General features: G+C 33.4%; 5 protein-coding genes across 13 annotated transcripts; 2 read left to right on the top strand and 3 right to left on the bottom strand.

Annotated features, from left to right (window-relative positions):
- Positions 1-18,637: 18,637 nt before the first annotated feature.
- Positions 18,638-24,484, top strand: LOC129309085 (cytochrome c oxidase-assembly factor COX23, mitochondrial). Of its 2 annotated transcripts, XM_054950453.1 has the most exons (4): positions 18,638-18,790; positions 20,965-21,041; positions 23,798-23,875; positions 24,161-24,484. In XM_054950453.1, the coding sequence occupies exons 1-3, from the start codon at positions 18,697-18,699 to the stop codon at positions 23,843-23,845; spliced, it is 219 nt and encodes a 72-aa protein (XP_054806428.1). In that variant the 5' UTR covers positions 18,638-18,696; the 3' UTR covers positions 23,846-23,875; positions 24,161-24,484. The 2 variants fall into 2 exon arrangements, with proteins under 2 accessions (XP_054806428.1, XP_054806427.1); XM_054950452.1 differs by lacking the exon at positions 24,161-24,484 and having other exon boundaries at positions 23,798-23,998.
- Positions 24,485-24,720: 236 nt separating this feature from the next.
- Positions 24,721-37,158, bottom strand: LOC129309083 (translocase of chloroplast 90, chloroplastic-like). Of its 8 annotated transcripts, none has more exons than XM_054950445.1 (4): positions 37,019-37,106; positions 35,794-35,921; positions 27,155-29,472; positions 24,721-24,881 (listed from the first exon to the last, which is right to left on the bottom strand). In XM_054950445.1, exons 1-3 carry the CDS (start codon positions 37,051-37,053, stop codon positions 27,203-27,205), a joined length of 2,433 nt encoding a protein of 810 aa, XP_054806420.1. In that variant the 5' UTR covers positions 37,054-37,106; the 3' UTR covers positions 24,721-24,881; positions 27,155-27,202. The 8 variants fall into 8 exon arrangements, with proteins under 8 accessions (XP_054806420.1, XP_054806419.1, XP_054806421.1 ...); XM_054950444.1 differs by lacking the exon at positions 24,721-24,881 and adding an exon at positions 24,889-25,097; XM_054950446.1 differs by lacking the exon at positions 24,721-24,881 and adding an exon at positions 36,727-36,804 and having other exon boundaries at positions 26,694-29,472; positions 37,023-37,090.
- A 2,101-nt stretch (positions 37,159-39,259) lies between these two features.
- LOC129308895 (uncharacterized) lies at positions 39,260-40,138 on the bottom strand. Its single transcript, XM_054950268.1, has 3 exons — positions 39,975-40,138; positions 39,721-39,754; positions 39,260-39,634 (listed from the first exon to the last, which is right to left on the bottom strand). The coding sequence occupies exons 1-3, from the start codon at positions 40,136-40,138 to the stop codon at positions 39,260-39,262; spliced, it is 573 nt and encodes a 190-aa protein (XP_054806243.1).
- Positions 40,139-43,429: 3,291 nt separating this feature from the next.
- LOC129308894 (L10-interacting MYB domain-containing protein-like) lies at positions 43,430-44,004 on the top strand. The gene is made up of 2 exons (XM_054950267.1): positions 43,430-43,708; positions 43,828-44,004. The coding sequence occupies exons 1-2, from the start codon at positions 43,430-43,432 to the stop codon at positions 44,002-44,004; spliced, it is 456 nt and encodes a 151-aa protein (XP_054806242.1).
- A 3,398-nt stretch (positions 44,005-47,402) lies between these two features.
- LOC129308893 (uncharacterized) lies at positions 47,403-48,333 on the bottom strand. Its single transcript, XM_054950266.1, has 3 exons — positions 48,197-48,333; positions 47,929-47,963; positions 47,403-47,833 (listed from the first exon to the last, which is right to left on the bottom strand). The coding sequence occupies exons 1-3, from the start codon at positions 48,331-48,333 to the stop codon at positions 47,403-47,405; spliced, it is 603 nt and encodes a 200-aa protein (XP_054806241.1).
- Between the last annotated feature and the right edge of the window lie 16,372 nt (positions 48,334-64,705).

Below are 64,705 nucleotides of genomic sequence, written 5' to 3'. Positions count from 1 at the left end.
GAGAATTAATCATAGATAAAGATCAATGAGGAATGAATTGTTGTTAAAATATAAACATGACTTGTTTGTTTTCTCGAATGGAATTTCTTGTTGGTCCTTATTTGTGATAAATTTTTTTGGGAGGTGGTTAGATATGATTCTTTTATAAATTTTTAAGGGTAAAGGTTCAAATTTACCCTTCTCCAGGGGTGCTTGATATCCTAAACTTTTGTTTAAAGCAATGTTATGCTGGAACTCTAAAAAATGGTGCAATGTTACTCTACCATTAGAGTTGACTGTTTGTTGATCGTTTTGCATGATTGGACTTGCTATATGACTACCACATGGCATTTTTTTAAAAAATTTAAAATGGTAAAAGTGCAAATTTACTTTGAAATTTTTCCTACAGGGACACTTAATATCCTCAATTTTTTATTTTGGAGCAATGTTGCCCTTAAACTTTTCAAAACAGTGCAATGTTGCCTTGCTATCGGAGTTGATCATTTTATTTGACTTGACTTGTCAAGTGGTAGCTATGTGGCATTTAAAAAAAAAATTAAAAAAATGATGTGTCTTCCTTCTTATGTCTCAATTGCATATTTCTCTCCCTCCTTCATGGTCGACCATTCTTCTTGCTTTCATTCTTCCCTCCTCCACTATCAGCATTTGTAAGACAAGAGCTAAATGAGAAGCCCCATAGCCATAACCCCCGAGTTGTTACTTCTCCCTTCTTAATGTTGGACAATCTGAGTTGTTAATTTTTTTTGTTCTTGTTTTTTTGGATATTTTGAGTTGTTCTTGTATTGTTGGGTTTTTGAATTGTGTTTTTTATTTTCTTCCTCTCTACTCCTTATCTTTGATTGTTTTTTTATGTTTAAAATTTGGGTTTAGTTGTTTTTATTGAATGCTTGTTGATGATGAAAATCTAAGTTTTATTTTTCATCTTAGTATTCTGAGTTATTTTGCATTTTTAGTGTTGTAGATGAAGAAGAAGCTGATGAGGATGAAGCATTATTTTTTTTTTAGTTTTTAAAAAGTAACACATAGCAAATGAAGTCAAACAAAATGATTAACTATAATAATAGAGCAACATTGCTCTAAAAAAGAAAGTTCACAATGCTAAGCGCCCTTGAAGGAAAAGTTTTATGGTAAATTTGCACTTTTATCATTTTTTAATTTTTAAAAAATGCCACGTGGTAGCCACATGGCAAGTCCAATTAGACAAAATAATCAATAAACGGTCAACTCTAATGGTAAGGCAATATTGCACCATTTTTTAGAGTTATAGGGCAACATTACTGTTAGAAAAGTAATGATATATTATTGTTAAACCCTCAAGTTTAAAATTCTTTGTTTCAAGAATAAAACACATAGATGAACAAAGTAGATTCAATAATAAACTACTTCTATCAAATACTTTATCTAAGAGTTTTATATATAATCAATGAAGCTCATTGTAATGAATACAAACTTAAAAAGTTAGTAAACAATAAATGAAAATAACTCAAGTAGTTCATTCATGTCATTCTTGTTCATCGTCTTCATAAATACTTCAATTTATAGTTGGCTTCATAAATGATCTGTTATGCTCATGAATATAGTCATTAGAGTCATTATCTTCTCTTATAAAATTTCTCTAAAATAAGACAATGCAACAGTGCTTTATGGCAAAGCATTCTCTCTTACAGCAAGTAAGGAAAGTAATATCTCTTTGTATTAAATGTTCTGACAAAGTAGATAAGAAACTATTTCAAAAGAATGAAGTTATTTAAGAATAAAGATTTTAGGTATAAGATAAATAAATGTTTTGTCCAACCCAAAGTTGTGTTTAAAATAATTCTAGGAAGATTAAAAAATTAACACAACCCTCAAAAGATGAAAGAAAAGAGAGAGAGAGAGAGAGAGAGAGAGAGAGAGTTTTGAGATTACCTTGTCATTCATACGAGAACCATAGCATGTTTCTTCGCGCTTGTTTCAAAACATAGTGGTTTATTTTAAAATAACGAAGAACAAATCAACGAGCAAGTAGAGAGAGCTCTTTTCAAGTAAGGAAAATATATTGGAAGATGTTTACACATGTTGATATGGAATTCTTTATATGGGAATTAAAGGAACCATTCCTAAATAAGTTACTCATGAATAGGTTATTTCTGAATAAGATATTACAAAAGATGTATTAAGAACAACTTTAAAGAAAAGAAATACTATTCTTGAATAAGGATAGCTATTCCTAAATAAGCTATTTTTGAAAGTAAAAGAGTGGATATTTGAGAATAAGGAACATGCACAAGAATAAGCTATTCCAGAATAAAGAATGCTTATTCTAAAATAAGGATCATTTATAGAAAATTGACATAGGCTCTTAGATCTTGAATTTTTCATTCTAAGATCAATTGAGATACTTTTTAAGCAATACCAAGAGTCTTTAAGGAGTTAAAATTAAGTCAAATACTTAGTCTTTATAGAGAAATGCAATATGAAAGGATACGAGAAGTATTTAGGTGTTTCTTAGCTATTTGAAAATAAAGCACGATCGAGAGTCAAAATTTTAAAGCAAAGATAGGCAATTCCTTTACAACTCATTGACTTTTAATTATTAAACCTGTAAAACATAAATTTCTCTCATTTTATAATCATCAAAATTAGGGTTCAACATTTCTTCTCTTTTTTGATAATGAGAAAACTTGATGCACTTTATTAGTCCCAGAGAAAGTTTGTCTGCCCTTCAAACAAGTAATAAATAGAGAGAGTAAAATGAACGATATATGAACTGAATACTACACTTGTATTAACACATAGTTAAGAGTAATACACATTATGATCCAAAAGATAAACATAAAAAGCTATAAAGTATAAGCTCAGTTTAAAACAAAACACAAGAAGGCTAATGATTGGTATTTTTGGATATAAAAAAGACAGGGCCCTTCTTGGTCTTCACAGCATCAACTTTGGCCATAAAATTCTTCAACCAATTATCTGTGAGAATGTTAGTGTGAGGCATAATGGGAAGGAAGAGATGAAAGCAAGGAAGAGACATATTGCTTCTAATCTTGCAGTAGGTGCAAAAGTTTTTTCATAGTCAATGCCTTCTTTTTGGTTGTACCTTTTAGCCACCAATCTTGTTTTGTTTCTAACCATGATTCCACCTTCATCAAATTTATTATTGAAAACTCATTTAGTTCCAATAACAGGATGATCCTTGGGTCTTGGTAATAAGTCTCAAACTTAACTCTGTTTGAATTGAATGAGCTTCTCTTGCATAACATTTATCGAATGGGAGTCAGATAGAGCTTTTTTAATGGTTTTGGGCTTAATCTCTAATATAAAAGCTGAGTGACTGGTTATGTTTTGAAGGTGACTTTTAGTATGTACTGGTTCACTTATTTCCCTAATAACTTGATCAAGCAGATGATTTTTGTTATGTCTCCAAGTAGTTGGTTATAGTGAGTCTTCTTCTTCCACGGGTGGATTTTCTTCTTTTGCAATCGTTTCTTGAGGTTTTTAAGATTTTTGAATTTAGAGATTATTTGTCATCTCATTTAACTCGTCCACATTACGAGTATCTTTTGTCATTAGATTCTCATTGAAGACAACATGAATAAACTCCTCCATAGTCTATGTTTTGAGATTGAAGACATGAAGCACCTTGCTTCTACTAAAGTAGCCCAAAAATATTCCTAAATTTGATTTTTTGCATCAAACTTTTCAAGGCTCTTCTTATTGTTATGAATGCATACCTTGCTTCCAAATACATGAAGATGAGAAATGTTCAACTTCCTTCCTTTGTAAAGTTCATATGGAATCTTGTTCAGCTTTGGCCTAACATATGCTTTGTTGATAATGTAGTATGCCGTGCTTATAGCATCAACTTAGAATACTTTAGAGACTCCATTATCATTCAACATAACTCTTGCCATCTCAGTAAGGACTCCGTTCTTTCTTTCTACAATGCCATTTTGTTGAGGAGTTTTTGGTGCTAAGAAGTTGTAACTAATTCCATACTCTTCACAGAAGTTCATAAAGTCACTATTCTCAAATTTTCTTCCATGACCAAATCTAATAAACATAATAGATATAGCTTTCTCATTTTGGACATTTTTGGCAAAAGTACTAAATGCATAGAATGTTTCGTCCTAAGAACTAAGGAAGAAGGTTTATGTAAATCTAGAATAATCATCCACAATAACAAACGTATAAAAATTACTATTAAAACTTTTGACTCTTGAAGGACCCACTAGATCTAATATGCAGGAATCGAGGAGATCTTTTAAAAGATATAAAATCCTTAGGTTTAAAAGATGATTTAGTTTATTTCCCAAATTGACATGCTTGACATACCTTTTCTTGATCAAAACTTAAGGATAGAAGGGCAATAATCAAATTATTTTTTACTGATTTTTCTAACTACCTTTTATTTACATGTGCCAAGCGACGAGGTCACAAAAAGCTTTTCTCACATTTATTCAAAAAACATTTTTGTGAGGAAGGTTCATAATCTAAATCAAAGGCAAAGTAGCTACCATCCTTGTCACCATAAAAGACAATCTTTCCATCTAACTTCCTTTGGAGAATGCAGGATTTAGAGTCAAATATGACTCTATTTCCTTTGTCACAGCTTTAGCTGATGCTAATGATGTTGTGGATGAGTCCCTTGACATATAAAACAACTTCAATGCTTGTTTCCTTTTCTCTATCAACTTTTTGATGCCAGCTATGTGACCTTTTTTATTTTCATCGAAGGTGACATTTTCTCCTTCTTTCTTTATAAGTTCCATAAGTAATGTCTCCAGTCATGTGTCTCAAACACCCACTGTCCATATACCACTTTTTCTTTTTCTTTTTCTTTGAGACAGTGAGGCACACCTGTAATATGAGATCATTTCACTTTAAGTACCTATTTCTTTTTGAGTCCTTTCTTGTTAGTCATATTTCTAGGTATATAAGTACTTTGGGAACCTATCTCATAAAGCCACTAATGTCATTCTTCCTATAAAGGCAAGACTTGACATGATGATCCTTTTTATTACAATATGCACAAGTGATAAAAGGACTAGATGAACACATAAGAGACTTAAAATAACTATGGTAATACTTTATGGCACCTTCTTTAGTTTTTGTTGGGAAGTGTCAGTCGTGGGATTATATCAAATTCCTAACATATCAGAGATGCAACATTGAGAACCAATCAAAATGTTTAGCATTTCAGTACCCCAAGTGAACTTCGTTAAATTCCTTTTCAAGGTATCATTCTGTTTTTGCAACATAATGCAACTAGCACATGATTCAATTTTCTTTTCCTCAATATTCTCATTTTCAGAAGAAGTTTTTAATTTATCTTCTAATTTGGAAGTAGCCTTCTTAGCATGCAGAAGTTGCTTATATTGCTCTTAAAATATATAAAACAACTTATTATATCCATCTTGGAGTATGTCAGAGTTTACCTCATTTGATTGTAACTCAATCGGATTATCCTTTTTATCTTTTTGTGCCACAGGACACATATTAGCTATCTCTGCTTTATCGTTTTCATTTTTTGAGAAACTATCTCCCTAAATAGCAAAAGCTTTCTTTTTCTAGGGCTTCTCTTTTTTCTCCTTTTCTTGATTCTTTTGCCATTGAGAATAGTTACTCGTAGCATGTGAAGAGTTCCTTCTAATCCTTTTTGTTGATAGATGATCCCCTCCAAAAGTTCCTTTTTCCCTTGTAAAATTTTTTGAACTTTCTTACCATCATCACGAACTCCTCATCTTAATTAGATTTTGCATCTGATTCCTCTTCTTCAATAGCTTTCAAGATAATTTCCTTTTTCTTCTTATTTATATCTTTTTTGTATTGTTAAAATGTAGACCTATGTTCTTTTAAGCTTCTAAAAAGAACTGCAACAAACCTCATTAACACTCCTTGTGCTTCTGTATATGGCAGTAATCTTCGATTACCATTTCATAGGAAGACTTTTGAGTATTTTCCTCACTTGCTCTACTTGTATGTACATCTTTTCTAGGTTCATAAGATAGTTTATAATGTGTGTAAACCTGATCTGTATCTCCTTGATCATCTCTCCATCCTTCATCTTGAAAGTCTTATATTTGTGTATTAGACTGCTCTTCTTGTTCTCCTTTACTCTATCAGTTCCTTCATGAGCTTGTTTCAAGGTATCTCATATATCTTTAGCAGTCATACAGTGAGTAACTCAATAATATTCAACATGATTGAGAGCACAAGCTATCACAAGCTTTGTAATATCTTCCTTCTCTAACCATGATTAACTTGAAATCTCAATTAATAAAGAGATTAGATTAAGGTAAAAATAAGTTTACCAAGTTTGTAAATAGATAGTAAAGTTAGGATCTCAAATTTTCAAAACTTATTCCATTTTAAAAGATCTCAAAATCACAAATTAGAGTTTAAAATTGTGCGGAAGCATAGGATCACTATAAACCTTAGTGCATTTACAAAAGAATCAGAATCACAAATTGATTCTATAAAAGTTGGGGCGTGTACTGTGGCTTATTGAGCATGCGCCACGGTGTGTTCACCTCTGTGCCATGTGCCGCGACTCGTGATACCATGCACCGTAGCGCATTGCACGTTCTCTGATAGTAGATTTCCACTGTAAAATGACAGCTTCTGCGGCAACTTTCGACGTGCCCCATGTAACATTCGAAAACTTCAAATCTAGAAAAAATTAACTAATTAAGGGATAAATTAGTTAAAATATATGATTAATTTATTTAATTATGTTTTGGATTGCTAATTTGCTTTTTGGGTCATATTTGGCTCTAAATTGAGTTAGGATGGTAATTGGATCAAGTCGAGAGGCATCGGGGGAGCAAAATCAACATTTTGCTCACTGCGTCATGAACCACGGCTTGTGTGGCGTGCATTGTGGCACACGGCACAGCAGGCAACTTATATTTCAAAAATCATCAGAAAATGACAGTTTTTATGGTAGGAAACCTAGAACACGAAGGGGACAGCTTTAGGCACTGCTAGGGCATCATTTTGGGAGGATTTTGAAGATAAATTGAGCCTTCAAACTCTTGAGTAAGTTTTCTACCCTTCTCCTCTACTTTTTTATCTCATTTTTCATAGGATTTAAAAGTAGGAGAATTTGCTCTAAATAGATTAAGCTATGAGTCTATGTTTTGAAGGTTTCTATTGACTCTAAAGGTTTGACTTAGGTTTATTAATCTTGGATATATGGTAATATGAAACTACTTTGTTGTTTGGTAGAAGTTGGATCAAGCCCTAACTTGATCATGGAGTATTGAAGTGTAATAAGTTGAGATATTAAGTATTATGTTGTGATAAAGTTAGAGCGAGGTTTGAAGGGATTGTGTGAACAAATTATAATCTTAACAAGCCTATGTGTTGAGAATATGAGTGAGAAGTGGGAGAATTGGAATGTTATTGGTAGCTAATAGTGCTTGTGTTAATTGCAAATTAATATATAGTACTTGTTGATGTAGATTGTGGTGTGGAAAGATTTGGCTTGACATAAGAAGAGATTTAGTACCACAGGTAACCCTTTAGTAACGAAAGGGTTGGGGTAACTAGATAATTTGCATTATTTATTACCTTGTATAAGTTATTTTCAAGTTGTTCTTGCATGATTTGTTATGAATATATGTATGAATTTTGTAAAAATTAACTATTTTAGAAAATGAGTGGAGTATTGATTTATGAAACTTTATATTTTTGAAGTAAGTGGTAAAATTTGTTATATTTGTTTAGAAAGTGGTTTATGTATGGTCAAGTGGAGATATATAGTAAAATGTGGCATATTAGAGGGTGGGAGGTCACCTTAGTGGAATAGTGAAGATTAAGTCCATATGACATTACTAGCACATCGGGATGCCAGGTATAGCTCATATTTCTCCTTAATGCCTAAAAAGGGGTACGGTGTTGGAGACTTACTCTCCTTAGTACCCAAAAGGGTGCGGAGTTGAAAACTATGCTCCTTAGCATTCGTAGGATGCGGCGTTAGAGTAACGACACCCCAATTACTTTTAATAAGGGGAACCAGTAGTCCAGAAGTGATTTAGGACACCTTGGCTGGGTAGTCCTACCATAGATGGTGGGCTTGGGGACCATACATGTGGTTTGGTTCTGTGAAATAGCCTACTAGTTCGGTTGGGAGTATTAAAGGACCGGATGGTTAGTGATCATGCATGTAACTTATGGTGATTTTATATAGTGTGGTTATGTTACTTATTTTAATGCTTGTTTATAACTTAGCATGTTAATCAATAATGTATATTATCTTAATTACTGAAATTTTTATCTCACCCCGTGGTTATTATTTTACATGTTTTACCACTGAGACTAAGCAAGAGAAGGAATTAGCGAAGGGCTAGCATACTTGTTATATTATCATTGTAAAACCTGATTTTATTGAGTTGTGTACATTATATGTTGCCAACTTATATGAATAATATTATATGTTGTCAATTAGGAATGCATATCATTTTGATTGGTTATACTTGTTTCATACTATGTTATTTTATATTTTAGCCCAATATTGTATGTGATGTGAATATGTGGCAATTTTTGTGGTGATGGGCTAAAATACTAATACAAGTGCAAGGAATGTTTGATCTATGTAGTGATAATTTATATGTAATGTATTATGTATCTATCGAGGCCAAATAGTGTATATCGTATTGATTTTGTATTTTGACCATATTGAGTAAAATTGGCATTAAGTGGCCAAATTTTGTGTTTGGTATGTTTTTGTGTGTATGAATGCCTTATCAAGTATATTTTGGTCCATTGGACTTGGTTCAAGCCTCAAAATGGGTTAATGGTATAAGTTTTGAGTTTTTGGTACTTGGATGCTTGAAAATTATTTTAAAAATTAACTTTTGCATCTAAGTGTCTAAAATTCTCATATGGTGTCAGATCATAACAAAACTTGTACCATTAGTTAGCTCATTGAATAAGCTTCATGTGGGGCTTGAATCACTCTAATCAGACGTGAAAATGGCATGCATTTGAGGTTCGTCTAGAAAAGTTGTCATGACAACATTGCTGTCATAGACACGTGCGCAACAGTGCATTTCGAGCAGTCACGACGAATGGTACAGCGAGCGAACTTGCCTTTTTGTGTCAGATGACGCAGCGCATGGACCGTGAGCTACGGCGCATAGACCAAAATATTCAAAAATGACATTTTTGGCTCTGTTTTAAAGTGTTTTGCTTCTCAAAACTTTTTCATGCTTCCAATACCTTTATAAATCACTAAGTTTGAGCTCAAACTATAAATTTGAAGGGTTTTTATAGGATCTCAAATATTTGACAATTATTTTTAAAAGATTATTAGTTTTAACCTTATATCTATAATGTGAACTTAGGAGCAATCCTTGTTCTTAATTATAATTGTTTATTGTGATTGTGTGGTGAATTTTGGTAATTTCAAGGTGGACATTACACCCCATTTCTCCATCTGATGTCCGATTGACATGAACTAAGTGCCTACGGAAAGCTTTTTTAAAGCTTTAACTAATGGATATGGTTTCATAATCAAATTATTATACATTCAAAACTTAGACACTCTTTTCAAAACTTGCACTTTTTCAACAATTTCCACAAAACTAAGTGTCTAAATCATTCACCAAAAGCCAAAAGCTATTGACACCACTTAGACCGCATGCAATACACTAAAACTAACTTGTACAATGCATCATATCATATCAAACACTTATAATTCACAATTTTAATACTAAACTCCTTAATTCAAAAACATAAAAAGGGGAGTTCAAGCACTTTTTTATCAAATAATTCATGAACATCACACAATATGTATAGCACTTACTTGCATTAGTATTTTGACCCTATCACAAATATCACATTTCATAAATTCACTCCCTAAGACCCAAAATACACTTACAATTCATAAAACACATAATGCAAGTAAGAACCAAAATGGAGTATTTCTAGTTGGCAATTTCAATTGTCAGATATACATAGATGCTCAAAAAGAAAGAGGCTTACTAAATAGGATCGCAGTCCTTAGCCTTTGGTTGTTTTTCTTTGTCTAGTCCTCTTGAGTTATTTTTTGTAGTATTAAAGATAATGGAGTGAGTACAATCACTTAGTAACCAAGGTTCAATTGTCTCATACTAATGCATGTCAATTAATTTAAATGTAAGTGGCTAATTACAATAAGATTTTAAATCAAATCATTCTCTAGAATATAAAATCCCTATTTTCAAGCATAATTGCATATGCTTAAAAGATCATGATTAGTGAGCACCATTTCATACAAGAGAATAACTAATCACATAGTTTATCAACATAATTTCTTATGGAACTAATTTATTCTCGCATTTATCAACATTAGGGTCACAATACATAAAACCATGTGACCTTTTTCACTATATGCATGATCACACCTCCTTTATATCCTCTTTATTCCTCTGATATGAAACTGTGGGCTATATACTAGAAATTGTGCCCTAGGGCCAATCATTGTACTATGTACATTGTTATTTAATGAATTTCTCTTTTGTTATCATAATAATTGTATGTTCAATATGATAACTGTATCCTTGAACAAACTATAGTGATTATCCTAGATGTCTCTGGTCGGTCATCTATGAGGGATCATAGATGAAACAAGACTGGTATGACTTTGATTAATTATAGAGATATGAATCAAAGTCATAGGCACTTGAAAGAGTACAAGGTACTGGACCGAACCCCTATGAGAAAGCTACATAGTACAACTCATAAGTTTATCTCATACGTAACTATATCACTAAGCTTATTGACCTGAGATTATCATGGATTCCTACATGATGACCACTGAACTTTGACCTAGTCAAAAGTCACCTTTGATTGGATGATCATAAAGGCTATGATTGAGTTTAATAATATTCATGCAGAGGAATATGACTGGTCAAGATGAAATTTGTCCTTCAGATTAAGTAAGAGATATTACCGAGCCTCTTGATGAGTAAGATAGAGAAAATGTATAGCCATACTACAATGAAAATGGTTTTTCTAGTGCTACTGTCAGTCCACTCAGAGATTGAGAAAGTAATAATCAGGTAAAGGAGAATAACAATTTCATATCTCATACTTGACTGAAATATCGTGTGACAAAAGGGATGTGATACGATTGCATGATAGGTTACATCGGATTATCGATCCTCATGTGAATTGGATAGTTGCAATGTCTTGCTAGAGGCCACTTATGACTTGTGGGCCAATAGCGTAATTAGCCTACTGCCAATTTCATATGAGCCTACAGGGTCGCATACAAAAATGGCCTAACTCAAGCTATAATGTCCAAGTTCATTAAATTTGAAATATGTCTAGATTTAATGAATGTAACATATGGTAAATGAATATATATATATATATATACATATATATTTCGAATATATATATACTTGGGACCATTCTTCTTCTACTTTACTATGAGAATTTATTCCTAAATATTTCATAATTCTATAAATATTATGACTCATCATACTTTATTCAGTTCATCTAATTTTTCATCAATCTTTCTTTATTTCACATACTTTTTGTTCTAAAGGTTTAGCATATTCTTTTAATCTTTTCATTATATTATATTATATTATATTATATTATGTTAGTTTTAAATTTAATTTTATATGATAAATTAAATTTAATAACTAACATGATATGAGAGAATATCATGTCAGTTTTATAATTTAAATTTATAAGATAAATTCAAATTAGATATGATATCATAGTGTAAATTTATAAGATAAATTTAATTATATTTTCGTGGGCTTTTTAAGTGAAAGACAAAAACCCTTATCTACATACTATATTTAGATAGAGACGTCCTTTATGAAGGAATAGAAAGTTAGAAAAGTTTTGACAGCAAAAAAAAATTGGGAGTCATGAAACACCCTATAAAAAAATAACGTTCAAAGAAGAACGAACGCTGGGAATACTAGCACGCTGTTTGAGTTAAAGAGCTGTTTGTGTGGATACCGGTAGAGGGAGCATATCTACATTGTTAGCTCCTAAGATATAAACTCTTGAAGAGAATGTGCGTGAAGTTCAAAGAATTAAAAAGTAACTCTTCTATCCACCTTGACTTAAACGAGTTCATTCGGTCTATATCAAGATAGGGACTTTAAAATTTTACTCTTCTGCTATGTTTTCCTATCTAACACTATAGCACACTTAGATAGTCTATAATCCAGAACTTCTCTAACCTAAACACTTGTGAGGGGATTACCCAGCCAAGGTTTACCCAACTCACTTGTGAAACACAGTTTTCCTCATTTTCTCACATTATAGGGCGTCATATTCCCTGGACTAGCTTCTTCATTGAACGAGTGGATAGCTAGTTAAGTTCAAGTATTTGGTTGAACTAGTGGGACAATTCCTTGTTGAATAAGTGGAACAATATGTATATAAACAATTCAAGCAAGCTATCAATTCAAATGGAAGCCCTACCACGTGAATTTAATTCTTTACTCCTCTTTCTAAGCAAACCTCTACCTTTCATGATCATGCGATGCATAGATATGCACAGTTCAAGCATGCATCATCATATCATTATACCTAATTATGTACATGTTAATCACACATTACAGACAATCAATTCATTAAACTTCACTTATCTATTTTATTGAATTTCTCATTCACAATTTCATTGAACTTCTCAACCTCATGTTTCATTGAACTTTACAATTTTGATTCCATTATACCATTCACATATCAAATCAATTTACTCCACTTAACCTATAGTCATTGAACTCCCAAGAAATTATAACACAAAAATCCACTAGCAAGTTTTTGAAAGGATTGCATTTAACATGTCATTGCATTTTTTTGCAAGAATTATCATAGTGGATTTTCAAGCAATTCATGTCAAATTTGTATTTCAATCATCCCATACAATTCAATTATCAAACATCAATCAATAAACTAATTAACATACAAAAGTATAAGATAGAATTCCTCCATTTACCTTAAACTTTTGAGAGGTCAAAGGTTTTACTTCTCAATTACTTACTCCTAAAGCTTCCAAAAAGATTGAATGGTGCCAATGATGGTCACTCTACAAACATTCATGAAGAAGTTCATCAATATCCATAGTTGAGCTAATTTTCGTTATTAATTCAATACTTCTTCACGCTCAAGATTCATTTTCTACTTGTACAAAAATGCTTATAAGGTTTCTTAGTTTTCTTTAACCCTTATTAACAATATTGAGCTCTTTAATGGCTATTAATAGAACCACATTATCCCAACTAACACATTTATAGGAATTTTTGAATATTTATTTCTTCCCAACCACCAATTATCATAACTCCATAAATACCAGGTTTCATTAGCTCAATCTATTCTTATTAACTTTATTTAAGTCAATGGGTTTAAACCTGTAGACTATATAGACAAAAAATTATCATTATCAACCAAACCCTAACTTTCAATACTAGAAAAGTGAAAAAAGGAAGGAGGATTTAGGTGTAGGAAGCTTACCTTTAATGTTTGTGAGCTCCAAACACTCCCAATATTCGAATTCTCTAAACCCTAGTAGAGCATTTTCGTCCCTCCTTCATATATTTTTATTTTCTCCTTCCTCTATTGCATCAGTTTGCAATCTTATTTTGTAGAAAAGTGTCCATACGTCGTGGCACATGATACAGAAAGGCTTCCCCTAGGTGTGTTAACATGCATGAGTCGTAGCGACCTGCTCTACAAGTCACGGCTCATGGCATAGAACTTTATCCTTCAAATTTCTTCTTATTCCCATTCCGAAGTAATTTGATTCTCCTTCAAACCCACGTTTAGGGATGAAAATCACGATTAAACATGCTCATTAGGCCTCTCTAGCCACACACCTCACTTATACAATTAATTAATCTAATCTAGGCTTAATTAGTCTAGTTTAAAATCGAGGATGTTACAAGCTTGGTTTTAGCATTGAGATTGATGAGATGCTTACATCACTCCATTCTTTTTTTCTCCTTACTCTTATTAACCCATCATCTCTAACTGTCATTGGAACAACAGACCTTTGGTGACGATGTTAAGCATTTAAATGGTGAGTACTTCTAAGTACGTCATCATCTAGCTTTCTAGAAGGGATACTCCTTGCCCTTGATGGTAGGTGGTCTAGTTGTGGATAATCCATCTTCGACATTATCATCTACAAAATTAGCCATTAGTAGAATTTTTATACTCAACAGTTAAGTGAAAAATGAGCTCTAATACCAATTAAAAGTTTTCTCAAGATGGGGGTGAATTGAGCTTTATAAAAATTTAGCTAATAATAATAAAATTAAGAACATGAGCTTAGAATGATATCATCAATTACAATAGAGAGTAAGAAAGAGAAGTTTGCTTAGATACTTATCCTGATTCAGCTATAACCACTTGACCTTACATTAAGTCCACAAGTATTACTTGAGATTTTTTTCACTAACTCCACCAAGATTAATCCAGACTCTTATTAGTCTCAGTACAATCCTAGACTCATACTAGATTTTGAATCACTCTCCCTTACAAAATTAATGATATAACCCTCTTAAACTCCTCAAGTTTAAGATCCTCAATTTCAAAAATAAAAAGTAGAGATGAACAGAGTAGGTTCAAGAATAAACTACTTTTGTCAAATACTCTTTCTAAAAGCTGATATATAATTAGTGAAGCTCACTATAATGAATACAACTTAAAAAGTTGGTAAACAATAAATGAAAGTAACTCAAGTAGTTCGTTCATGTCTTTCTTGTTCACCATCTTCATAAATGTTTCAATTTATAGTTAGACTTTATAAATGATTTGTTAGACTTATGAATATAGCCATTAGAATCATCGTCTTTTCTCTTATGAAATTTCCCTGAAATAAGACAATGTAACTATGCTTTATAATGGAGCTTTCCCTCTCTCTTAGCAAGTAAGGAAAGTAACATCTCTCTGCATTAAATATTTTGATAAAGTAGGTGAGAGAATATTTTAAAAGAACGAAGCTATTTGAGAATAAGGAATTTAGGAATAAGATCAAAGTTATATTTAAAATGATTCTAGAAAGATTAAATAACTAACACAACTCTCAGAAGGCGAAAGGAAAGAGAAGAGAGAGAGAGAGAGTTTTGGAATTCTCCTATTATTCTCACAAGAATCAAAGCATGTTTCTTCATGCTTGTTTTCAGAATAAAGTGGTTTATTTTGAAATAATGAAGAACAAATCAATGAGCAAGTAAAGAGAGTTCTTTTGAAGGAAGGAGCATATATTGGAAGATGTTTATGCACACGTTGATCTTGCATTCTTTTTTTGAGAATAAGAGAAGCTATTCTCAAATAAGTTATTCCTGAATAAGATGTTATGAAAGACTTATCGAAAATTGCTTTGAAGGAAAGAGTTATCATTTTTGAATAAAAATAGCTATTTCCAAATAAGTTATTCTTAAATAAACAAGAGAGTTGATATTTGGGAATAAGGAACACACACAAGAATAAGCTATTCTACAATAAAGGATGCTTATTTTGGAAGAAGGACCATTTCACAAAAAGCTAACAAAGGCTCTTAGCCTTTGAATTTTTGATTCTAAGATCAATTGAGATATTTTTCAAGCAATACTAAGGGTCCTTAAGGAGTTAAAATTAAGTCAAATACTTAATTTTTGAAAGAAAATACAATATGAAAGGATACGAGAAGTGTTTAGGCATTTCTTGGGTATTTGTAAATGAGGCAATTATTTGGGAATAAGACCAAGAGTTAGAATTTTAGAGTAAAAATAGCCAAATCCCTTACAACTCATTGACTCTTAATTATTAAACCTATAAAACAAAAACTTTTTTTATTTTATAATCATTAAAACTAAGGTATAAGATGTTCAACTTTTGCAATTCATAATACAAAAGTTGTTATTCCTTAAATAAACATTGTTATTAAGGCTTGTTATTTTCAATAAGGGTAAAATAGTTTTTTATTTTAAAATTTTTTGATATAAAAATCTTTAAGGACTTAAGTAAAATTATGACATTTTAAGGGACAAGATTATTATTTAAATAATTACGGGCATTTTATTATCATCATCCTTATTAATAAAATTATAAATAGTAACATTAAATATATTAGAAATGTGTTGTCTTAGGGATTAATATCCTAATCTCTCATTTTTGTGCTCTTCTTGTAATTAATATGAGGAAAATATTTTAAATCAAATTTAAAAATAAGTTTACTATTATGTTCTATTCTGTTTGATTAATTGAAGAAGAAAATTTATCCAACAACAAATATTATTAGATTTATCACTTTTTTGCTCTTACAAATTAAAATTTAAGTAACAACTATTTTGTTGTGTGTTTTTTCATGCATAATAAAATAATTTAAAAATTCATAAACAATATAAAAACTTTTTAAAATTTTTCTAATTAAAATAAAATCTACTTAATCTCTCCTTAGAAGTTGTTGGCCAATTCATCACCATAGGAAAAATAAAAGATGTACTATAATAAACCATATACTATGAACCACATGCTATGTAATTGTTTCATAGCCTTAATTTACTTTTTGGGCCTTACATGATATTCAGTCTGTCCGAACACCAATTTATCCTCCTTCTAAAAACATTCAAAGGCTCAATAATCTCATTTGTAATTAGAAAACACCATAATTTGATAATTACTTAAACTTATCAATTTACCCTTCCTAAAGCTTTAAATTCCAAGTTTTTAAAATTGGATGATGTTACAACAAATCTAAGGACCCATTTGCTAGCAAGGAATTAGGATGATAGAAGTGGAATTGGAGCGAATATTTCATGGAAGCCAGTTGTCTTTTATGAAGTCATTCCATCAAAATTGATAGAAGTGGGTCCATCTGTCAATCGATGGAAGTGAGTTTCATTCCCTCATTAGACTCCTTTGTCCCGACCTTCTCCTCCCTTCTTCCATGTTGTTGCTAGCTGATCATTGACCCTCCACTACTGACATCAACGATCCTCCACCAACAATGGGAGCGACAGACCTCCACCAGAAACTATGATGACAATCCTTCGCCTAGCTACGACGTCCATCCTTCGCTCTGATGAGCACGACAGCTCGAGGCTTTGATGAATTGGAGGAATTATTGAGCTCAAAAGCAAGCAAATTGGCTTGGGTGGAGCAAATCAGAACTTGCATTTCTCTGTCGTTTTCTTTAGTGTTGCTAATCGGGTTGCAGATCTGGGTTGCAAATATGTGTTTAACTGTGTTCCATGATTTTCAAATTTGATTTTATGAAATTTGATCTTATTATTTTATGCTGGAATGCTTTGCTGGTTGAGTTGAAATCATGGATCTTCCTTGATCTTTCTTCTCGGATGATGGTTTTGTGTTCTTCAATGGTGGTATTCTCATTGCAGAAGCTTCATTCATGCAGGTGGTTTTGGGCTTTTTTTTCCCCAAGGATATTTTGGTTTTTTAAAAATATAAATATAATATTAAATATAATTTTTTTAATTTATTCTTCTATATCAAACACAATTTTATACTCTACTTTTATCTTTACTTGTACTTTTACTTTCAGCAAAAAACAATTATATACACTAAATGAGGCATGAGAGAATTAAGTTTTAAATATTTGAAATTAAAATTGTAAAATTAAAAAAAAAAGTTACAAATTTCTAAAAGTTTATAAATGATGACAACATGGTCCTTCGCAAATTGAGTCAAGGTTTGTTTATGTCAATAAGAGAGGGGAAATGAGTTACAAATTCTATTGGCAAAAATTAAAAATTTAGGAGTCAAGGTTGCAAATCTTTGTTAAAATTTGATTATTAGACTTGTGCTCTTTATTAAAATTAAAAAAAATGAATTACAAATTCAATAAGATGAAATTTTAAGTTGAGGATTTTTTAAAAGTGTTCAAATAATGACAAGTTATTTTTTAAAATTTAATCATCAAATTTTGTATTACCTTTTAAAATCTGGATAGCAAATTATTAATTCAAGATGATGAATTGTAAATTTGGGATACGAATGGCCTATCTTGTTTCTATTATTATTTTTTATTTTTAAAAACTATTGTATAATATAATATTTAGAATTTTTTTTCAAAACAAAATAAAATGAAAATATATTTGTTTATTTTAATTTAAAAACAACTAAGGAATTAAAAGAAATATACTTATAGTGATAGTTGCATGTGGTTAATGATGGCAGTTCATGACAAAAATTAATTAAGCTAACTATACCTTACAATAATCAAATATAATGTGTTTTGAAAATAAAAAAAGTAAAATAAAAACAAATTTAAAATATTTTTATTAAAATGAGAATATTTTTAAAAATAATTAAATTCAAAGCATTTATCCAAATGATTTTTTTATTTTTTTGTTTTTTAAAAATGTAAAACAGTTTTAAGAAGAGAAACCAAATAGGTGCTAATTTGTAAGTTCTTAAAAACATTTAAATAATGACATAATTTTTTTAATTTAATCATTAATATTTTATTTTTCTATTAAAATTAAAAAAACCAATTACAAATTCAACAAGATTAAATTATAAATTTAAAACATAAAGTTAAAAAAATGTCAAAATATTACTTAAAGACCAAAAAGATTACCTTTGTTTGGACTTAAATTAAATAAAATGACTTTTTTTTTTTGGATTTAGTTGTCATTCGCTCTCTTTTTTAAAATATCTTCTATTCCTTATTTATCTCCCCTAATCTTTGAAGAGACGAAGTGCCATCCGCTCATACTCAGGAGGTTAGACTTTCCGAGAAAAATCGCGGCGATGGCGTCCAAAGTCTCAACAACACCGCCATATGCTGGTGCCGCTAGAATCGCCGACTCTCCGTGCTTTCCTCAATACACAGCTTCTCTCAAATGTAAGATACTGAAACATCTTACTTTTTTCTTTGTACTAGAATTTTAATTTCAAATTTATTTAAGACATGAGCAATACTGCAAGCGAAACTGGGTTATCGAATTGATGAATGCCTCCGATGAAATCTATATGTTTGGAGATTCGGGTTTCGCTTATTAATGCATTTAACTTTCCGCGTTGAAATTTATTAGTATGAAATTACACATCGTTTGCCATTTTATAATGTGATTTATGTGTAATTTGTTAGCCTCACCTATCTAGTGGTCTATGATTTTATTTTTGCCGGAGATCAAGAGCTCGAGTAGCATAATAAAATGTCAATCAGGGTTCACCCTTACAGAGGGAATTGGTGTCTTTGTTACTACAGGAAATCAGTAATTATATCGACTTTCACCGGTGACTTTGTATAAGAATTCACTAGATACATGTTGGTTTTTAGGAATGGGTGCTTTTATTTAACTTGCAAATCCAACAACAACAATAACCAACAGTGGAGCCAGAATCCTGAATTAGGGGGTGCAGGGCAACGTAATTTAAAAGTTAACAATTATAAAAATAATATTCTAATTTTTTAATTAATTACATCAGGCAAAAAATATAATAACATAAGTAAAATTATAAATATTTTTATTTGGGCAAAATATATTGAGTATCTTTTTGCTAAAAATATGTTGAGAAGGCTGATATCGAATTTAAATTTGGACCCCCAAATATTTTTTATTGAGTCTAGAGAGTTCAAAAAATGCTAAAAATATGAGGTTTAAGGTTGTAAATTTCATATACTACATATGTAATTTGCCCCCCTTACCTGTACGTGGCTCTACCACTAACAATAGCAAGCTTTATCTCACTAGGTGGGGTCGGCTACATAGATTGTACAACACCATTATGCTTTATCATTTATCAAGTTTTTAGAAATGTTGTTAACTAAGAAGTCTCGATCAACAACTTCCAAAAGTGTTATGTTTTATGTAACTTGCAAATATCAAAACAATATGCTGGAAAAACTATGGAAAGCTATGGACTTTGGTGTCATTCAGCTTTTATTTTTCTTCTTTGATGTATTAAGAATCAGAAAAAGTCAGGTGTTTATCAATGCTAGAGCAGCCTTAATTATTTTTTTCGTTATATCATGAATCAGAAACACCCCAGGTTTAGCACTGCAATTTCTGTATTCAAATTTACTCCATACCTAGTTACATCTTCAATCTGAGCATGAGAGAAAGGCTTGTCTGTGCAAGTGATGACCTATGTTAAGTTTCACACAGGACATCAGAGAATCTGATGCGTAGTGGTGAAAAGAAGAGGAAAGACAAGGGAAAAGGAGACAGGAATGGGAGAGAGAGAGGGGGGGCATCCCTATATATAGAGATGCTAACCTGATGTTATTATTCTCCTCATAACTAACCAACCAACTTTTATTAATTACAATTTACATATCAGCGTCTAATTCAGATGCTTCTGTAGCTGAAACATCTTAATCTAATGGAATATATTATCTGCTTAACTAATATATTCCAATAACAAGAAAAACTCATGCAATTAGTTCATGGTAGATATTAGACGCTTGACTCACTGAAAGAGATGCAATGAAGCTTTTTTTTGTTTTTGCTTTTAATGAATGTCCACATTGACTTTAAAGAACTTTAGTACATTAACTCATAAGATATTTCCTTTTTGTTGTTTTAAGTCTCGAGGAAAGTGAGCAACACTTCAACACACAGATAATTAAGTATGCAGAAAAAATTCATCAAGTTGAATTCATTCTACTGTTAATCTTTTCCTTCAATTTGAGGCCTTCAATATTCAATAAGCTACCTAGGATGAAACATGAAATGTTCTGGTTTTACTAATGAGCGCTTGGTTTTTCCCATGCATAAGGTATATGAGTCTGCTTAATTCCCCTTTTTGGTTGGTGTATGACAGTACGAGTGTAATTATTTTTCATAAAGTTTGTGAAATGATTTTTTTTCCTATAACTATTAAGTTGGTATAGATTTATGTGATTATTTGAATCAAACTGAATGGTATCATGAATTCATGTAGTGTATGCTGAAATTATTATTATTATTATTATTATTTTTAAGAAATTCTATAATAGATATTTGTTGATTAAGTGGATTGGGTTTGGAAGTATGAGTAGGACATGTATCTAACTTTTATATAACTTTTCAGGTCTTGAGGAGTTTAATTCAGATAAGAGTAAATGTCAAGAACAGTTTGATGTTTACAAGGAGTGCAAGAAAAAGGAGGTATTGGAATTATTTCCTTTTACCGTACCTTTTAATAACTTGGAATGGAACATCAGGGTTTGCATTTGAACAATGGTGCTCTACCTGTCATATGATGTACAAAGATAGAGGTCATTATATTTTGGATATTGAATTATAGTTTACCCTCTTGTGGTTCAACCTACACTGAATATATCTCCTAGTCGTTTTTTTTTTTTTTTGGGCCAACTATCTTTCTTTGGTTTAAAGTGTTAGCACCTCTGTTGTTTATTCAGTTACCTGTAAATACCCTGTGATATTTTACACCCAAATGTTATAAAATATGATCACATATTTTCATTGTTAAAATGTATTCATCCAAAGAATTGGTTGTTCATAAAACACAATGTCATAATACAATTAATGTATCCAATCCCACATACAGTAATAAGGCTTCTTGTTGTTTTAAATGATTTTTTAGACATAAAATTATAACTTATTATAAGGGAAGTTTTATTGAATTGCTATAAGACCAACAATATTATATCGTAGTAAATGTTGGGCTTTAATAAGACAGCAAGAACATAAAGTTAGAGTAGTAGAAATGAGAATATTGAGATGGATATGCGGATATACATGTAGAGACAAGATCCGATATGAGCGCATGTGGAAAAAGTGAGCGTTGCACTTATCGAAAGATAAATGGTAAAAAATCATTTGAGGTAGTTTGGATATGTATAAAGAAGATCACGAAAGGCACCTATGAGGAGAGTGGAATAGATAATTTTGAGTCCTATCAAGAACAGCAGAGGAAGGTCAAAGAGAACACTTTTGAAAGTTGTTGATTGGGAGATCTTAATTAACAATATTTTTAAAAGTTTAATAAATGATAAAGCACAATGACGTCATATAATTCATGTAGCTGACCCATCTAAAAAGATAAGGCTTGTTGTTGTTGTTGTTGTTTAAGGCTATAGTTAGGAATAAGGGGACAGCTTTAGTTTCCAAAATATTGTTTAATCCTAGTAATAGCCTTACAGAGTGTTGAACTGTTTATGGTAGAAGTGATAGATTCAGCTATGAATTATATATCTTTACTTTGTGTCATTACTTAAGCGTTTATATGGTAGAGTTGAATCAGACACTTCAAACCAGAAGAGGGGATTTGATTCCGGGCCAAACCATTGGGTGATAAATTGTAATTTACCTTAGATTGATGGATTGTCATGGTGACTTTCATGCATGTCTATATCAAAGCTGTTCCACTCCTGCCCTGTTATTTTCTCACCATCTTTTTAATGAATATTGACTGGGCAGCAATCTAGCTTATTAAGCAAGGCAGGAAAGATTAAGTAGGGTATATGGTAGCTTAACTTTTTAGCAGATTAGCCGTGCAAGTTGAGATTCTTGCTTTTGTTTAGAAGGAAGCAAGTTGAGCTTTCTCATCTCAGTCAAGAAAGAAATAAGTAAATTTTTAAAGACTTTCTTAACTCCGATAGTCATTACTAAAAAAGAATCTCATCTACTTGTGTAGTCCCTTTTGTGATCTGTGTTATGTAGCTGGATTGGATTAATAATGTCGTTGTTTTTGTTTTGGTACATTGGAGGGTTGGACAAACGACCTTTTACCTAACCACCCACCTTCCCAATCACATGAGCTCCCTTAGGGTGCCAGGTCAGTGTTATTAGGTATAAATATAATTGATTGTTTAATAAAAATTATGGCTGGTTTGGTGGGGTTAAGATTAAACTATGTTTAATTGGTCAAACTTTTGCTGTCTGGTTCTACTCTTGTTTGTTTTAGTCACAGTGCTTCTCAGGCATAAAGCAGGGAACTCTCAGGATCAAAATTTTTGGAGAAGTGATTGACAATCAATGTTCCTTTGTTTTCTTTTCTTGTTTTTCTTTTTTTTTTTTTAAATTGAAAGCTAATTATGTCTTGTTGTGGCTTTCTGTGTGAACAAAATATGTTGTTATTGGCATACCATTCAAATTTTGATGCCTATAGGCTTTAACTTTTCTCTTCCTCGATTCCTTTCCTACATTCCTCGTCCTCTTTTGCTGAATGGTGCACACCATCATTAAACTTTAGTTGCTTGGTGGCTACACAAAATTAGACAGCTATTTCTGGAGCTTCCAAAATTGTTGCTTGATAGAAAGCGGAAAAGGTTTAAGTAGTTGTGGTTTTGACAATTTTTCCTTTTCTGATTAATTGGTCGAATTCAGAACTATATTGAATGAATGTGTCTTCTAGTGAGAGAGAAATATAATTGAAATATAAGGTGTTGCCGGTTTACTCTCCGTGGTTGGTGTCTGGGTGCTTTCTAATGTGTTTGATGATTTCTGACGCTGTAATGTATTCTTGTACTTCAGAACCTTTTCCAAAATAGTATAAACTTCAGAGAAGGCCTGTTAGAAGCAGCTGGTTTTTTCTGGCCAAAAAAAGAAAGAAAGAAAGAAAGAAAGAAAGAAAGAAACAGCTTAGTTTTACCATTAAATTAACAAATTTCATATTTGGCAGTTTTGAATTCTTTGTTCATCATTCTTTAGTGTTCAGATGATGTTTTCTGTGGGCATTAAGCGAGGCTCTGTGCTTATCAAGCATTATATATATAAGTGAATTGAAATATTTAAATTACCAATTTACCTGTTGAGGCATGTAATTTTTTTGACTCTCACATTTACTTTTTTTTCATTCTCTAATGAACAAATTACACCATGTTGCAAACAGAATATGCAAATTTGTGTGCATTGTCCAAAGTACTAATCTAACTGGTTTTTGCTTTTGGTTTCTACAGAGGGAGGCTCGACTGGAACGTAATAGGAACCGATCTTTCTTTTCATGAAAAGTCTGTTATTGTATCAATCCCCGAGAGGTAAAAATAGGGCTAAGAGTGCTCCAGTCATGTTTTGTAGAATTAACTCTCGATTTATTCTGAGTTATGACAAGCAAGGTGTCCAAATAATAATGAATAATTCTTCTGTGCTGGTGCTTTCAATCTTCGAATGATTTATTTATCTAGTAAATTAAAAAAAATTATAATGTACGCCCATTATGAAATTCAACTAGAACGCTGCAATGAGGGGATGACATGTTCTTTCTTTCTTTGTTTCTGTTTTTTTTTTTTTGTTTTTGTTTTGTTTTGTTTTTTTTTTTTTAGTACAAAGGCAAGGCTGGGCTTGAAAGAAGAAAAAGAAATTAAACTAGCATATCAAGCTTCCAGATTCCAACATTGGGGAAATTCAGCCAGCTGGGGGAGTCATGATGGGCACTCTTATAGCCAATCTATTAGCGCATTGAATCAGTGACCTGCTGGTGTGGGAGATTTCCGCTTCACTTGCTCTATAGATGATATCTCTTGATTGTAGTTAGGGAAAATCGCACAAGAATCACTGAAAAATGTTATTCATAGCAAGAATCACTAAAAAATTTTATTCATAGATAAAGGCCAATAAAAAATGAAATGTTAAAATTGGAACAAGTACTTGTGTTTTCGAAAATGGTAACTTGTTATTGGTTTTTGTCCACGAATGATATACTTTTACAGTGATTCTCCCTTGTAGTTATCACGTTTTGGTCCATTGTAAGTCGCCATATGCTGCATGATTGTTCTTGATAAATCCATCAACATCGCTCATTCGTGTCAATGTAGTAGTTGCCGATGATGGTTTCCATGTTGCGCCCCTTGAAGATTACGTGTTAATACTTGTTCACAGTATCTTTCACAAGTGAATGCACCAATGAGCGATGTCTTCGGCATTGATGCTACACTGCTCGAACAGCCTTCTACATCTTGCTTTCCAGTGTAGCCAACAGATAAATGTGAAGATATTCAGCCAAGGCTATCTGTTGTACTTGTTCTTGCCTAGTTGCTGCGGATCCTGTTTAAGCCATACTTGTAAATTACCAGAAAAGAAATACGAGTAATGGTCAGGGGCGATACAAATATTCCACACTTCTCTCTCTATATTAAAATCTTCAAGGCTTTGTCTGGTATGTTGTCGAAAGACGACGAAGCTTCAAGTGATATTAATGGCAGGGTCCTCTTCAAGCTAGGCCTCTGAGATTACCAGATTCTTGTGCATTAGCATCACGCCCTTTGGGAAGCCAGATATTTGAGGAAGAGGGAAAGCGAATCAGGAAATGAAGAGAGAGAAAGAGTGAAAACAAAAAGTGAGGGAGAGGTGAGTGGGATCCAGATCAATCATGTGCAATGGCTTTTTGTGCAGTAACTTATAACTGGATAACCATGATTGTGTACTTTATCCAATGGTCGACAAGAGAGGTGTGTGAAAAAGCTTCTCATTTGCAAATCACACAATCATATTTATCAAAATTTGATTTTAATATATTTATTCAAATAAAAAATTATAAAATCTTTTAATAAATTTGTTAATCACCAATTTAAATACTATAGATTTAATTTGGACAATTAAATTGAATATTATTTTTTTAAAGATTTATTTTGTTAAATTAATTATCTAGATATATTTTTGAAAGTTCAGATATAATATGAAAATTTTTAAAATAATTTTTGTAATTTTTCATTTGATAAATACAATATGAAAAATAAAGATAATATCTTAGCAATTCTTAAAAAAATATTTTTTAGAAAAATTACAAGTTAAAAATTTAAAATATGATCTGTTCAGAATAAAGATAGTTAATTTATAAAAATTATTAAAATTTTAACATTAATTTGGGCAATATGAATTAAATATAAACTGTATTAGCAATAAAACGTCTTTATTAAAAATATAAAATATGATTATATGCTTTGTGGATGAGAAGTCTTTTTACGCATATCTCTTCCCATAGATAAAATGCATGGTGATAATTACCCCCTTTCCAACCACTGCACAAGAATTTACTGCACATGATCGAAAGTCATAAACTAATAGATCCAAATATTAACTCTAAACAAGCGAGCTAGACAATAATATAAGGTTGTTTTTTTTTTTTTTTGGTTTTTTGATCTAAAGTGAATATAAGATTTAATAATATAAACAACCAAAAGTACATGCACAGGGACAGCTCATATTTCTGACAAATAATAAATAAGAGTAACGATAAAATTGATATTGATAAGCTACTTCAAGTACCTTAAAGAAAAACAAGTTCGGCTTCTAATAATTGATTACCAGGAAGTGAAAGTGTTTAGATTTTTTTTTTTTTAGCAAAACCATGCTTTTGTTCATATAAATGATTCTAACTCTATTTAAACAGGCACTTAAAACAACCGTTGGTGTCAATTGGATGGAAGGTGTTAGGCACCACCATTTTATTGATTGATGAATTATTTTGTACCAGCTGGATATTATATGCTCCTCCAAAAATAGTTTAAAAATAAAAAGTAGTCTTTCACCCCTTTTTTTAACAAAATAAAAAAAATATGCATAACAAAAATATATTGTAGCAAAGATGCTGAGAAAATTAATTAATTTTTTTTAAATGCTGGTAGGTCCCACAATTACTATTAATTTTCTGTTCCTTGAACCGTAAAACTTTCCTATATTTTACAATATATAAGACTTTATAAATAAGCTAAACTGATTCAGTGAACAACTCTTTGATTTTATGGATAAATAAGCCTCGACGACTCGAAGCTCGGGGACAAGAAGTACAGCTAAATAAAGTCATGTTTTGAGGAACTTTCTGCTGCACATATGAGCTGTTAAAATGCCGAACAATACTTTGAAACAAGACAACTCTCAAAGTAAAATTCAGTTAAATCTCAATAAGAGGTCAGTGTCATTCATTACAAGGAAAAGAGATGGAAGCATGCTTCTACAAGGCACTATAAGAAACTACCTGCACAAACTATACAAATTGCACGGGCTAAAAGAAAAATTTCCGTTTTGTAAGAAAATTCATATTTCAACTTTTTTTAAAACAAATCACAAAAGGGGAAAAAAAACCAAAAGAAAAGAAACCAACAAAAACCTTTCCTCTGCTTGACTCTACAGTCATGACTTTATTTTACTTTATATAAATCTCAATGGCCTCAGCTATATTATCATTTATTATCAACAAGCTACTGACTAAAGCCGGTGGTCTTACCTATTACACTTCCCAAAATAGGCTTCTCAAGCATGAAGAAAGAACATTAATTGCATAACCTTTACAAAGAATTATGACTATGAACTTTTCTAACCTTCTTTCCCTGGGGCAATGACGTCCAGGTCTAAGTCTTGGGTGTTGATTAGTTCACCACTTCAAGTTCTTCCTTGCTAATCTTCTCAGTTGTCTTTCCACGCAGTAGCATCTTGAAAATTGAGAAAATTGCAACAAGAGCAATTTGTAAATTCCCAGAGCTACTTGTCTTTATACACATCTGCCCCATTTTGTGACTGTTGAGATTAGCACTAACAGATGCTTTGATGCTTCGACTCAGCCTAAACTCAGATTTTAAGCTTCCACTCAACACCGTCTCCTTATTGGAGGAAAGGACCGTCATTGTCAGACTAACATTGTCATTTCTAACCGGATAATCTCCCCCTTGTACAGAAGCTTCAAAACTACCACCATAGGCAACTTGTCCACCACCCACCATTTGTCCGGTATTCATGGTGAATTTTAGTCGATTCCCAAGTAAAACATTTTCCTCAATCTTTGCACCCAGATAATGATTCTTTGTGAAAGATGTAATGCAGACTCCACATTCAGTGATATTGTGCTTTATGCTTCTAAATTTGGTGTTGCTATGAACTGTACAAACCAAGTCTTTATCAGCAGATTGAACATCAACACCTATGGAATACGTAGGACCCTTAGGTTTCACATAAGTTGCAGTGCACTCAGATTGAATACTAAAATCCTGCTTGTTCTTATTTATCTGTCCCGTAACCAAAGCAAATACATTCTTCTTCATTTGTGTGGCTATCTCCAAGTTTATACCATCAAAGTCCACATCATGATCCCATCCATGGAGATTAAGAACAGGTCTAGAAAGCCATTGGTCAGTTGTCACAAGGTAGCGGTATCTATGAAGAGGGCAATTTGAATCAAAACTTGGAGGAAGATCCATATCCGGTAATAGAAGAGGCTCTGAAGATGCCTGCTGATCATCAGGATGCTCACTATCCGACAAATTTTTCTCTTTCAATATCATCTCCTCCTTGTGTCTACGAGACTCTTCTTTCAAATGTTTCTTTAGGTAAAGAGCCTCCCTGTAATCTAGCTCATCCAGATACTCTCTTCTTTGCAACTTGGACAACTTTTCTAATTCAGATTTTGACAATATTCGGATAGGCGGTAATTTATCATATTCGTCTTCTTGCTCCAAATCTGAGAGTAAAATTTCATCAATTTCATAGTCCATTCCACTTGGACTGGGTACTGAGCGATTCAAAAGGGTGGAGACCAGATGGGGCAGAGAAGGTACTCGAGCACCACGTACAGGCCCCAGTTCCAGACTGTTTTGAAATTTAAGGAGGAAATTGACATCACCTAAGACTTTGGTGCAAATGCAACATAACAAGAGTTGAGATACCCAAACCTGTCCGTTTGGAAGAATTTTCTCCCCCATAACATTTCTTGGACACTGGGGATGGTTCTCAACCAAATGGACAGGGTTTTCAAGTCTTGTATCAGACAATGCCTGATTTATATTATGCTGCATTAAGTTAGTACATTGAGAAACATATGAATCCAAATTAACAATTTTTCCATCGGGTCCTTCCAGAATTGCGGAATAAGAATGAGTCATGACAAGGATGGTGTTGAACCACATTGCCGAGCCAAATATTTCAGTTATTAGCCTCAAAAGGGGGAGGTCATTATATCCAGCATTCATAAAATCCAGTCGTTCAAAGTATAAAACAATGTCTGGTGGGGATTTTCGAATGAATCTCTTTATAGAATGCAGGATCCTCTTATTTCTCTTTACATTACAAGCAGAATAAGGCAGGAGACCAGGGGTATCAATAACTCTGACTTTAATCCCATTTAGAGTTCCCACAACTTCTTGGATGCAATTAGTAGCAGGTTGAAATGCATCAGTAATGGTTTTTGTTTGATCAAATATAGAATTTATGGTAGCACTTTTACCAACTCCAGTTTTTCCCAGAACAAGTATTGTGCAGGAGAAATCCAATTCAGGAAGACCAGATGCTTCCTGTTGGGTTGCAATTTCTCGTGCTCTACTTCTACCAAGGCTGACTCTTTTCAGATCTGATTCCGCAGCACGAATTACAGTTGCCAAGTGCATACGATAAAGAACCTTTGCAACAAGGAGATTTTCCTCCGACTGACCAAAGCGCAGAAGCAGGCGGAAGAATTTAACTCGGAGGTCCTCAATCTTTGCCAAAGTATCCTTCTGTCCTCCATTGATGTTGTGTTGATATTGGGAAAGTCCTATATCTGAAACCTGATGCAAGGTGCTACTATGCTGATTGCTCTGATTACCACTAGACAAGTTCAACAAATTAGAAGGATCTGGTGACACTACCAAACTAGCTGAGTGGGTTGAACCTAACAAAACAGAAAATGTATAACTATCAACCTCTATTTATAACATAGCATATCGTTTATTTAAATTGATAATCAACAGCAGACATTCCATTCAACAAAACAAGAGGGTAATGTAAACCATTATAACAGGTTGTTAGGTATCGAATTTGGCATTGGTTGCTTTGGTATTCAATGAAGATGCCAACTTTAGATCGAAATGGCAAGATATATTCTTTAGAGCATCATCAGAAGTAAGGAAGTTCACGTCCACTAGAACTAGCAGCAAATTTAAACTTCTGTTTTACTTGTTTTCTTTGTTGAAGCAAGAAAAAGGGGTCTTTTAGTTCTCCACACACAAGAAAAACATACAAGCTGCAGACAATCTAATAACTTGTGCCAATCAATCATTCATAAATAGAAGCAGATAGTAGTTCATATGGTGGCCCAGCCTTGTTAATTTAAATTTAAGCTATCAACTAGGATGGATATGAAGAATTTTATTTTACCAGCAAAGTAAGGCTGCAAGCAGAAATTGATGGAGATACTGCACATATTTTACAAGCGGGGTGGTTTAATTGAAAAAATGTTAAAGGAGTTATCTGCGATCGTAAGGTACCTGATAAACTTAAAGGGAAGTTTTATTGAATTGCTATAAGACCAATAATATTATATGGTAGTGAATGTTGGGCTTTGACGGGACATCAAGAGCATAAAGTTAGAATAACAGATATGAGAATGTTGAGATGGATGTGTGGATGTACACGTAAAGACAAAATTTGAAATGAACGAATACGGAAAAAGTGGGCGTGGCACCTATTGAAAGAAAAATAGTAGAATATCATTTGAGATGGTTCGGACATGTACAAAAAAGACCACAAGAGACACCTATGAGGAAAGTGAAACAGATGACTTTAAACTCTATCAAGAAGGGTAGAGGAAGACCGAAGAGAACACTTTTGGAGGTTGTTGAGCGAGATTTTTTAATTAACAATATTTCTAAAAGCTTAATAAATGATAAAGTGCAATAACATCATATAATCCATGTAGCTGACCCCACCTAGTGGGATAAGGCTTGTTATTGTTAGCGAAGTAAGGCTACTCTTCCTATTAGAAGTAAAATATAAAAATATGGGATTTTTCCGTTTTTAGTTTTTTGCCCAATACAATAAAAGACGATCAGATTTGATCATTCCTGTAGCATCTATATATGTATCCTGTTTTGAGTGAATAAACTATGAAATACAAGCAAAAATAATTTTATGGTATCACAGCTTTTGGTGGCGTGATGGACTATCATTTAGCGTTGGGTTTTTCGGTGCGTGTCCTTGCCATAGATGAGGATTCTTCTTTGTGATCGAACTCAACAGGGGCGGACTCATCACCTTTACGAATACATTCGACTAGGGAAGGTCTATCGTCTACCATAATGGGCTCCTCCGACTTTGCTTTGCACCTTGACTCGCACCGTCTCACTGAGCACAACTATCTCTAATGGTCCCACAGCATGCTAATGATCATACGTGGTCGACAAAAGGAACGTTACCTGACATGGGTTCCTCCACTACTGAATCCTTACGAGCCTACATATGACAAGTGATGCGTCGAGAATAATCTGGCGATGGCCTGGTTGATTCACTCAATGATGCCAGAAATTAGTGAGAATTATCTTCTTTCTACTTCTACTAAAGAGATATGGGACTCAACCAAAACTACCTACTCTAGTGGGGAGAACACAACAACCATTTTCCAAGTCAAACGTCAACTACGGCCACTAGTTCCAAGTAATTTCACTGTTACTCAATTTTTTAGTGCACTGAAACGCTTATGGCAGCAAATCCACCTATACGAGGTTCATACATGGTCATGCACTAAAGATGAGTTATACTACAAGCAACTAGTTGACCGAAAACACTATCATGAGTTTCTTTTGGGTCTTAAAGACTCATTTGAAGATGCTCGTGGCCAAATTATGAGTGTTAAACCACTGCCAATAGTAGAAGGAGCCTTCAACATGATTAAATGTGAAGAAAGCCGGAAGGTACTCACTAAATCCCCAAGAAGGTCTTCTTCCATCTCTACTTCTCCTCTTCCACAAGAAGTCTTGGCCTTGGCTGTTCGTGGAACAAAAGAAGATTCCAAAGGGAATAAAGCTGCCCGGTGGTGTGATCACTGCAATAAAAAGGGTCAAACTTGGGAAGTTTGTTGGAAATTATACAATAAGCCCTCTAACAACAAACAGAAATCGCGAAGTGACAGTAAAGGCATGATGGTTTGACCAGCTATACCAGATAATGGGTCTCTAAGTACAGAGGAGCTTCGGGTCCTTCAAAAAATCTTAGACAAACATGGTAATCAACCTGCTCCTGCTTCTAGTGAGACACATATCCCTTCAGTTACTCTAGCCCAAGCAGACACTGCCCTTACTCAAGCACTTAGTGGTGCTTCTTCTTCTAGCAACTTTTAGATAGTAGACTTTGAAGCTACAAATCATATCGCCGGTTACAAGGAGCTTTTTTTTGAATTTACTGAATTCAAAGAACATGATGTGGTGGAAGTAGCTAATGGGCAGTTTGCTAAGGTTATGGGAATAGGCATAGTGATCATTTCTAAAAGAATAAAATTAAGAAATGTTTTCTATGTTCCTGACATTAAGTGCATCTTGCTATCTGTGCGTAGAATTGTACATCAGATTAATTGTCTTGTTGTTTTTGACAAATTTGGGTGTGTTTTTCAGGATTTGGCCTTGAGGGAGATGATTGGCAATCCTAAGGAGTGGCCTAGACTCTATTATCTTCAAGGAACCTTACCAAAAGCACGTATTTCTCGTGTCTTTACTTCCATGTCTATGAATGATGTTCATTTGTGGCATTCTAGGTTAGGCCACCCTAGTCTAAGCTACTTTCAAGCTGTGTTTCCCAATATTAGTAATAAAATTATTGCCGATTTCCATTGTGAAACTTGCCACTTTGCCAAACAAACTCACAATTCTTATCCTAGTTATTCTTACAATCCCACTAAGCCATTTACTCTCATCCACAATGATGTATGGGGTCCGTCTAAAATTGAAACTAATTATAAAGCCCATTGGTTTGTTTCATTTATTGATGATCACACTCGGTTAACATGGATCTTTCTTATGAGGAATAGGTCCAAAGTTTTCTCTATTTTAAAAAATTTCTAATGTTTGTCGAAACTCAATTTCAAACTAAAATTCAGATTCTTAGGAGTGATAATGGAAAGGAATATTTGAATTTTCAATTTACAGAATTTTGTAACTTACATGGTGATCACCACCAAACGTCTTGCGCATATTTTCCACAACAAAATGGTGTTTCTGAAAGAAAAAATAGGCACCTTCTCGAAGTTGTTCGTGCACTCATAATGCACAGCAATGTGCCTAATAGATTTTGGGGGGGATGCCATTCTTACCGCATCATATTTAATCAATCGCATGCCTTCTAAACCTTTAAATTTTTCCACTCCTCTTGAGAAATTTCTTGAACATTTTCCTAATTCTCCTTTAATTTCATCCATTTCTCCTAAAGTGTTTGGCTGCACTGCTTTTGTTTACACTGAGGAAGGAAGTAAACTTGACTCCCATACTTTAAAATGCATTTTTCTGGGATATTCTTCATCCCAAAAGGGGTACAAATGTTTTTCTCCTTCTACTAATAAGGTTTATGTGACTATGAATGTCAAATTTCTTGAAAATCAGTCCCTTTTTCCCAAATCACCCATTCAAGGGGAGAAGACTTTTGAGATCTCAAAGTATGAATGGATCATTTGTGAAACCAAGCACGATTATTTCACTAATTTTGATCAGCATGAGCCCCATACTTCAATACCTCATTCCCAATCAGACTTATCTTTTCCTTCTGAAAACAGCCCAGAAAATTCTGATTCACTACCTAACAGCACTGAATCTTTATCCACCAGATCCAGATTTCAAGATATTAATCCATTTGAGCCTTTGAATCTTGTTTCTGAAACAAATTCAGCTGAGACTATGGTGGAAGAGCCTTTAAATGCCTCTGAACAGCAACATGGTGGGTGTGAGTCCATTGCTACAACAAGGCAAAGTCAAGAGTCTGCACATGAACCAAGTCTTGAAAATTTACACTGGCCGATTGCCTTAAGAAAAGGAAAATGGAGTTGCACTCAACATCCCATTGGCAGGCATGTTTCATACAAGAAGTTGTCTCATCTAAGAACCTTTGTTGCTAATGTTGAGAAGGTCAAGATACCCAAAAGTTATGATGAAGCTGTAGCAAATCCAAAATGGAGGGAAGCTATTAATGAGGAACTACAAGCTCTTCACAAGAACAAAACCTGGAGGCTTACGGAGCTACCCAAGGGAAAATCAATTGTGAGTAGCAAGTGGGTCTTCACAATCAAGTATAACCCAGATGGGACGATCAATAAATACAAAGCTCGTCTAGTTGCTCGAGGGTTCACACAAACCTACAGCATTGATTACCAAGAAACCTTTGCCCCAATAGCTAAACTTAATACTATTAATGTTCTATTATCTATTGCTGCAAATTTGGATTGGCCATTACATCAATTGGATGTTAAAAATGCTTTCTTAAATGGTGATCTCAAGGAAGAAGTATACGTGGAGGTACGTCTAGGCTTGAGGAACAGAGGAAACTCAAATAAAGTTTGCCACCTTTTCAAATCTCTCTGTGGACTAAAACAGTCTCTAAGGGCTTGGTTTGACAAGTTCAATCAAGCAATAAAGAAACAAGGATATACTCAATGCCAAGCAATGATACCTTATTTGTGAAACACTATAGTTCAAAAATCACTGTTCTTATTGCATATATGGATGACATCGTTCTCATAAGAAATGATGCTAAGGAGATTGTCAACTTAAAAAAGAAACTTGCTGTTGAATTTGACATCAAGTATCTTGGAAATCTGAGATACTTCTTGGGTATGGAGGTAGTCAGGACCAAGAAAGGGATTAGCATATCTCAAAACAAGTATGTTATTGACTTGCTAAAAGAAACCAGAATGTTGGGGGCTCGACCAACATACACACCTATGGAGCTTAATCAAAAATTGATGATTAGGCCAGATGGTAAAGCAGTTTACAAAGAAAGATACCAAAAATTGGTGGGAAAATTGATCTATTTGTCCCACACAAGACCTGACATTTGCTATACCATAAGTGTGGTAAGTCAGTTTTCTAGTAGTCCTCAAATTGAACATATGACAGCCGTGTATTAAATTCTCAGATACCTAAAGAAAACGCCAAGACAAGGCTTGTTCTTTGAGAGAAGTAACTCTAGAAGCATAGAGATGTTCACTGATGTAGATTTGGGAGGTTCAAAAAGTGACAGACATTCTACCACTGGGTATTGCTCCTATGTATGGGGTAATCTTGTGACATGGAGAAGTAAAAAAACAGCCTGTTGTATCAAGAAGCTCGACAGAATCTAAATATCAAGTATTATCCTTAGGAGTATGTGAAGGAATGTGGATTATCAGACTTCTAAGGGAGCTGAAGATGGATGTGAATTCTCCAATCAAGGTCTGGTGTGATAACATGTCAACCATAAAAATTGCCAAAAATCCAATTCAACATGATCAATTGAAACATGTAGAAATTGATTGGCACTTCATCAGAGAAAAAATTGAGGGAAAAATAATTGACTTAGCATATATTCCTTCAGGTCAACAAATTGCTGATGTAATGACAAAATCGTTGACTCAAGACAAGTTTGAAGGATTTAGAAGCAAGCTAGGAATGATCAATATCTACTCACCAGCTTGAGAGGGAGTGTTGGAAGTGGGCTTGCTGTCTCTTGGGCCCATTAGAAAAGCCTGCCCTAGTTACCTAATATAATCTGGTTATTAGAATATTTGCTATTTATTCTTATATCCCCAAATATATGGGATTTTTCCATTTTTAGTTTTTTGCCTGATACGATCAGATTTGATCGTTTCTGTAGCATCTATATATGTATCCTGTTTTGAGTGAATGAACTATAAAATACAAACACAAATAATTTCACTTCCAAACCCCTTCAAGGGCTGGACCTAGCCGTCATGTCCTGCCACCAGTCAAAAACTGGTACATGAAGTATATAACTGTTATTAGATACATGCTACAGTACTCAATTCCATGTTATCCTTCAAATCACTTCATTAGTAGACAGTCAAGTCTAATCAGAAAAAATGACAGAAAAAGAAGATAGCTCTGATAATATTCATTATATTTAACCATCCACCCCACTTAGGGGATGGGGGAAGCCAAACGGAAACATTCTTTCATTAGTGACAAATATATAATTGCATTTGCAGTCATTCTAAACAAATCGTAAAGTCAGGTTGAACCTTGATCAACATATTCTTCACCCTGATGTCCCTCATCATAGACATTACCACTGCTTGATAATAGCCTTAATGAGACCAGTGACTTGTACATCAACTGAGAGAAAACCCAATCTCTGGCACTTTTCATCCTTCAAAAAAAATAAGAAAACAAATTTAATCAGATCATTTAAAACAGTTACAGTAAGAGAAAATTTCATTTAAAAACATGGTAGCGATAACGTCTCAAAACAAATAAGAAAATGGAATCCAAAATATTTATGGCATGTGATCAAAAACTCAGCAAAATGATTTTCAGCATCTTTTTGCTCCACAACCAGTCGTTCATTAAAAAAAGAACACCTAATTTATCATCAATCTCAAACAAAAAATGTCACATAATTGATCCAAAAAGCAGAAAAAAAGGAAAACAATGTTTTGTAGTTTACATGTGTGAGAAACACGTGAATCGACAAGGTCAAAACATTTGGAAAATGTTTCTCAAAGGAACCTCAATTGAATTCCCTCTTCAATTCAAAGGATCCAATCAATATGTAAACCATCCAAAGACATGAATAACATTTAATAATCGATTATTTGTTTCTAGGCACTTCACTGAATTAGTACAAGTAATGCTCTAGTAGCAGTAGTTGCTGCTGTCAGGAACTATCAAACGACCATAATTCGCATGAAAAAGTTCTAAACCGACAGTGAAAGAACAAAAACAATATGACATGAATAATCTAGCATCAGAATATTGCAGAGATAGCGTATTTGTCCACTAGGTATAAAACCAAGATCTTTTAGACGAATCAGAGTATAGTGACCACCACCAGCTATGATGTTGCAGAAAAATCAGATTTTTTTTTTTTTTAAGAAAAAAAGTTTACCCCAAAGATATTCTAGTGGGTTACTTCAATTTTTGAGCATCAAATGACACCAGGTTTCGAGGCATACACTGCACAAAAACCAAATCCCGCTTGCATCAAGGGCTGTTCGGAGGACCACAGCCAACATTTCAAAGATTAAGTTGTCCTGAATTATGAGAAAATCAAGAATCAACTAAACTACGAGGCTTCTGAATCCTGATAAAGCAATAAAACCGAACGAAAAACGGTCCAAAACCCTAGTTGTAGGATGAATTCTGAGAAAATCCTCAACCCAAATAGAAGGAAGAGCAGGGATTGTTGACGAAGACGATTTAGAAACAAATTATGGAAATAATATAGTCAAAGACAAGCACTTTCACCTACCCACTTCTTGGCTTTCTTGAACAGCCCACATTTTGCTCTTCAAAGGCTTACGCTGGAAAATGAGAAGAACACGATAATTTACGGTTCGCGAAGGGAACACATGGACGGACGATGCTTGTGCGTACGTGAGTGCTCATTGTCGAATTGAGAATTGAAAAATTTAAGATTCAACTGAGGTTAATAAATTAAAATTTAAAAAAAATTAATTGATATAATATGATTTATATTTGGATATCATTTTTTTTTAAAGTCAGTCACATAAATTGAAATTTGTTTGGATGGTTTAATTCAAAAACCAGTTGAGATGTTTAATGACAAAAATAAGCATGAATTTTTTATTTTGAATATTAAATCTTAAATAAGCATGTTTATATTTTTTTGACTAACTAATAAGTAAAAAATATTAAACTTAAAATCACAACTAATAAGTAAAATATATTAAATATTCAACCATGAAAACCTAAAATAAATTAATATTTAATTGATATGATTTACAAGTTGATCTCTAATTGTATCACGAACACACTGCATCTGTCTTGATAATCCGGGTAGATTTGATGAGGATGGTTCACCAATATCGATATCTTCCTTCTAGACTTCTACACTTTCATCTTCAGCTTGTATGAACTACTCGTCAGTAATTGAATTTCTCCTAATAAAATTATGTATTGCCATTGTTGCACAAACAATTTGAACTTGTGTTTTATATCTAAACTTAGGCATTTTTCGTATAATTGCAAACCTATTCTTCCACACTTCAAAAATTCTTTCTATAGTGCATCTTAGACTTGAATGATAATACTTGCAGACCTCATTATTGTTTGCAAATCCTGCAACTCGCCTAAAGTTTGGAAGGTGATAACGTTCGCAATGATATGGACGAAGATACCCATTTAGTGTTGGATAATTAGAATCAACCAAATAATATTTACCTATTAAATGAAAGGAAGTGATGTAAATTTTACTAATATTAAATTAATGCAATAATAATTATAGTAACTTTAATAAAATATACCTGGAGATGGATGCGGAAAATGCATTGAAAGAGTTGATATGGAATTATCAAATACTTGAGCATCATGAGCTGTACCTTCCCATCCCGTAATGACAAAAGTAAAACACGTGTCTCAATCACATACAACCATAACATTCTGTGTGCATATCCTTTTCTTCCAATAAATTTGATTTGATCAGTAGCACTAACCATGCATGGCACATGAGTGCCATCAATTGCTCCTATAGCATCCTTAAAGAATGGCTAATACCGTGGATCATTTTGAATTTTTGAATGACATTGTTGAAACAAAGGATCGAGTGGCTTTATGTTTGCCTTGGGAAGGTTAAGGCAGGCAGCTAATACTTTATAAAAATTTCTATGAACAGTTTCCCTTGAATGCTAAAATCATTCCTGTAACATCTATTACTAACTCATGTCCAAATGTATTTAAAAACATTCTAACTATTTCTTCAACTCCCATTTTTTTAGACTTCTTTAGACCAAGATCAACTAGTGTCGTACATAGTTGCCTAAACAGATGTTTTTCCATTCAAAACATTTCATAACAACAATAGGATAACCTTGCAAAATCTCATTGACCCACATTTGTCCTGTTTGCATGCTAATTCTCTGTGGCTCTTTACACACATATGGCATCACATATTCACTAACTAATTGACATATTTCTTCTTGCTCCATTATATCTTGCTATAACAAGGGAAGTACTTGATGAGCCACATCTACATCCCAACCTTCATTCCAACCTAACATATATTCATTCGAATCTTCCATGATTTTCAAACCTGAGGTAAAATAGTATGTAAATATCATTTGTATATAATATAAAGTACATAGTATATAAATATCATAAAAGATAAAGCATAAGATAAGCATTAGATAAGAGTTAAATATTCACAACAAACCAAGTCATCATTTGCAAACTACAAGTAAAAATAAAGCAACTACAAGTCAAACACAAGTCAAAATAAAGAAACTACAAGTCAAACACAAGTCAAAATAAAGCAACTACAAGTCAAACACAAGTCAAGTCATCATAAGCCTAGATAAAAATTCATCCCGATGTATTTTTTGAAATCTAATCTAGTAGATGGTAGATTTGGTGCTTCAACTAACTGACCAAGTGATCAAGATGATCTTTAAGTTACCAGTAAGCATCTCGTATAGGCTTGTACAGAATAAGGTTGACACATCTCCAATGTAAATCTTTATTACCAAAAACTTATGGGAGTTCATTTAGGTGAACCACAACCTCAGAAACTCCTATGTCATTTGCTAAAATCTTGTTCACTGTCTCCGTTCTTGCTCTATTATCCTTAGCCATTTCACTTATCACATATGCTATTTTCATTAAGGCAGGGACTTTTTGCTTTTTTCTCCCACCAATGCCTACAACCCTCTTTCTCTTGCTTTGACTTCCGTCACCACTGGTTCCACTGGTATTTGTGGTGACATTCAAGCCCAAGAGCTCATCGGTGACCCCCGTAGGTGCTGCAGTGTCAGTTAAATTTAGCTCCTCTTCACTATCACCGGAGCCTTCTCGAAGGTCAATAGCAGGGTCGTACACATCCTCATCATCATCATCCTCTATTTGGGTCTAGGTATTAGATGGTACAAAAAGTGTCTCCCCAGTTGCCAGAACATCCTTGAATATCAAAGTTAATTCTCTTGCAAATCTCAGACCTTTATATCCAAATTTTCCATAAAGGAGATTTTCCTGCAACCATTCAAATAACCAACAATTAAAATTCTAATCTTAAAAACACTTAACAACTAATCCATACCAAGATTTTTCACTCCCACCACTCATCTAGAGCGTCAACAGTCTTCTTGTCACTGTCCCATCCTAAGTCGGTTTACTTGAAAACAACTTATGCCATACGTTCCATTCTTTCCTCATGTTATCTAGCTTATTTTTCAATTGCTTTCGCTCATACCTTTTTCCTGTTTTTGCCTCAAACTCCTCAATTATTGACTGCCACCCATTTTTATTGAAAGTAGTTCCCTTCCTTTGTTTCTTGTACACTTGCTCCAAGCATTCCTTAATGAAAATTTCTGTCAAGGTTGAATTCCACACAACTTTTCCTTGGTCGCTGTTCATTGTTCTATAGACTAGCCAACCATCACAAACATGCAAAATTAATAAATATCTGTACATATGTGTATCCTTAAAAATGAACAGGGGATTGTAATTAGATCTCAAGCTTTCAAGAATATTAGCTATGGTCATCTCTCTTAATAAACCCAGCTAACTCCTAATTTCTATTATCCTATCAGACTGACATTAAGAAACAAATTTTGGAATCTTTAAACTTTAAAAGAATAAATTAAGAAAATAAATATGTAATATAATAAATTGTAAGAAAATAAATATCTAATTAGTACATTAAAAATATGACATGCATGCGTTTTCTAAGAAGCTATTTTCGTACAGCACCATAGAATCAATTTGCACAGCATGCATGTGTTTTCCAGGAAGCTATTTTCACCTTTTCAAGAACATCATGAGGCTTTCAACTCACTAAAAAATAAAACGAACAGGGAATGAATGAACAGGGGATTGCTTTCAGATTTCAAGCTTCCATATTCGTCTAATAGCATTATAAATAACAGTAACTTCAATTGCAGAAGATCGGCTGTAAAAACCAACATTATAACAACATTATCAGTCTTTCGTTATACACACACATGCAAAACACGACAGATCAAGAAAATAAAAAATAGCAACTCGAGTTCTAGAAAAAAACGACAGCTCTTCCTCTGCTCTAAGATAAAGGAAACAGGGGATGGAAAATAAAGAGGAGACTAAGCACTGATCAGTTCTGGAACAATAAAAGACGACAGGCCAAGAAAACAAAGACCAAAAACTCGAGTTCTAGAAAAAAAAACCAGGTCTTCATCTACTCTAACGTAAATAAAACATGGGATAGAATGTAAAGAGGATAACAAGCATCATCAGTTCTGGAACAGTAAAGCACGACAGGTCTAAGTAAAAATAGTCTTTAAAGAACGAAGAGTAAAGCACGACAGGAAGGAAGCAAAGAAGAAGATGAAAAAGAATGACATTACTTGGCAGAGGCAAGCGATAGAGAGCAGATCCGGTGATAAGAAGAAGAAGCACTCTGGAGCAAGAACATGGTGGATGCTAGAAAGGACGGCAGTGAGCTGGAGATCAATCGGACGCAGATGACTGGAGCTACAAATCGGCCGGAGGGAGCAAATGACTAACGAAAAGAGGCAGATTTGAGGTGTGTAGAGCTTTATTCGAGATCTGAGGTGTATGTTTTGGAGCAGATGGGAAGGTCACAGGAATAAAAGTAACACGCACAGTAAGCTAAGCACAGCTCGATAGATAGGAGACAAGAGAGAGAACGCATTAGAATTTAAAATGCATTTTATTGCTTTTAATAGGTACTAATGTGAACGTGAAGAAGAAAAAGCTAGGGCAGTAAGCTTCTAACTCACCGCACGTTTTCATGCCAACTGAGGTTCAAAGATTTTGCTAATCCAAACAAGATAATTTTACCATTTTACCTCCTAATCTTAGTTTTTCCTATTCTAACTGAGGTTACAATGCAATCCAAACATGCCCTAGATCTATGCGTGACTTGTTACGAGAAATTCAAAAACGAGCATGTTTGGATTGCATTGTAACCTCAGTTAGAATGGGGAAAACTGAGGTTAGGAAGTAAAATGATAAAATTATCTTGTTTGGATTAACAAAATCTTTGAACCTCAGTTGGCATGAAAACGTGCGTTGAGTTAGAAGCTCAGTGCCCTAGCTTTTTTTTCTGCGTGTTCATGTTAGTACATGTTAAAAGCAATAAAATACATTTTCTGATACATTCTCTCTCTTATCTCCTATAGTTGTGATTAGCTTCCTGTGTGTGTGTTGCTTTTATTCCTATGACCTTCCCATCTGCTCTAAAACATACACAGATCTCACATAAAGCTCTACACACCTCAGATCTACCTCCTTCTATTAGTCATTTGCTCCCTCCAGCCGATCTCCAGCTCCAGTCATCTGTGTCTAACCGATCTCCAGCTCATTGTCGTCCTTTCTAGCATCCACCGTGTCCTTGCTTCGAAGTGCTTCTTCTTCCTGTCACCTCTTGATCTCTATTGTGTCTATCGGATCTACACTTCCCATCGTCGGATCTGCTCTCCATCGCTTGTCTTTGTCAAGTAATGTCATTCTTTTTTCATCTCCTTCTTTGCTTCCTTCCTGTCATGCTTTGCTCTTCGTTCTTTGAAGACTATTTTTACTTAGACCTGTCGTGCTCTACTGTTCCAGAACTGATAATGCTTGTTATATTCTTTACGTTCCATCCCCTATTTTGTTTACGTTAGAGCAAAGGAAGACCTAGCTTTTTTTTTTCTGGAACACGAGTTACTGGTCTTTGTTTTCGCGGCTTGTCATCCTCTGCTATTCTAAAACTGATCTGTGCTTGGTCTCCTCTTTATTTTCCATCCCCTGTTTTGTTTATCTTAGAGCAGAGGAAGAGCTGTCGTTTTTTTTCTGGAACTCGAGTTGCTGTTTTCTGTTTTCTTGATCTGTCGTGCTCTGCATGTGTGCATGTAAAGAAAGACTGATAATGCTGTTATAATGCTTGTTTTTACGGCCAATCTTCTGAAATTGAAGTTACTGTTATTTATAATGATGTTAGACGAATATGGAAGCTTGCAATCTGAAAGCAATCCCTTATTCATTCATTCCCTGTTCGTTTTATTTTTCGGTGAGTTGAAAGCCTCATGATATTCTTGAAAAGGTGAAAATAGCTTCCTAGAAAACGTATGTATGCTGTGCAAATTGATTCTTCTATAATGCTGTACGAAAATAGCTTTCTAACATGGATTTCTCTTGCTTTGATAGAAGGGATAAAAGCATAACTTTCTAACATGGATTTAGAAAATTTTGAGAATATTCGGATCATCCATGGTTATTTTACAATCCTAGAAATCTATACATTATCAACAAATAAATGGTTGGGATTGCAAAGATAAAAGGGAAAAAAATTTAGTGTACATATTTATTTAAGCATAGCTTCCTGTAAAAAAATTTAGTGTACATAGCTTCCTGGAAAATGCATGCATGTCATATTTTTAATGTACTAATTAGATATTTATTTTCTTACAATTTATTATATTACATATTTATTTTCTTAATTTATTCTTTTAAAGTTTAAAGATTCCAAAATTTGTTTCTTAATGTCAGTTTGATTGGATAAGAGAAATTAGGAGTTAGCTGGGTTTATTAAGAGAGATGACCATAGCTAATATTCTTGAAAGCTTGAGATTTGATTACAATCCCCTATTCATTTTCAAGGATACATATATGTAGAGATATTTATTAATTTTGCATGTTTGTGATGGTTGGCTAGTCTATAGAACAATGAACAGTGACAAAGGAAAAGCTGTGTGGAATTCAACCTTGATAGAAAATTTCATTAAGGAATGCTTGGAGCAAGTGTACAAGAAACAAAGGAAGGGAAATACTTTCAACAAAAATAGGTGGCAGGCAATAATTGAGGGGTTTGAGGCAAAAACAAGAAAAAGGTATGAGCGAAAGCAATTGAAAAATAAGCTAGATAACATGAGGAAAGAATGGAACGTATGGCATAAGTTGTTTTCAAGTGAAACCGACTTAGGATGGGACAGTGACAAGAAGACTGTTGACGCTCTAGATGAGTGGTGGGAGTGAAAAATCTTGGTATGGATTAGTTGTTAAGTGTTTTTAAGATTAGAATTTAATTTGAGAATTTTAATTGTTGGTTATTTGAATGGTTGCAGGAAAATCTTCTTTATGGAAAATTTAGATATAAAGGTCTGAGATTTGCAAGGGAATTAACTTTGATATTCAAGGATGTTCTGGCAACTGGGGAGACACTTTTTGTACCATCTGCTACCCAGACCCAAATAGAGGATGATGATGATGAGGATGTGTACCACCCTACTATTGACCTTTGAGAAGGCTCCGGTGATAGTGAAGAGAAGCTAAATTTAACTGACACTGCAGCACCTACGGGGGTCACCGATGAGTTGTTGGGCTTGAATGTCACCACAAATACCGGTGGAACTAGTGGTGACGGAAGTCAAGGCAAGAGAAAGGGTTGTAGGCATTGGTGGGAGAAAAAAAGCAAAAAGTCCCTGTCTCAATGAAAATAGCATATGCGATAAGTGAAATGGCTAAGGATAATAGAGCAAGAATAGAGATAGTGAACAAGATTTTAGCAAATGACATAGGAGTTTTTGAGGTTGTGGCTTACCTAAATGGACTCCCAGAAGTTTTTGGTGATAAAGATTTACATTGGAGATGTATCAATCTTGTTCTGTACAAGCCTATGCGAGATACTTACTAGCAACTTAAAGATCATCCTGATCACTTGGTCAATTGGTTGAAGCACCAAGTTTATCATCTACCAGATTGGATTTTAAAAAATACATCTGGATGAATTATTATCTAGGCTTATGATGACTTGACTTGTGTTTGACTTGTAGTTGCTTTATTTTGACTTGTGTTTGACTTGTAATTGCTTTATTTTGACTTGTGTTTGACTTGTAGTTGCTTTATTTTCACTTGTAGTTTGCAAATGATGACTTGGTTTGTAGTGAATATTTAACTCTTATCTAATGCTTATCTTATGCTTTATCTTTTATGATATTTATATACTATGTACTTTATATTATATACAAATGATATTTACATACTATTTTACCTCAGGTTTAAAAATCATGGAAGATTCCAATGAATATATGTTAATGAAGGTTGGGATGTAGATGTGGCTCATCAACTACTTCCCTTATTACAACAAGATATAACTGAGCAAGAAGAAATATGTCAATTAGTTGGTGAATATGTGATGCCCTATGTGTGTAAAGAGCCACGAAAACTAGCAGGCAAACATGGCAAATGTGGGTCAATGAAATTTTGCAAGGTCATCTTGATCATTGTTATAAAATGTTTCAAATGGAAAAACATTTATTTAGACAACTATGCGTGACACTAGTTGATCTTGGTCTAAAGAAATCTAAATAAATGGGAGTTGAAGAAATGGTTGGAATGTTTTTAAATACAGTTGGGTATGGAGTTGGTAATAGGATGATACAGGAACAGTTTCAACATTCAAGGGAAAATGTCCATAGAAATTTTCATAAAGTATTAGCTGCCTGCCTTAACCTTTCCAAGGAAAACATAAAGCCACTGATCCTTTGTTTCAATGATGTCATTCAAAAATTCAAAATGATCCATGGTATTGGCCATTCTTTAAGGATGCTATAGGAGCAATTGATGGCACTCATGTGACATGCTTGGTTGGTGTTGCTGATTAAATCAAATTTATTGGAAGAAAGGGATATGCAACACAGAATGTTATGGTTGTATGTTATTAGGACATGTGTTTTACTTTTGTCATTGCGGGATGAGAAGGTATAGCTCATGATGCTCGAGTATTTGATAATGCCATATCAACTCCTTCAATGCATTTTCCGCATCCACCTCCAGGTATATTTTATTAAAGTCACTATAATTATTATTGCATTGATTTAATGTTGGTCAAATTTACATCACTTCCTTTTATTTAATAGGTAAATATTATTTGGTTGATTCTGGTTATCCAACACTAAATGGGCATCTTGGTCCATATCATTGTGAACGTTATCACCTTCCAGACTTTAGGCGAGTTGCAGGATTTGCAAACAATAATAGGGTCTTCAATTATTATCATTCAAGTCTAAGATGCACTATAAAAAGAACTTTTGGAGTATGGAAGAATAGGTTTGCAATTATACGAAAAATGCCCAAATTTAATTCAAATTGTTTGTGCAACAATGGCAATACATAATTTTATTAGGAGAAATTCAATTACTGATGAGCAGTTCATACAAGCTGAAGATGAACGTTATGTATTGCCATTGTTGCACAAACAATTTAAACTTGTGTTTCATATTTAAATTTGGGCATGTTTCATATAATTGCAAACCTATTCTTCCACACTCCAAAAGTTCTTTCTATAGTGCATCTCAAACTTGAATGATAATAATTGAAGACCTCATTATTATTTACAAATCCTGCAACTCGCCTGAAGTCTGGAAGGTGATAACGTTCACAACGATATGGACCAAGATACCCATTTAGTGTTGGATAACTAGAATCAACTAAATAATATTTACCTATTAAATAAAAGGAAGTGTTGTAAACCTTACCAACATTAAATCAATATAATAATGATTATAGTAACTTTAATAAAATATATCTGGAGGTGGATGCCGGAAAATGCATTGAAGGAGTTGATAGGGCATTATCAAAAACTCGAGCATCATGAGCCATACCTTTCCATCCCGCAATAATAAAAGTAAAACACATGTCCCAATCACATACAGCCATGATATTTTGTGTTGCATATCCCTTTCTTCCAATCAATTTGATTTGATCAGCAGCACTAACCACGCATGGCACATGAGTGCCATCAATTGCTCCTATAGCATCCTTAAAGAATGGCTAATACCATGGATCATTTTGAATTTTCAAATAACATATTGAAACAAAGGATCAAGTGGCTTTATGTTTTCTTTGGAAAGATTAAGGCAGGCAACTAATACTTTATGAAAATTTCTATGGACAGTTTCCCCTGAATATTGAAACCATTCCTGTATCATCCTATTACTAACTCCATGCCCAACTGTATTTAAAAACATTCCAACCATTTCTTCAACTCCTATTTTTTTAGATTTCTTTAGACCAAGATCAACTAGCGTCGCTCATAGTTGCCTAAATAAATGTTTTTCCATTCGTAACATTTCATAACAACGATCAAGATGACCTTGCAAAATCTCATTGACCCACATTTGCCCTGTTTGCTTACTAGTTCTCCGTGGCTCTTTACACACATATGGCATCATATATTCACCAACTAATTGACATATTTCTTCTTGTTCAGTTATATCTTGTTGTAATAAGGGAAGTAGTTGATGAGCCACATCTACATCCCAACCTTCATTCCAACCTAACATATATTCATTGGAATCTTCCATGATTTTTCAACCTGAGGTAAAATAGTATGCAAATATCACATGTATATAATATAATATTCATAGTATATAAATATCATTCAACAACATAAAAAAAGCATAAGATAAGCATTAGATGAGAGTTAAATATTCATTACAAACCAAGTCATCATAAGCATAGCAAACTATAAGTCAAAATAAAGCAACTACTACAAGTCAAAGACAAGTCAAGTCATCATAAGTCCATATAAAAATTCATCCAGATGTATTTTTTGAAATAAAATCTGGTAAATGGTAGACTTGGTGCTTGACCAATTGACCAAGTGATCAGGATGATCTTTAAGTTGCCAATAAGCATCTCACATAGGCTTGTGCAGAACAAGATTGACACATCTCCAATGCAAATCTTTATCACCAAAAACTTCTAGAAGTCCATTTAGGTGAGCCACCACCTCAAAAACTCCTATGTCATTTGCCAAAATCTTGTTCACTGTCTCTATTTTAGCTCTATTATCCTTAGCTATTTCACTCATCGCATCGGCTATTTTCATTAAGGTAGGAACTTTTTGCTTTTTCCTCCCACCAACTCCCCCAACCCTCTTTCTCTTGCCTTGACTTCCATCACCACTAGTTCCACCAGTATTTGTGGTGACATTCAGGCCCAACAACTCATCAGTGACCCCTATAGGTGCTGTAATGTCTGATAAATTTAGCTCCTCTTCACTATCACCGGATCCTTCTTGAAGGTCAATGGTGGGGCGGTACACATCCTTATCATCCTCCTCCTCCTCTATTTAGGTCTGGGTAGCAAACGGTACAAATAGTGTCTCCCCAGTTGCCAAGACATCTCTGAATATCAAGGTTAATTCCCTTACAAACCTCAACCCTTTATGTCTAAATTTTTCATAAAGGGGATTTTCCTGCAAGCATTCAAGTAACCAACAATTAAGATTCTCAAATTCAATTTTAATCTAAAAAACACTTAATAACTTATCCATACCAAGATTTTTCTCTCCCACCACTCATTCGGAGCATTAACAGTATTCTTGACACTGTCCCATCCTAAGCTAGTTTCACTAGAAAATAATTTGTACCATATGTTCCACTCTTTCTTCATGTTGTCCAATTTATTTTCAGTTGCTTCTGCTCATACCTTTTTCCTGTTTTTGCCTTAAACCCCTCAATTATTGCTTGCCACCCATTTTTGTTGAAAGCAGTTCCTTTCCTTTGTTTCCTATACACTTGCTTCAAGCATTCCTTAATGAAAATCTCTGTCAAGGTCAATTCCATACGGCTTTTCCTTTGTCATTGTGCATTGTTCTATAGTCTAGCCGGCCATCACAAACATGCAAAATCAATAAATATCTATACATATATGTATCAATTTCCAAAATGAGATATAACAAATATTATAACAAAAGCAGAATAATCTGATGACAATATCTCCTTTTTTGTTCAATTACCCATTGCATTGTCCAGATTGAGAGAATAGAACAATCTCTATCACTCACTATTAGCAATGGTTAGGCGTATGTACTGTAAATTTGTATTCTTGAAGTTTTTGTTAAGAAATTTTATCGAGAGATCCTTAGTAAATCTTCTCTCAAGAAGCTGGAGAAATTAGGTTCTTTTTTATTAGTTGTTATAATGCAAATTTCTTTAGTCTTCACAAAATCCACTTATTTGATGTGAAGATACAGAGTCTTCAAATGGGAAAGCTGACTTGTCCTTGAAGTCAAGGGTTGAAGGCAAAAGCTCACATGAACCATCCAAGTGGTAATACTTATCTTTAATTAATTGAGACTGTTTCCTTCCCACTGAGCAGATTAATCTGATTCCTCTTTCTAATTAATGTGTTTGTATCTTTCACTGTCTGACATTGTTTTTGATGTATATAAGCATTTTAATCAATCAGTTATTATCTTATTTTAGGTCAAAATCAACTAGCAATATATGGAATCAAATCTCAATATTTATGAAAGACATGAAAGCACTTTTGCTTAATAAGGTTTATGTCATTAATGTTTTAGGTACTTCTTCTTAACTGAGTAGGAGTGCTCATAGTTTATGACATGAAATCGGGGGGCTCTAAATCTCTAAAAAAGGTTCCAATGCAGCATCAAGTCACAGTGAGCAGGAGTGCTCATCGATATTCCTTTGCATTTTTCCACAGGCCCTCACCCGAAACTCCTCTCTCTCTTTTTCACTCTCATCCTTAAGTACAGGACCTAACCCAACTGGTCTCTCATGCAACCCATACCAGAATCAACACAGATAAGAAGCAGAGCATAAGATGAAAAATGAAAGGTGACTGGAAAAAATGAAAGTAGAGCAAATAGTTCAAACTTTATAAACCAAAGCAACAAACAAAAGCTGCTCACAATTCATTAAAAAAAGAAAAAAGAACTAGAGTGAGGACGGCATAGTAAGGAATAAGGCGACATAGGCAGAGCAAAATCAGACGATGAAGAAGAAGAAAAGAAACTTAGCATAGCAGTAATGAAGGCAATGAATGAGATGAAAGGAAGAACCTTACTTGCCAAGGACAGTCGACGGGGAGTAGATCCGGCATCGGCAACCTTAGATCTAATGGAGATGGTGGAGATCGAGACGCGACTGTAATATGGAGAAACCACTGCTTAAGAAACTACACTTTCATCTCAGACATCGGTGCTTCAACATGGAGATGTTGGAGCTTCAACTAAGGTAGAAGAGAAGCAGATCTGAACGTGACCTAATGTTGGATGTCTGGAGCTCAAGAGGTGAAGCGAAGCAGATATGGAAGTACTGCATAGGAGGTCATGAGAGGAAGAAAGCAACATTAAGAAAAACCAAATACCTCGTGCCTGGCAGGTTGAAAGCTAAGAGGAGAGAGAAAGCATGCAAATTTTAAAACATAATTAATGAGTCCAACAGTTTGCAATGTGAACGCTGATACAAAAGCCAGGAGAGTGGACTTTCGAAAAAATGCTCATTTTTGGCTAACTGAGGTTGAGATTTTTTCTTAATCCAAACAAAACAAAATGGGCTTTTTTTGTTCTAACCTCAGTTGGGCTGATTCTAACTAAGGTTGACAGTTAATCTAAACATGCACAGACTTATTTAACGTGCTTTCAAGTTTTCAAGGCTAGTCGGAAGAAAGACAGGAAACTTTCCCTTTCATCTTATCTATTCGATGCAAGCATGGTTTCACATTCAGTTTATACAATTAATATGCTTAACTCTTTCTTGACTTTAATGAGTACTTTTTTCCTAGTTTAATAATGAAGCCTTAAAACCACAAGCTATAACTCAAAAAACAAAATGCCAATAATAGTTTGATGGATTGGGAAAATACTTAATTAGTAAATTAATGTCCAATAAGAAAGGTCTTGAGTTCAAAACTGGTAAGATAAATGAGCAAATTACCCTATAAACTTGTTTATTAATTATTCATATTATTCTTTCAAATTTTAAAAATGATACAATTTGGCTCTTGCAATTAACAAAAGATAACTTTGACCATTAATTGATTAGAAAATAGTAAAAAAGACTTTAAAAATTATAGAAAATGATCAAAAATTTATAATAAATGCCCAAAATTATAGATAAGGATCCAAAAAGTTATATAATTTTTAACTCTTTTTTACCATTTTTTGTTAATTAATTATTAAAATTAATTTTTCTTAACAATAAGGATCAGATTACACTATTTTTAAAATTAAAATAATAATTTGTAGAAGTTTAAAATTTATGATACTATTGGACTTTAAGAGGTAATGTACTCTTTTACCTACGTTTTTATAATGTAAACAAAAAAAAGCAAACTATTTTAAAAACAACTAAATTCAAAACATGCAAATGGAATACTACAGCAAAAAAAAAAAAAACTTTTTGTGTCACACATTTAGAACGATGTGAAAAGTCCTTTTGTCAATAGTGGAAAATGTGTTTTGTGATCACACATCATAGCCCCCAACTAAGGTTAGAACAAAAAAAGCCCATTTTGTTTTGTTTGGATTAAGAAAAAATCTCAACCTCAGTTAGCCAAAAACGAGCATTTTTTCAGAAGCCCACTCTCCTGACATTTGCATCAGCGTTCACGTTGTAAACTATTGGAATCATTAATGATGTTTCAAAATTTACATACTTTTTCTCTCCTCTTAGCTTTCAACCCACAAGGCACGAGCTATCTGGTTTTTTTTATATTGCTTTCTTCCACCCCTGACCTCCTATTTGTGATGCCCTCCAGATCTGCTTTACTTCACCTCTCGAGCTCCAGACATCCGGCACCACCTAATTATAGTCGCGTTTAGATCTGCTTCGCTTCTACCTTAGTTGAAGTTCCAATATCTCCATGTTGAAGCACCGAGCTCTGAGATGAAAGTGTAGTTTCTTGAGCAGTGGTTTCTCCACGTTACAGTCGAGCCTTGATCTCCACCATCTCCACCAGATCTGAGGTCGCCGTCGTCGGATCTACTCCCTGTCGACTGTCCTTGGCAAGTGAGGTTCTTCCTTTCATCTCATTCCTTGCCTTTGTTGTTGCTGTGCTGAGTTTTCTTTCTTCCTCTTTGTCATCTAATTTTGCTCTGCCTATGTCGTCTCATTCCTTACTGTGCTGTCCTCACTCTGGTTCTTGTTCTCTTTTAATGAACTATGAGCAACTTTCATTTTTTGCTTTAGATTCTAAAGTCTAAATTATCTGCTCTGCTTTTGTTTTTTACAGTCACCTTTTGTTTTTCGTCTTATGCTCTGCTTCTTATCTGTGTTGATTTCGGTATGGGTTGCATGAGAGACGAGTTGGGCCAGGTCCTGTACTCGAGGATGAGAGTGAAAAAAAGAGAGGGGAGTTTCATGTGGTCTTGGTTTAGGACTTGGCTTCGGGTTTGGTGGAGAATTGTGATGATGGATGTGTCTTTATGTTGCACGAGACCTATGGCTCGATCTGGGTCTAGACAACTTGGATATGAGTTCATTTGAAGCATTTGGCTATCGCTCTTCACCTATTTTTACTCTTTATCACGCACCCCCAATAAATTCAGTATCATGATTGTTACCTTCTCTACTACGTTATTCAATTACTTTTGAATTTCTTTCATTTTTTCACTGCACAACAATATGTATTTTACATTTGTATGAACTCTGCTTCTGTTATAATATTTGTTATATCACATTTTGGAAATTGATACATATATGTAGAGATATTTATTGATTTTGTATGTTTGTAATGGTTGGCTAGTCTATAGAACAATGCACAGTGACAAAGGAAAATCCGTGTGGAATTTGACCTTGACAGAGATTTTCATTAAGGAATGCTTGGAGCAAGTGCATAGGAAACAAAGGAAATGAACTGCTTTAACAAAAGCAAAAAGTAGCAGATGAGTTGTTTTTTAGGATGGGATAGTGTCAAGAATACTGTCGATGCTCCAAATGAATGGTGGGAGCAAAAAATCTTAGTATGAAAAGTTATTAAGTGTTTTTTAGATTAAAATTTAATTTGAGAATCTTAATTGTTGGTTACTTGAATGCTTGCAAGAAAGTTTCCTTTATGAAAAATTTAGACATAAAGGGTTGAGGTTTGCAAGGGAATTAACCTTGATATTCAGGGATGCCTTGGCAATTGGAGAGACACTATTTGTACTGTCTACTACCCAGACCCAAATAGAGGAGAATGATGATGATGAGGATGTGTACTACCCCGCCATTGACCTTTAAGAAGGATCTGGTGATAGTGAAGAGGAGCTAAATTTATCTGATATTGCAGCACCTACGGGGGTCACTGATGAGTTGGTTGGGTCTGAATGTCACCACAAATACTAGTGGAACTAGTGGTGATGGAAGTCAAGGCAAGAGAAAGAGGGTTGGGGGAGTTGGTGGGAGGAAAAAGCAAAAAGTCCTTGCCTCAATGAAAGTAGCAGATGCGATGAGTGAAATAACTAAGGATAATAGAGCTAGAACAAAGATAGTGAACAAGATTTTGGCAAATGACATAGGAGTTTCTGAGGTGGTGGCTCACCTAAATAAACTTCCAGAAGTTTTTGGTGATAAAGATTTGTATTGGAGATGTGTCAATCTTGTTCTGTACAAGACTTTGTGAGATGCTTATTGGCAACTTAAAGACCATCCCGATTACTTGGTCAATTGGTTGAAGCACCAAGTCTACCATTTATCAGATTTTGTTTCAAAGAATACATCTGAATGAATTTTTACATAGACTTATGATGACTTTGACTTGTAGCAGTTGCTTTATTTTGACTTGTAGTTTGCTATGCTTATGATGACTTAGTTTGTAGTGTATATTTAACCCTGATCTAATGCTTATCTTATGCTTTATTTTTTATATTGTTGAATGATATTTATATACTAGGTATTTTATATTATATAAAAGTGATATTTACATACTATTTTACCTCAGGTTGAAAAATCATGGAAGATTCCAATGAATATATGTTAGGTTGAAATGAAGGTTGGGATGTAGATGTGGCTCATCAACTACTTCCCTTATTACAACAAGATATAATTAAGCAAGAAGAAATATGTCAATTAGTTGGTGAATATGTGATGCCCTATGTGTGTAAAGAGCCACGAAAAACTAGCAGGCAAACAGGGCAAATGTGGGTCAATGAGATTTTACAAGATCATCCTGATCATTGTTATAAAATGTTTCAAATGGAATTTAGACAACTATGCGCGACACTAGTTGATCTTAGTCTAAAGAAATCTAAAAAAATAGGAGTTGAAGAAATGGTTGGAATGTTTTTAAATACAGTTGGGCATGGAGTTGGTAATAGGATGATACAGGAACAGTTTCAACATTCAGGGGAAAATGTCCATAGAAATTTTCATAAAGTATTAGCTGCCTGCCTTAACCTTTCCAAGGAAAACATAAAGCCACTCGATCCTTTGTTTCAATGATGTCATTCGAAAATTCAAAATGATCCATGGTATTGGCCATTCTTTAAGGATGCTATAGGAGCAATTGATGGCACTCATGTGCCATGCGTGGTTAGTGCTATTGATCAAATCAAATTTATTGGAAGAAAGGGATATGCAACACAAAATGTCATGGTTGTATGTGATTGGGACATGTATTCTACTTTTGTCATTGTGGGATGGGAAGGTATGGCTCATGATGCTCAAGTGTTTGATAATGCCCTATCAACTCCTTCAATGCATTTTTCGCATCCACCTCTAGGTATATTTTATTAAAGTTACTATAATTATTATTATCATTATACTGATTTAATATTGGTAAGGTTTACAACACTTCTTTATATTTAATAGGTAAATATTATTTAGTTGATTTTGGTTATCCAACACTAAATAGGTATTTTGGTCTATATTGTTGCGAACGTTATCACCTTCCAGACTTCAGGCGAGTTGCAGGATTTGCAAACAATAATGAGGTCTTCAATTATTATTATTCAAGTTTGAGATGCACTATAGAAAGAACTTTTGGAGTGTGGAAGAATAGGTTTGCAATTATACGAAACATGCCCAAATTTAAATATAAAACACAAGTTCAAATTGTTTGTGCAATAATGGCAATACATAACTGTCGCACCCGAAAATGCAATGCGGACAGCGCGAGAGCGGAGGTTCCGACCTTCGAAAGGAAGACCGGAGAAATGAGAGTCGCCACTAAGATTTTGAAGAAATCTCGAAAAATCGTTTAAAGGTGAATAAGGGTGGTTTGTGAAAACAGAAAATAAGTTTAGGAGTCGATTGAGTGTGAAAAAGGTGTTAGGCACCCCTCAACATCCGTTCGTAAGAACGGTTACCTGAAGTTTGTTGTGCTATATAAATATAATTTTAAAATTATTTTAATTATCCCTTTTATATTCATGTGTTTGATATAAAAATAATAAGAATTAAGCGAGAAATGCTTATTTATTTATGGGGAGGACTTGACTTAGAATCTGACTCTGAGGCCTAAGTGCCCTGTGATGGGAATCAAAGTCCACGTAGTTCGGGCTTATAAGTTTGTTAGTGAAAATATTTTTTTTGAAAAGAAATTAATTAGAAATAATTCACCATTTTGCAAATAAAATAATTTCTAAAATTTTGATATGTGTGTTTTAAGTTGTAAAAAGTGATTTAATTTCACTCATTTTCTCAATTTTTGAATTTTTGAAAAAGAAAAGGATTTAAAATAATTTTTTTATATTTTATGTTTGGGAATTTAATCGCAGTTCCTGTAGAGCCTTATTGGCTCATATGATAATGCAATCATTCTAAATATGTGCAGAGATTTCAAAATCTCTCACAATAAAAGAATTAAATTTATTTATATGTTAGTAATAATTTATTCAAGCATGCATATATATGTTTTTTAGAGAATTTTAATCATCATACCTATAAAGCCTTGTTGACTTTTACGGTAATACGATTATCCTAAATATCTGTGGAGATTTCAAAATCCTCACACCATAAAGGATTAAATATTATATATTTTTTAAAAAATATTTTAATATATAATTATATAATTTACATTTTAAAATATAAAAATCTTAATCACTATACCTACGAAGTCTTATTGACTTTCACGGTAAGACAATTATCCTAGAGGTCAATGGATATTCAAAAATCTCACATGACCAAAAGATATAATTGGTAAATATAACTATAATCTAAATTCATTAATTTAAATAATTAAAATTATAAATTTTTTTATTTTATTTACAAAATTCATCTATTTATTTACCATATAAATTTTGAATCACGATATCTGCATGGATTTATTATCCTACACGATAATGTGATTAATTTAAGTTTCTACAAAGATTCTTGAAATCTCTCATGAAACTTAAATATTTAGTATAAAGAGAGAATTAATTTCAATAATGAGCAATATATACAAATTAATAATCATGACATCTGCGATAACAAGCAAGAAGAAATTATGCAGGGCATGTAAAAGAAGAAATCAGGACACTGCAATATGATAAACGCAAATAGCCACAATGGAAATTATGACTATAACGAAATGAACTCTAGGACCACAGGTAGCAAAAATTGTCACTGCAGTTATAATAATCATTTCATCACAATCAATGGGACATAAAACAAATTAACAACTGCAGAGACAATTAAGTTGAAAATAATAATTTGTGACCCAGAATCATGAAGTGTATTATTTGAGAACTTTAAAACAAAATGGCACTGAGAAACCATTAATCTGAACCACCATGAATAATCAATCACAGTTCATTAAACCATGAAATCAACACGAAGTCACTTTCAATTTTCATATTTAATTACTAAAGTAAAAGTGAAACAATAACAAGCTAGCCCAAACCTTCACAGATAGCAGAATCTTACTTGAGGACGAAGCCATAGCAGAAGGTTTGCATTCTTCTTCCTCTCAAGACAACGCTTTCATCACTTCAACCCCAAGTTTTGAACATGTTTTTAGTTCTCTGTTGCTTGTAAAACATCCAGAGCTCATGTGACTGAGGGAAGAAGAAAATGGTGATCTCGTTCAGTCCACAAACCAACATGTGCATGCATGCTACTGTTTATGCGTGTTCCTCTTCTCGCTCTCTCAGTTCCAATCCCTATTCAGTCATCCTCTAACTTTTGCTCCGTCTTTACTCTCGGTCTCTATTCTTATGCTTGATTTTTCTTCCTCCCTCCCTTTCCAGTTTCGGTCTCTCTATTTTTCTTTGTTGTACTCTATTTTTGCTTCAGTTTCCTCCTCTCTCAGTTTCTTTCTCGTCCGTCTCTCTCTCGCATTTCTGACTCTCTTTTTTTTCAGTCACTCCTCTCTCGGTCTCTTTCTTCTTTTCCTCTCTATTTTTCTTCTCTTTCTCGGTCGTCCTCTTCCCTCCTTTCTCTAGTTTTCCTCACTGTCTTTGATCCGTTCTCAGTCTCTATTTTTCTGTGTTTTCTCCGTCGTGCTCGTCCTTGTTGTTTTTTTTTCTTTTCTCCAGACTCCCCTCACCTTCTCAATCTCTTCCCTCTTCTCTTCGTCTCCAGTCCTTCTCCGTCTCTGCTTCTTGTGATTCTGTCTCTGTTATCCTTTCTCGCAATCTTCCTGAGATTCATCATTCACATCATTAGGTGAAACGTAGTTTGGGTCCTCATGGGTCATGGCTTTCCTCTTTGTCCTCAAAAAAGCGTGAACTCTCTACAGATAGAGAAACTTATTTCCTTTCTTCAAGATGGGTATGCGTAAATGGCATGCATGGGCACATCTCTGAGAGCTTCAAGTGAGGCCATCTGATTGAAGGTGAGGCTTTTGTATAGATGATCGAACTTCTGAGTAGTGGGATTCTTGTGATTCCCATTACTACTATGGTTGAGTTCTTGAGAGCCATTGCTGGTGGTGGCACCAAAGGAAGACGAAGATGTAGTGCGATATTTAGATAATTATACGAAGAAAAATTTTGGTGAATGAGTGCTCCAAAGGAAGGAAAATCTATGCAAGTGAATTGATGAACATATAATTGTGTATCGATATATTTTTAGTTGTTTTTGGCTCTCTCTACAATTTTTTCTCTTATCAGGGCGCTCGTTAGTATTCTCCCAAATTTACTTACATTTCAAGTACTTGGGACTTTAGTGTTATTTACAAATTTCATGGGACTGCAATATATTTAGCCTTCCACCATGAGATTTCAAAGTGATTCTCCTAAATTTTTTAGCAACTGACTAGGCCTAACTTAATCTTTTATTACTAGGTCATTATTTAAGGGTGTTAGAGGACAATTTCACCTTTAAATTATAAATTCAGAAAAATTTAAAATATTAAACTCATTTTTAATGTAATATTTTTTTAACTTTTTAAAAAGATATAATGTCACACTATTAATAAAAGTCGATTTTGACTGTTGGTTAACAAAAAATTCTAAAAAAGAATTAAGAAAATTATAAAAGGACAAAAAAATTATAGACTGACAAAAGAAATTTCTCTTGGTTATTTTTATATAATTTTTGGGTTATTATCTAAAATTTTTTAGTCAGCTAATTAATAGTCAATGTTAACATTGGCATCAAAAACAAGTTTGTGGTCCCTCTTGAACTTATGGTTTGATGGCCAATTTTTCATTTAACCCAAAAAAAAATATTGTTGGTTTGTTTGTCCTTTCCTTGTTTCTCTATGGAATTTACAGAGAAAAATGGATAAAGATAGTCAAGGGCTCTTATCACTTAAATAAATAATTAATAATATAAATCTCAACTCTTATATATATAGCAATTTAATTTAGAGATATTTATTCTTTGCCTTTACTATCTTGGAAGAGATAATATTTGATATGGGTGGGACTCATCCCTTGTACTATATATATTTATATATATAAAAGTAGCTTGCAACTTTTTTTGTTTTTTTTTAGCCAACACAGCTGGTAACTTAAGTTGGCATGAAACCCGTAAATAGTATAAGTTCTTCGTCACCTAAGCATGTTTATGAGAATTTGAATTTCAGTTTTATATATGTAGCAATATAGTTAACAGGGTCTGCCTTTTGCATATGTCTGGGGAGATAATGTTTTTTGGGTAGACAGATAATTTTATTGCCTGTATTTTTTTTTTTTAAAGGATAAGACTAGTAGCTTTGAAAGGTCTTTGACCCGTGAGCAAACAAAGCCTTTTTATGCGTTTGCTCATAATAAAGGTTTACTAAGTAAAATTTGTATGAGTAAGTCATCACTTAAACAAGTAGTTAGTAGTTTGAATCTTAATCTTTATATATGTAATAATTTAGTTTGAAGAGATCTATTTATTGCTCTCAGTATCTCAAGGAAAATATTCACTACTATAAGCAAAGCTTACTCCTTATACCCAAAAAGAATGTTATACTGGTCTTTTTTTTGGGCTAACAATAAAGTTCTTCATGGGTTTCTTGAATAATATTCAGCTAAAAACAGTTTCCTAAATAATGATGCATATTTTGACTTTTTTTTTTTAATTACTTCAATAGAAATTGTTTTAGACAAATTTGTATGATTGATGCTTTCTTGCAAATTATTGTTAAATGCTTGAATTATGATGAATTTAAACATTCATACACTACAAGGCTCTAGAAAGCTTTCCTCTTCAAGGACCCTCAACAGTTCTTTCATCACCCAAAATGAAAAGGGATAGAAATCACTAAAAAGTCATAGTCCGCTAAAAGGTTGACTTGTTTGATTAGACTTTTGGAGGAAGATGGGCCCATTCCAAATATGGTCTCTTGCCTCCAGCCTAACGATATGTTTAATCATTCCATAAAAAAGAAAAAAATGTTTAGTCTGGTGAAATCATTATAAAGAAATGGGAATGGGATTGTAAATAAGATTACATTGAAAAAGAGTTAATCTACAGGTTCTCAAGTTTCTTTTTTTTTTTGGGACAATATCACCCCCAACATTTTTTAATTTGATATAATGTGGGCTTGACATGACGATATGACCATGTTCATTGTTAGTTGACCAATTTGACCCGTACATATCTACATGACATGGCATGTCTAGGTGGCATCCACGTCATTTTTTTTCTATGAAAAAACTTTCCTAATTTTTTAAGTGGGTCTTACTGTCCAGGATTTCACCATCCATGTTGCACATCTATGTCCTCCTCCCCTTTTCTATCGGATTCCAATCGTAGCTACCAAACGAAACAAGAACAAATAAAGCTTGACCAAATGAACAAACCAACAAAACGAAAACAAAAACCTAGAAATGGAAATGAAAACCTTCTGACCAAAGAAATCAAGAAATCAAATCAAAGAAACTTATCCACAAAAAGAACAAAATCAAGTTACAAATCAAGCACTAGAGAACAAACCACTTGATCCCTAAAGCCAGCAATCACAAGAGTCAAAATACAAAATAAATCACAGACCAACAATAAATGTAGGAAAACACAATGACATTAAGCAAACCTATAAGTGGTGCCCAATACTTCCCCAAACTTCAATTAACTCATTAAGGATCAAAACTATCGCTGCCAAGACCACAACTAATGTCAACTTTAAGGATCAGATGGAGAACACCCTCAACTTCTCAATCAAGGGGAGCATAAACCATAGCTTCTCTACCTTCATAGAATATACCTTCATAGAATATCCCCACCCTGAACCATTCCTATTCATTTAGTCAAGCAATTGAAAAATACAAGTGGGCTATGGAGCTCGTTGAGCAATCATCAAGATGATTAGCAATATAGGAAAACCCACGAGTAGAATCATCCATAAAATCTACATCTATATTGTTTAACCATGTATTTTGATGATTATAAGACCAAAAGAAAGGCTTGTGTAGATAAAAACTATATTTGTGAAGTGACAAAATCTCCAAGAGAGTGAAGATCTAGAGCAGACTTAGATTTATAGAATTTATCTTTTGATGTGAATTGCTCTCATTAGTTTTCACATTATTTCTTCTCTTAGATTCAACATGAAAACTAATGAGAGCAATTCACATAAATATTAATAATGCATCCATTAGATCACGCTTTAGGATTATAAGCCCTTAAAGCACCATTATTATATACTTAGAGTTTATTTGAGTTAAAATGCTTGATCCATGCTTGTTCTAGTATGAACACAAGCATTAATCAATCTTTTTTGTGTACTAGGACTTAGTAGATCTAATTCAAGTTTAAATTGAAACTTGCTCCAATTAGCCATCAAAAGTATTGCTCAATATTGTGATGCAATCCACACGTGTTGTGGATTGAACCCACAATATTTTTGGCTATCAGTATAAGCAAGTGTCTTGGACATGCTTTTGTAATTTAATTCTTGCTTGAGTTAGAAGTAGCCGACGCTTGAATTGTCTCTTAGTATCAACTTAAAGTGTGCATTAAGAGTAATCTATGCAATTGGCCAAACTTCACACACTTTCACACTAAACATACATATACATATGCTCTTGTAATAGTACTCTAGCTCTCATTTACAAAATTCACCTCAAACAAACACACACACACTACAGGGCTAGGTAACATAAATACACACAAGCGCAATATCTCCTTTACATGCATATGGTTCTATGGCAACTTATATATAAGATATTATTCACATAAATAGGTTCATTACATCAACCCTGATAGGCTCATAAGAGATCTACTAATCTCAGCTCAATTCTTCCCCTTTCGAGCTCCCAACGTCAGATCTTATAAAAATATTAATAACCATAAGTAAGATAAAAATCATAGTAACCCAAATAATTCATCAAATATCTATTAACGAAGTTAACTCTAAATAAGTAAACAAAACCATTTCGTTTTCAAAATCTATACACTCATACACATGTACACACACACACACATATGGCTGTAGTGATTTTCACAAAAACAATAACACTTGCATGATCATTTATCCAACGAACCTCTAAGCTCCCTAGCTGAACACATAGACTCTATTGGACTAATCATATATTTGTCTAAGCACACCTTCAATGGTAGAAATACTCGACCCAAAGAATTTTATTGCACTTTTGAACTATAGATTCCTTTTTTCACATACACACACATAATAAGGGTGTCATTGACTCCTAACTGTACCCTTTCAGGTACTAGGGAGTTACTAGATGACAAAGATATCTTATGGTAATAGTCCCAAATATAATGATGCACCAGATGTCCTATGGTGCCAGCCTGATCATATGAGTTTTTATCACATACATCTCCACACACTCAAGGTGAACTCCCACCCTCTAATATAATCATGCCACTTTTACACATATATAATCACATTTGCACATTTTCACACAAGTATACCCATACATATTAAATTTTCCTTTTGAAACCATAAGCAAAACTTTTAAAGAAAAGTTAAACTCATTTGAATTCTAAAACATGCAAGTTACCAAAACATACTCTCCATAATAACATAAATTATCTTTTAACATTCACTTATAAACAGTTAAACTAATTAATAAGCACAATAAATTATTTAATTACCTTAACTCTTTTGTACCTAGAAAGGTTACTCGTAGTACTATTCTTTCTTGAACTCCTTTCTCACTAGACAACACACAAAATACGCCAGTCTATACAAATTAGCACTTTTAGTAAACTACCAACTTGATCAAAAGTACTAATTGTTACAATCAAACACTCAAGCACTCTCATTTACCCATCTTAGTTTCTTAATATCCTACTAAGTCCTCTTGACACTAATAGTAGCCTTAACATACTTCTTATCAAACTTTTACCTATTTTAACCTATTAAATCAAGACAAATAAAGCTTATAGCTTCAAAGTTTATCCATTAACTTTCAAAACAGTTATAAAACCTTAATTAACTCTAAAGAGTCTTTTTATTAATAAATAAGAAAACAACCTCTTAAAACTTCTTGATTCAATTTCTCTATAACCCAAATTAAGAGAAGTTAGCAGAGAATTGAAGGTTAGGGCGGCATAAAACTTACCTGATAAGTGACAGGTTGGAAATATTCCCCAAGCTTCTAAAATTTGTTGCCCTAGCTTACCCTCTTTTCTTCTCCTCTCTATTGTATCTCTTTTTCCTTCTTTAGTCCAATAGTTGATTTACAAGCCTTTATGTTATTTTTTGTGCCATGCATTATGGTGCACGTAGCATATGTTGTGGCGTGTGGCATAGTGAAGAAAATTCCACCATGCTCACACGCTTTACTCTAGAATATTGTTATCTTGCCCGATCCTATCCATTCAATAGTCCAAAGAATTAAAACCTCAAAATACCATCCAAAATCTTGATTATTTAATTAATCCACTAAATTACTAAATTTTCCATTAATTACACATGTTTAGTTCAAAGAGGACACAAGGAACTTCTAAACTCTAAGATATGCTTGAACCATAAATAGCCTCATGTTTGAGCTAGACTAAAGTGAACTAGACTATTGACCCTAAAGCTAATCCATGCATGAATCCTTTCTCATCTACATGTGAATCACATTTTACAAGCATTAATGCACTTTATGGAAAAAGTTCTTTTTCTAGTAAACATCACTTCCACACATCTGTAATAGCTATTTCACTTTCTTTAGTGTTTTTAATGCCTCTTTTAGTGCCAAACTTTAAATAGAACTTCATTTAAGTGAGTGGATAATACATTCATTGAGCATTAAGTTATTTGTATAGAATTCTTACCAACTGTTTGTTATTTTCTTGAAAAATCTCTTAAAAGGTTATAAGCTTTCATTGTTATCATATTTACTCCTTTAGAGAGTCTTTATGTTGAAAAGTTTTTTCTTAGCATTCTTGAAATCTTATGAAGAGATTTTTCCTAAGTGTTTATGATAGCTTATAGGTGTTGTAAGTGTTGTTGAGAAATCAAGACTATATAGTCTTGTCGTTGTACTATGGTGGCAAGCATCTAATTAAGCTTGTGTTTTTAGTGGACAATCTCAAGTGTGATCTTGATGAATGGACATAGGCCAAGTGGTTAGGTTGAACTAGGATAGGGCTATACATGGATAAGGTTAGGCTAGGCAAGGTAGTTTCCTATTACCTAACCCTAAACTCCCTTTGGGCATAAAGTTGAGCCAAATGCCTACCCATGTCTGAAAAAAATGCCTGTAGTTGGAGGGTCTAAGTAGGCATGTGCGGGCAACTTGAGCATCCTCAGGTTGAGATGCCCAGTATGGCCATTGAAATATTTTTCTTGGAATTAATAAAAAAATAAATCTAAAATTGTAGAAACTAATTACAATAAAAAATTAATAATAAACCTTTAATATAAGCATATCTTCTTGGCCTAAGAAATCTTCAACATAAAAAACACACAAAACATAACAATTACAAGCAATGAAGCAAATATAAATCAAGACTATTGTTCAAACTTCAAATAATTGTCTAACTTCCAGTTTAAACATTACAAATAAAATAAGTAATAAAGCTTTGTTAGGGCATCAATTATTCAGTGATCGAGAGTTTGCTTCGATTAGTGATTTATCATGTAAGTATCGTACAGTCCTATACTATGTTTCTACTATATTTTCTTTAAGTTTGGTCGATAAAGAAATCAAATTAGGAAGTTTAAAGAAGTTAAAATCTAAGGAAAATGTTTAAAAAGGTCTTTCAGGTATGAGACTAAGGTTTTACAATTAGTTTAAAGTTTAGTGGTTGAATCTTTAGGAATTAGCTCAAAGTAGCCTAAAGAATTAGGTTAAAAATGGAAATAATTGGTAAATGAATGGATTAGAAAGGTGTTTAGAGTATTTGGATAGTCTAAAGAGTAAATGACTATAATGAATGAATTATATGGGTTTGAAAGGTATTAATTGAGCTGTTTGGTGTATTAAGGGATTTGGCTTAGCCAAATCAATATTTGTGTAAATGTTGGAATTGAGTCAAGAATGTTTGTTGTGCAGAGCGAGTATTCATGGTTTTTCTCATGGGAATTGAACTAACTTGAGAAGTTCAAATTGAACGATAACCCTTGATAGTAAAGGTAAAAGATAACTAGAATAATCTTTTTACTTATTAGTTTGTGAAATTATTTATAAATATTTTGTATAACTATATGTATTGTGATTTATGAATTGATAGAGTGGCAAAATTGTGATATGTATTCCAGATTGGCTTAAGTTTTGCAACTTTCCATTTCATGTGTGAGAGTAATTATGTTTCACACGTGATTTGTCTTCTTGAATGGTTTGGATTTGAAACAAGCTATTTCATGCATGATGGTCTACTGCTTCCACGCAAGATTTGTTCCTTAGAATTGGCTTTGGTATTCTACCAACCAAACCACACGTGAGAGTATGTT

This window comes from Prosopis cineraria, unplaced genomic scaffold, assembly GCF_029017545.1.
Source record: "Prosopis cineraria cultivar Desert tree isolate PC_DT_omini unplaced genomic scaffold, ASM2901754v1 PC4, whole genome shotgun sequence".
NCBI lineage: Eukaryota > Viridiplantae > Streptophyta > Magnoliopsida > Fabales > Fabaceae > Prosopis > Prosopis cineraria.
This window is presented reverse-complemented; position numbering and strand designations above follow the sequence as displayed.

Coding starts and splice junctions, on each gene's coding strand:
- LOC129309083 (XM_054950445.1), bottom strand. CDS start 37,053: ATGTGGGCTGTTCAAGAAAGCCAAGAAGTGGGTAG. Junction 35,922..37,018: donor GAAAGCCAAGAAGTGGGTAG/GTGAAAGTGCTT, acceptor TTTTTTTTGAAG/GATGAAAAGTGCCAGAGATT. Junction 29,473..35,793: donor TGAAGAATATGTTGATCAAG/GTTCAACCTGAC, acceptor CTGTTTTGTTAG/GTTCAACCCACTCAGCTAGT.
- LOC129308893 (XM_054950266.1), bottom strand. CDS start 48,333: ATGGAATTGACCTTGACAGAGATTTTCATTAAGGAATGCTTGAAGCAA. Junction 47,964..48,196: donor AAGGCAAAAACAGGAAAAAG/GTATGAGCAGAA, acceptor GAATGCTTGCAG/GAAAATCCCCTTTATGAAAA. Junction 47,834..47,928: donor GAAAAATTTAGACATAAAGG/GTTGAGGTTTGT, acceptor AGACCTAAATAG/AGGAGGAGGAGGATGATAAG.
- LOC129308895 (XM_054950268.1), bottom strand. CDS start 40,138: ATGAACAGCGACCAAGGAAAAGTTGTGTGGAATTCAACCTTGACAGAA. Junction 39,755..39,974: donor GAGGCAAAAACAGGAAAAAG/GTATGAGCGAAA, acceptor GAATGGTTGCAG/GAAAATCTCCTTTATGGAAA. Junction 39,635..39,720: donor TGGAAAATTTGGATATAAAG/GTCTGAGATTTG, acceptor TCTAATACCTAG/ACCCAAATAGAGGATGATGA.
- LOC129309085 (XM_054950453.1), top strand. CDS start 18,697: ATGGCGTCCAAAGTCTCAACAACACCGCCATATGCTGGTGCCGCTAGA. Junction 18,791..20,964: donor ATACACAGCTTCTCTCAAAT/GTAAGATACTGA, acceptor ATAACTTTTCAG/GTCTTGAGGAGTTTAATTCA. Junction 21,042..23,797: donor AGGAGTGCAAGAAAAAGGAG/GTATTGGAATTA, acceptor TGGTTTCTACAG/AGGGAGGCTCGACTGGAACG.
- LOC129308894 (XM_054950267.1), top strand. CDS start 43,430: ATGAACAGTGACAAAGGAAAAGCTGTGTGGAATTCAACCTTGATAGAA. Junction 43,709..43,827: donor GGGACAGTGACAAGAAGACT/GTTGACGCTCTA, acceptor GAATGGTTGCAG/GAAAATCTTCTTTATGGAAA.